At 36.5% G+C, this 72,089-nt stretch overlaps 2 protein-coding genes across 4 annotated transcripts; one reads left to right on the top strand and one right to left on the bottom strand.

Annotated features, from left to right (window-relative positions):
- Positions 1-17,289: 17,289 nt before the first annotated feature.
- Positions 17,290-27,276, bottom strand: LACC1 (laccase domain containing 1). 2 transcript variants are annotated; one of them, XM_035003325.1, is made up of 7 exons: positions 26,987-27,276; positions 25,024-25,638; positions 24,211-24,389; positions 23,315-23,480; positions 20,092-20,317; positions 18,841-19,001; positions 17,290-17,857 (listed from the first exon to the last, which is right to left on the bottom strand). In XM_035003325.1, the coding sequence occupies exons 2-6, from the start codon at positions 25,583-25,585 to the stop codon at positions 18,842-18,844; spliced, it is 1,293 nt and encodes a 430-aa protein (XP_034859216.1). In that variant the 5' UTR covers positions 25,586-25,638; positions 26,987-27,276; the 3' UTR covers positions 17,290-17,857; position 18,841. The 2 variants fall into 2 exon arrangements, with proteins under 2 accessions (XP_034859216.1, XP_034859217.1); XM_035003326.1 differs by lacking the exon at positions 26,987-27,276 and having other exon boundaries at positions 25,024-25,839.
- Positions 27,118-61,194, top strand: CCDC122 (coiled-coil domain containing 122). Of its 2 annotated transcripts, XM_035003327.1 has the most exons (7): positions 27,118-27,235; positions 30,500-30,585; positions 34,298-34,387; positions 34,907-35,022; positions 50,783-51,181; positions 52,080-52,196; positions 60,532-61,194. In XM_035003327.1, exons 3-7 carry the CDS (start codon positions 34,342-34,344, stop codon positions 60,679-60,681), a joined length of 828 nt encoding a protein of 275 aa, XP_034859218.1. In that variant the 5' UTR covers positions 27,118-27,235; positions 30,500-30,585; positions 34,298-34,341; the 3' UTR covers positions 60,682-61,194. The 2 variants fall into 2 exon arrangements, with proteins under 2 accessions (XP_034859218.1, XP_034859219.1); XM_035003328.1 differs by lacking the exons at positions 30,500-30,585; positions 34,298-34,387; positions 34,907-35,022.
- Positions 61,195-72,089: the final 10,895 nt, after the last annotated feature.

The raw sequence follows: 72,089 nt of genomic DNA, 5'->3' as shown, positions 1-72,089 counted from the left end.
CTCAGGAATGGAAGCCCCAGTGGTCCATTTAGTTTTTCCCTTTATCATCAAAATAGCTTATATTAACAAAAATTCAATCCACTAAAAGACTATGGCCTGTAACTCAGATATTTTTAAAACTGACCAAAATTTTAAATCTCTACTAGCCCAGATTTCTATTAGGCCAGGATAGGTATGCAAGTCTGACTTATGATTTAAATATTATAAAGGTTAGTTTGATGAAGAATCGAAGTCAAATAGTAAAAAGGAAAGATTTACAAATCAGCAGAAAGCATATGTAATCCATTCTGCATCCATTATCATGGTGTTCAATTCACTGAGATGTTGGTTTTTTGCTGCCTTAAGGATACAAGGATTCAGCGTCAAGTGAAATATTAGACGGAATCACTTTTGTGTTCATTTTCTGAGGAAGGATATGTGGAATGACAAGATGTTTAGGCTTTTAATCCTCTGCCCTAAAAAGGGGTGGGATTTCAGTTTTGTCTGTTATATAACATTGTACAAATCATTTAATCCTTCTTAGTCTGTTTCTTATGTATAAAATGAAAATAATGACACCAACCCTAGAGAGCTGTAAATGCTTTTGATGCATTCATCACACGAAATTTTGATTTGCTTATAGGTCAGTCTCTGTGCTTCTTTTTTTTTAATTTTATTTTATTATGTTAATCACCATATATTGCATCATTAGTTTTTGATGTAGTGGTCCATGATTCATTGTTAGTGCATAACACCCAGTGCTCCATGCAGAACGTGCCCTCTTTAATACCCATCACCGGGCTCACCCATCCCCCCACCCCCTCCCCTCTAGAACCCTCAGTTTGTTTCTCAGAGTCCATAGTCTCTCATGGTTCGTCTCACCCTCCGATTCCCCCCCTTCATTTTTCCCTTCCTACTATCTTCTTTTTTTTTTTTTTTAAGATTTATTTTATTTATTTAAGAGAGAAAGAGCACAGGAGCACATGCGAGTGAGGGGAGGGGCAAAGGGAGAGGATCTCAAGCAGATCTTGCTCTGAGTGGAGCCCAACATAGGGCTCAATCTTATGACCCTGAGATCATGACCTGAGCCAAAATCAAGAGTCAGACACTTAACCAACTGAGCCACCCAGGCACCCCAGTCTCTGAGCTTCTTGAGGGCAGGGACTGTCTCATCCATCTCTATTTCTTGAATACCTAACACACACCAACAAATAAAAATCACTCAATAAATATTTGTTAAATGGTACTGAGTCAACTATTTGCACTGCTTTTGATAACAACATACTAAACATTATTTTTGTAAAGAAGAAAATACCAGTTTTAAATTCAGATGGTAGATTAGATCCCTGTTTATCAGATATTCATCCTCATCCCTCTCCTGAATGAGAAGAGTGTATTTTCTCACCCCTTAAATTTAGACTTGGCCATTTGCTTTGCTTTGGCTCGCAGGATGTTAGTGGACATGAGATGAGCAGAGGTTTGAACTGTACTTGCACAACTGGGCTTGCTCTCGTGAACTCCTGCCTTTCACCATAAGATAAGTATGCCTTGAGTAGCTACTAGTCCAAGGAGGATGAAAGACACTTGGTATCAAGCCTTGGAGTCTGGGCGTAGTTTGATAATCAGCATTTTTAACAAGTTCTCAGTTGATACTGATACCAATGTAGATTGTGCCTGCAGATTACAGATTAGATAAATGGAAAGAAATTTCTGAAAAAGATTTAACCAGCCTAAAGTATTCATCATTCTACCTGCATCAGTCAGGTTTTTTTTTAATTTTTTTATTCTTATGTTAATCCCCATACATTACATCATTAGTTTTAGATGCATCAGTTTTTTAAAGAGAAGGTAATAGAGATATAAGTAGTGGAATTGGTAAGTCAATTAAGTAGCAGTTTGGTTAAGAAATCTCTTACTTTCCACTTCATACAGTTGCTGGAAATTTTCACTGAGGTTATGACTGTAAAGTAGTCAGCAGGGTGCCTGGTCTGTGAAAGCACTCAGTAAGTGTTATTATTATTATTACTATTCTAGTTTTCTTTTTATTAATTTTTAAAACTCACCCAACACAGCCAAATAATCACCTCTGCATCTTCATGTAAGTTATTTAATCACTTGGTCACTGAGTTTATTCATCTGTAAAATAAAGTGGTTGGAATAGATGATCTTTATTGTCTTTCTCTAGATCTATAAGTCTCTAGTTTTACATTAACAGGAATTCATCACACCTGTCTTAATTAAGGCTTTATAGTCACTGAGGGTGCTCCCTCTTTCTGATCACAACTGATGTCCTGAAAATCTTGTTTCTTATTTATCTCATTTGAATTTCTCATCCTGTAGAATACTTTTTTTTTTTTTTTTTGGTAAAAAGTACATTGGACTTTAGGTCAGTTTCCACCCCTATTTATGCCTGAGAACTTAGAACTGAAGTATTATAAAGAGAAAAACCCAAACAGGAAAAGTTGTATTTTCTGTTCATAGGGTCATACTTTTCCCATTTGGGTTTTCTTTGAGGCTTTCCTCAAAAAACTAAAGCCCCATTAGCAGACATGCTACAAAAAGAAGCTGCTATTGCTTTAATGATGTGGGTCTAATTACAATAATGTGATGTGACAGATTACCAGATACTGGAGAGTGTACATCTCAAGTTATTCTAGGATTAGACACTACAAATAATTCACTAAGATAACCATTGACCTCACTGACTGGTCACTGTCTAAAATTCTGTATATCAACATTCTCACTATCAGTATAACTTCACTAATTCACTTAATTTAATGATGAGAAATCAAAACAGAGCAGAAGTGAAATGCACACTTGCCAAAATGATTAATTTACTATTGTCTGTTTGCCTTCTTTGGCAATGCCCTAAGTCTTTGGCTGAAAGTTGTTTTTACTGGAAGAAAAGTGTTCTGCACACACACTGAATCTCACTGCCTCTTGCCTATATGATAACCCCTCTCTCTTGCCATCATCAGCTTCTCTCTGCTGTATCTTTGTTCTCTGCTCACAAAAATGGTATTTTATTTCTCCCATTTTAGAAAAATCAAAGCTTTTCTTGGTCATAGCTCTCTCTAGGTTCTGCCATTTTCTGCTTCCTTTTGTAGCAATGTGCTGCAAAAGCACTGTGTATATTCACTCTCCATTTCTTCTCTCATTCTCTCTTGAGCAGACTCCTATCAGGGTCCCCTCCATTTCAACAAAACTGTTATTTCCTTGTCGCCAATTAACTTCTGATTGCCAAAATCAAAAGTCGATTCTTGGTCTAAACTGACTGTCCTCCTTTTTGAAATACTCTCTCAATTCGACTTCCAGAACACTACACTCTCCTGCTGGCCTGTCCTTCCATCTCAGTGGCTAGTCCTTCTTGATCTTCTTTCCTGAATCCTCCTCAGTTCCTCACCTCTAATGCTGGAATGCCCAGGGCTGAGTCCTTAGACATTTCTTCACTAAGTACATTTATTCTCTACATGATCTCAGTCATCTGTCCTATGGATGGATGGCTTTCAGTAACACATTATGCAGATGATTCCAAAATGTCTCTAGCCCAGGCCTTCCCTGACCATTCTTTCTAAAATAGCACTCCCTCCTGTTATTTTTTTTTTCTGAATTACTTTTAAAATCTATTCTCTTCGCAACTTCAAATATATAATATAGTGTTACTAACTATAGTCACTATAATGTACTTTAAATCCTCAGCACTTACTTACTTTATAACAAGAAGTTTGTACCTTTTGACTATCTTCATTCATTTGCCCCCTCCCTCTGGCAATCACTGATCTGCTCTCTGTATCTATGAGCTTGGTTTTTTTTTGGGGGGGGGGGGTTAGATTCCACATGTAAGTGAGATCATATGGTATTTGTCTTTCTCTATCTGACTTATTTCACTTAGCATAATGCCCTTGAGGCCCATCCATGTCAATGCAAATGGCAGGATTTCCTTCTTTTTATGGCTGAGTAATATTCCATTGTGTGTATCCTCTTTATCCAGTCATACATTGATAGACATTTAGGTTGTTTCCATATCTTGGCTATCATAAATAATGCTGCAAGGAACATAGGGGTAGATTTATCTTTTCAAATTAATATTTTTGTTTTCTTCAGATAAATACCAGAAGTAGAATTGCTGGGTCAGATGGTGGCTCTATGCCCACTTCTCAGCCCATCATAAAGCCCACTTTCACATGATGGAAGCAGTTTGGCTGAGATTGTCCTTAGGGCCCCATGGTCACTGAGCATCTCACTTGTGGCTTCAGTCACTCAGTTTTGGTGGCTCTATTTATAATTTTTTGAAGAACCTCTCTACTGTTCTCCACAGTGGCTACACCAATTTACATTCCCACCAACAGTGCACAAGACTCCTTTTTCCCACATCCTTGCCAACACTTGTTATCTCTTGTCTTTTTGATAATAGCCGTTCTAACAAGCATGAGGTGATGTCTCATTGTGGTTTTGATTTGCATTTCCTTCATGTTAGTGATTTTGATTAATGATGTCATTTTCTATTCTCTTTCCCTGCTTTGTTCCTTCACAGCACTTACTTTTTAGCAGCAACTTTATATTATATATCTATTCATTTACTTGCTTATCATGTTCCATCTAGACTAGAATGTAAACTCCATGGAGGGCAGGGATTTGGTCTTGTTCCTTGTTGTATCTCTAGCACCCGAACAGCATGTAGTATGGTATATATTAGGTACTCAGTAAATATTTGTCAGGTGAATAATGACAAAACTAATTCTTTCAAATTCTTCAACACCAATTTCTTTTATGTAACAGTGATCGACAAGCAAGAGCTTTAGCTCTCAGAGTAGGATTATAGCAGGATGCTCGAGCTACATTCAGCATGCCAAGATGAAGGAGGATGAGCTGAGGGGCACAAGAAGGGGACCCTGTTCAGTGGTAGCAATTCTAATTTGTGTCCAAACCAGGGAATGGCAAATCCAGTCCAGCCCAATGCAGATGTTGGTTTTAGGGTGAGGAAACAATGGAATGGGAGGGCCAGAGTGTAGGGACACAGCTTTATAACTATCAGGTGAAGAGTATACACTACAGGTCTCTAAATAGCAAACAAAGTTATCCAGGGAAACTATCAGATGTTCGGAAGCAAAAGAAAATGTGCTAAGCCCACAGGAGACCTACCACCTTAATGCCTATCTCCTTAATTTCAGTGTAGGATCACGGCTGCCTGCAGATGGCTTCATGCTCAATCCAGTATCAGATGTGGGATGTACTGGAGCAGGTATTGTGGGAAATGCAAAGATAAAACAAAATTTCTACTTTCAAAGTTCCTATAAACTTATAGGAGATGATAAGACACAGCTAATAAAAATAAGAGCATTACATAACATGTAACCTGCTCCTCAGAGAGTCATGGAATCGTAGCAAATTATATCTGCAAAGAGGTTATTTCTGGATTGTGTTTAAATATAGAACTAGTCTCTTGAGTACAAGAAAAAAGAACAATTTACCAGTCACAAATCTCTTCATCTGTAAAATGTAAGCTTTAAACAGAATTCTTCTTTATGTTTCCTTCCAGTTCCAAATTGCTATCATTCTTAATTCACATATATGTATATACATGTACATATTTAGACAGATAATAAAATATCATTAATTTGGAATTGGCTAATCTGGAATTTATGATCAACCATCAAAGTGAGCCTAGTTGAATTTTAATTTTGCTCTAACAGAGACATCAGTAGCCTGTTCACTAAACAGTGTAAACAAATTATAAAAGGAATGCTCACAAAATTTAAAGAACAAACTGTTTTCAAAGCATTCAGAACTCCTATTTGTGAACAAATAGCTGAAGTAGACATCAGCCACTTGGACTAGTGTTTTGATACACTTCATACAGATCCCTGAGCTAGGGCCCAATGGACAGAAGGGGGTTGACACACCAGTTCCCTGACCCTCACCTCCATTCAGAGCATAGAAGTCAGCTTGATTTGACTGAAGAAGACAGAGGACATCATATCCAGAAGAACCATGGCCTTGCTGCTTATTCCTTGAGCCTCCTACTGTATTTCTTTTTCTGATAGTAAAAAGGGCTATGCAAAGTGTGCACCGAAACGATGTATTTTTTTTTATTGACAGATTATTATGTAAAATCCATTCATTTGGAAAGATTTATCAAATGTCTACTGTGCAGGAGGCACTAATACATATACTTGTCACATGATGGATTTTTCAGTGCCACATGTTTATTTGTCCACAGCTCTTGAAAATATGCTAGAAGAATATCTCATTATTACATAATTCTAATGGGAATTTTAATTACATTGCCTCAAAAGGCTGCATGTGGACCTCAGAGGCAAATGGGAATGTTACCAAAAACAGAAACTAAGGTGATTAGAAATAGAAAAGTTAGCAAAACTTTTAGGATGAAGGTCAGAAAAGCAGAAATTCAGAATGAAATGCAAATTGAAAAAAGCCAAGAAGGAAATGGAAAAGGAGATCATGGAAATCATACAACTAGAAACCTTCACTATAACTCAGAAAAATAATAAAGTGAATCATGAAGAAGACGTGGATATGGGAAAGCAGAAATAGGAGTCATACAACCTATCAGCTGCTCTCTGTGGCTGAGTCAAAAGACAAATCAAGATAGGCCATGGTCCTCAATCTCCCTTGAACACATTGAGGTCATTTCCAACTTGATGTCTTTCCTAATGCTACTCTCCTCACCCACTGCCTGACTTTTCAGATACTGATCACTCTTTAGAGCACTGTTTCCAAATCTCCATGTGTTCACCAACCTGCAAGCTCTCAGAATCCCAACCTTTTGGGTTTTTATGAGGCTTCATTACGTAGCACAATTGATTAAATCATTGGTCATTGACCATCTGTGATTGATTCAACCTCCAGCCCCTAGACGCTCTCCCCTCCCCTGAGGTCAGGGGGTGGGACTGTAAGTTCCAACCCTCTAATCATTTCCTTCTCCTGGCAATCAGCCTCCATCCTTTGGTTACACAGGAGTTTTCCAAAAGCCACCTTATTAACATAATAAAAGACATCTTTCTGGTTCTCATCACTTAAAAAATTCCATGGGTTTTAGGAGCTCTCTGCCAGGAAAGGGGACAAAGATCAAATATATATTTCTTATTATAAATTGCAGTATCATATTATCAAATTCTGCTGATGCTTTCAGATCCATCCCTGCCTCTCCTTAAGCACAGTTTTTACCTTGGCTCAGGCGTTAGCATCCCCACCCAGGTTCTATGGTCATTTCCTAACTGGTTGCTTTATATCTGGTCTCACCTTTTTCCAATCTGTGCCATATAGAGCTGGGGATGATCTTTCTAAAATGCAAATCTATTTGTGTCATCCCCCTTCCTAAATCTTGTAATGACTTTTAATGCCTAAAGGATAAAGTCCTAACTTCCTTGCATGTCATTCAAGGACCCTCATAATCTGGTCCCTACCTTTCCTTTTAACATCAACTTTGGCCATTTACCTATGCATCATACCTTCTAACCATGCTAAAATTGTCAGACTTTGAAATACCATGCCATTTCATAAATAAAACCATATTTGACTCTGTATCCATTTAAACTATTGAGTTACCTCCAGACCTAACTCAAGGGCCAATTTCTTTCTTGACCACCCCTGCAAGGCTGATACTTTGGTCATCACTAGGCCTGGTAATTGCCTTCAATCTATTTGTTCATATACCCATTTTACCAACTGGATCTTCTTTACTCTCAGAAGGGTAGAAAGGGACATAGCAGATTCTGGTATGGAAATAGAGTACACAGTTTGTCATCTATTTTATCAGCATCATCATAATAACCACTCAAATGTTTGTTGAATACTGGTAAGTCAATGATGAGTTTACAAGAAAAGGAATTTCAGGGAAGAGAACAGCAGAAACAAAGGCTCAGAAGTAGCAGTGAACTTGCAGTAGGCTGAGACTAGCCCAAGGTGTTGTTTTTCTGACGTTGCTAAATTGCAGGTTTTTATAAAGGGGCTAAAGGTGAGGAAAGGAATCAGTTTGAACAAGCAGTGAGTCAATGAGTAAAACATGAAATGAAACAGAAAAATAACGCAAAGATTTGTGCCTGGGAGGCTGGCAGATTGGCAGCACCTTAATAGAAAACAAGTCTGATTGCACATTCAAACCAGTTCTCATCATCTGAGTTTGAAAAAAATGTCTAAGAAGGAAAACTGAATGGTTACCTGCAAACTACCTATAAATGTCCTTGCCAATCTGAGGGCTTATGCCACCTGGTGGCAGTTTACTCAATTTTAGCTTCAGCTCTTTAAAGTGGTGTCACTATAAATTTGTACCTGAAAACCTTAGCACAGTTCCAGGAACAGAGCAGCTACTTAAACATTTTTTGATGAATAGATATATGAGTTGAATGTATAAATCAATGATTAAACAAGACAAAGCTCTGTGGTGAAAAGAGCTCTGACCTGAGGATCAAGACAGTAAACATACAGCTCCACATTATTACCTGTGGGATGACCCTAAGAAAGTCAACAGATCTCTGGGTCTCAACACTGGTGTCTGTAGACTCTCTAAGTAGATGATCTCTAGTGTTGTGTCCAGCACTAACATTATTGACTTTATATTGGGACTTCAGTATGCTCATCTGGAAAAAAAATTAGGTAGTCAAAGTTGATGATATGTAAAAATCCCTTAACATTATATTATTTGGTTTTGAATAAGTATATAAGGAAAAAGGGAAAAGTCCATTGTCATGCAAGAGCCACAGAAATAAGAGATAGGATACTAAGACTATTGGAGCTGAAAAATAGGGGAATTTAGAAAGGGAATGTGTGTGTTTAAGGAGTGAGGTATGAATAACTAAAATGGTGAGGGATAAGAAGACCATGAAGGATTATCTATTTTGCAAATGTGTGTGTGAACATATTGGGAGGACAGAGAATGTGGTTGAGAGTCATGGCAGGAAGTATTAACATTAAAATCTCTGTAGTCACTTCTGGGTTGGAGCTTGAATATAGATAAAACTGTTTATGATTTGATACAATGGCTATTTTTCAGATAAAAAGTTTCACTTCTTAAATTCAGTTACAAGGGGGTTGGTGGGAGAGGTACAGGGGACTAGAAACAGTATACATTCTTGAGTAATATTGCCACCTAGTGGATGAACGTGCATAACACACAAAACATTTATAAAGGGAAAGACAAAAGGAAGACTATTAAGAGGTTATGACCATGATGCTAGTGTTAAAGCTTTGTTTATGCTCAGTGAAGGCCAGGTATCATAGGTGATCCAAACCTGAATCACCACTCTTTTAAATGCCAGACTAGATTTTAATATACATTTTCAAAGTATTCTGATAAACAATATCAGAGGCTTTCAGCAATGAGAGAAAAGTATTATGAGTGTTCTTACCTCTGCGTTAGATACTAAAGTCTCATTAATACTAATGAAACTTATGTCCATGAATTTCCAATAAAACATAACTTACAATAAGGCAGAAAGAGGGTTCTCAAGGCAGAGATTAGGGATTCAAATCTTGACTCCCCAGGGTGCTAAGAGCTTTGATATGAAGTCTAGAACCAATTATATTTTTGGTGTAATAATCTTGAGTTTCCCTTCATCTGAAAGCAAATAAATATTAGAGTAGGGATATACAGAGACAATGGATGGAAGTTGGGTCATTTATGTATTGAGGTCATGTTTATGGAGGGATTTCCTAGTGGTTCAACTTGGAGGGGCACAACAGTATCCTTCTCATTGGATTAACTCCGTAAGAATCTTCTGGTATTCTGTAGACAAGTATAAACCTATTTACTAGGTCTTCTCAAAGGAATAATAAAATTCATGCTATTGTTGTTTTTTTAAGATTTTATTTATTTGAGAGAAAGAGAGAGCATGAGCAGGGGGAGGGGCAGTAGGAGGGGGGAGAGAATCTTCCAGCAGACTCCCCTCTGAGCGAGGAGCCTGATTGGGGGCTTGATCCCAGGACCCCAAGATCATGACCTGAATGGCAGATGCTTAACTGACTGAGCCACCCAGGTGCCCCAAAATTCATTCTATTGTAATGACATTAGAAGTCCAAGGAAAACTAGTCTGGGGCTTTATTTCTTGCTATGTTTAGGTAGTATCCCCATCAAGGGACTTACCCATCCACTTATGAACACCTCCAGATAGGGAGCCCAGTAACAAATGCGCTTCTTCTTTGTTGGGTCTGGAATTTCTTTATCTAACCCTTCTTATAAGCTAATAAATTAGCTAATAAACAGCCTATCACTGTTTCATGGATGTTGGCAGAAGACATGAGATGCCTGAGTCAGGGACAAAAGACTTCATTACTCACAATTAGCAAGTACGATGAACACTACATTTGAGCTAGTTTCCCTAGCTGCCAAAGTCCCATGGGGGCACCAGAGAGGGACCTAGGTATATTCTTGTGTACACAAGTTTATGTCCTACGATAAGAATACTGAATTTTGGGAATTTACCACTTTTATAATATAGTAAGTGGTAAGGAAGTATGCCTTTTTCCAATGGGATCAAGCAATGCCTGTCTGGTCCACGTTGGGAAGAGAAGCTTTAAATTTAGATCAGATTGGACTCAATATTCTCAAATTTACTACAAGCTTGAAACAGGAAAGCCTAATGATGGGTAAAAAAAAAAACAAACAAACAAAAAACATGGCTGAGAGCCCGAAGATAGATCTCTATTGCAAACATTCTTTCTTCATACTACATTAATATATCATTATTTAAATAAATTCAACTAAATGAGGATATACAAGTACCTGGTGACCCGTGGTTCTCAAAGTTGGCTTTGAAATGCACTGATGCCTGGTCCTAACACTCCCACCTGTCATTCTAATTGAATTGGTTTTGGGTGTTATTTAAAGATTTTATTTATTTGAGAGAGAGAGAGAGAGCACAAGTGGGGAGAAGAGAGAGGGGCAGAGAGAGAATCCCAAGCAGACTCCATCATGCGACCTCAGAGCCCGACATGGGGCTTGATCCCATGACCCTGAGATCATGATCTGAGCTGAAATCAAGAGTCAGATGCTTAACCGACAAGCGACCCAGGTACCCCTGGTTTTGGGTGTTTTTTAAAGCTTACCAGGTAATTCTATTCATGTAGCCAAGGTTGAGAACTACCGCTCTAGAGATTCTACCAAAACAAGACTCTAGAGAGTCTACCAAAACAAAACAATTTTACTATTTTACTTTCAAATATCAAGAGAGCTATTGAAAAGTTATTTAATTTTCATGGAAAAGACCTACCTATTTGACCTTCACTCTCTGGATCCCTGTCATAGTGATTTGATTAAATGGTTGTATTCATTTCATTAACAGGATGTAAATAAGTAAGTGCCATGGGATCAGGGACCATGGCTCTTGTGTAATATAAAATAAATATTAAAATATATTATTACAGGAGTGAAAAAAATCAACAGTTTTGCAAAATACATATTGGTCTCTAACATACGGCATTCCCGTAGAAGACACATATTTTATTTTATTTTATTTTATTTTAGATTTTATTTATTTGTCAGAGAGAGAGCACAAGCAGGGGGAGCAGCAGGTAGAGGGAGAAGCAGGCTCCCCACTGAGCAGGGAGCCCGACGTGGGACTCAATCCCAGGACCCCGGGATTGTAACCTGAGCCGAAGGCAGACGCTTAACCAACTGAGCCACCCAGGCATCCTGAAGACACGTATTTTAAGGCAATAATTTAATGTGTTTTTTTTGTTATACAAACTGGAAACCAGAAATTCCAATGTTTTTAAGAAACATGGCTGAACACGTTAAACAGATGTTCTTTCTTTAAAGAAACATGGCTGAACATTTTAAAACAGATGTTCTTCAAAAAGACATTAATGTATCACAATTATTTAAATTCAACTAAATATTGAAGATAGAAAACTACTTGGTAAAAAATGACAACACACACACTCCCCCCCTCAAAATGTTTTATAATCTTTATCTTTGGACTTTGTATTGGATCATTAAAAGATTCCTTCCCTTCTCCCTCCCTTTTTTCCTTCTATAGATATAAGTGATTACAATGTGTTAATCTTTGCTAGATATTAAAAATATCTAGCAAATGAGTAAGACCTGGTCCTTACTCTGACGGAGCTTACATTTACTAGTAGACAAGTAAACAGAACATTTAAAAATGAGTACACTGAGGACTATAAAAAGTGATGCACAGGATGCTAGCGAGGAAAATGACCAAGGAAAATGTTCTGGAAGAGAGACCACTTGTCTGAGCCTTAAAGAATGGTTATGAGTTATTCAAGAAAAATGAGTTTGAGAACTATGCACACAGAGCCAGCAATAGGTACAAAGCCAGGAGGCAAGATAAATCACCACTATGAAAGATAATGGTAAGACCTGCTGTAAACCCAATGACATCCAAAAAAAACTACTCATGTTTAGATACAGCAAAATTTGTTATATGGTAGAAGGCAGACTTTGAACATTAACATGGCCCCTCACCCTGCCTAATGGAACAAAAACTACTGAGCTTCTTCTATATATGACCGGCATACCACTCACAGAATATATACTACATTGACAACTGAATTTTGGTCATATCTCCCTAAGGAACTAGGGGGACACTGGAGTGCTATATCCATTCACCTAGGTGTTTATATGTTCTTGGTGCTGCTTGTTTTCTAATTCAGTAGAAAGCCTAAGTGAAAGTAACCTTAAACCTAATTTGACTTCTAGTCTATCTTTGAATGCAAACCAACCTTTGTGACCTGACCTAGCTTAATGTATATTCTAGGAAATGAAAAAAAATGCAGAATGGCTAGAATATGTGATATCGATATAATGGTGGAAATTGAAAAGGTAAGCAGGGGTGAGATCATAATAGCACTTATAAAAGTCAGTGAGCAGGTCTTTATCTTGGGGACAGTGGAAAAGCCATAAAATAATTCAGAGGGATGTAATATGACCAGACTTGCATTTTAGAATAATCAATAATAGCAGTAAAAGAAGGGATTCAATAAGGACTAGTTAGAAGGCTGCTCAAATGATGCACATGACACATGATGATCTGAATATCTGGCAGTTGTGACAGAGACACAGGAATGGATGATAGATTTACAAAGGTAGAAGCATAGGAAAAGAAGAGGTGAAGGAAAGGGAGACATTCAGAAACACTCTAAGATTTTTGGATGGGCAACTTCATGGAAAATGATTTCATTCTCTGAGATAGAACATGAGAGGGAAACAAATTTTGGAGGGAAAATGGTAACTTGGAGGATATTGTTTTGAGGGGCCCATAGGATATGTCCAACAAGGAACTTTTATACCCAAGTCTGAATATGTACTTGAAAGTATAAAATTGAAAGAATTAAGTTACCTTATGAATATGAAACATCAATTATGAAAACAAGGATGATGGGGGATAAGAAAATATAACTCTAAAACGTACTTAAGGAAAGTAAAGGAATAGGGAAGTATGTGTAAGATATAAATTGAAGCAACGTGCAATGCAAAACTAAGAATTAAGAAAATGGAAAACTCAATTGTTACCATTAACAAATCTATTTTCCACAAATGTTTCTCATGAAATGAAAATACTCTTTTTGTTGTTGTTGTTAGAAAGGAATGTGACATTCTGAGCTAAAGAGTCTGCTGGAAATTTTAGTTGTTTAATAAAATACATAACTGAACACCCCAGCCTTCTGAGAATTAAATAAAACAAAAAGCCTGCTCCAGATTTAGAAAGGACATAGTTTACCACCGGCATGTGGCACAAGGACTCGGGAAATACGATGTAAGCATTTATTTCTCCATTAAAAAAAAAAAATGCATCTAAGGAGAGTAGGAAAAGTCTGTCTCCACAAAATCGACATGCAATCATCATGAATCCAAACTAAATGTGTTAACCTGGAAAAAGTAGTACTGGCAGATTCTAATTCCTTCACTAAGCAAGTATCTAGCACAGAATAATGCAGTATTTGCAGCAGCTGCCCCGTCTCTGAAATCACAAGTTTTAAAACACTGCCTACAATGGAAACGTAGGTGCGCCAGACCATAGTTCCCATAAACATATACAGTAAGCACATAAACCATGATTCCCACTCTTTACTGCACAATTTACAAAAACTTTATAGAAAGAAATCTATTAATTCCACTGCATCCAATATGTTTTGTGTGAATTTACATTTAGGGCAGAGGCTATGTATCATATATAACACATACAGATTTCTTGCTTGCCATTTAGCGTGAACACTCAGATCCACACATACACACACACAAACACATAGATAACTGAGCAGTGCTTTCTTGAAAGCCTGAACTTCCATAGGTTGGTGGCATTCTCTAAGAGTTCACTTTTTTGTAGGATGGATATATTCTAACTTTAGGACAACCAAGTGAAAACCATATCAAATCCACTTTGGGATATAAAATGATATAATTCATATGTAACTGACATCTTATCTTTCAGCTTCTGAATTGGTGGGTATTATTTATGTTTTTGTCATGTGTCATAGAATAAGCTTCTGTGAATTTTTCCCCCAAAAATCTACTTATAGAAAGAGTTACTAGAGATTCTGTAGAAGTGAGATAGTTCCAGTTGGGTGAGGGTTCCTAAATGCTTTTATATACTTGAACTACAAGATATTTACATATAAAGTAGGACCAATACATTCATTAAGTTTAAATGCCCCTCCTTTTTTTTTTTTTTTTGGTATAACTAAATACAGAGAATAGATTGGTTCAACTTTATATCAAGAAACAGAGCAGAGCTACTTGTAGAAATACTGCCTCCTAGTGGAAAGATCACTTTTTAAATTTGTTTTATAAAGCACTGTAGTATAGCATATTTAGTCACTATGCTATTATTCACAATTTAAAATTACAATTAAATTTTAGTTTGATACTTAGTACCTCCAAAATAATCAAGTCATGAACTCTTATCTGATTTACAAACTTAATTCCTCTTCTTAATAAAACGACAACCAATATTTCCTATGTGCAGTTAGTAGCAGTGCTTAGATTGAAAACAAAACTTACTAAAAATAAAAATTATCATTGTGATTGTACCCCCAAAGTCCCAGAAACCTATATATAAATGCTTGAGAGTGACAGAGATCTTATAGAGATAAGATATGATGATTTAACAACCTAGTCATTATGTTTCTGAGTTATGAATCTGTATTTTTCACTCAGTAAAACAGCAAGGAGACTTTTCATTAAATACTCTGAAGCAGATAATCTAAAATCACAGATAATCAAATATAATTTTTATTTGGTTTTAGAATATTTTGGTACATAAAGTGAAATACCACCTAATACTCTTTTTTTTTTAAAGATTTTATTTATTTGAGAGAGAGGGCGAGGGAGCACGATCGAGCAGGGGGAGGAGCAGAGGGAGAAGCAGACTCCCCGCTAAAAAGGGAGCCCAACATGGGGCTCAATCTTAGGACCCTGGGATTAGACCTGAGCAGAAGGCAGACACCTAACTGACTGAGCCACCCAGGTGCCCCAGCCACCTAATACTCCTGTAAATTTGTAAACTTCAAAAAAATAATGCACAGAACTGGAAAATTATCAACCTTTCTAAATGTGTGAAATTATTCTTTATCTTTATAGTTATCATTAAACAGAAAAGTTTTTTGCATGAGTTTGAAATTATTGTCCTATGTTTTGTGTTTAATGCCTTTCGCCAACTGGAAGAAATGAGGTATTTTATTTAAATTTTACACTGAGCTATGAGTTGCTTAGAAGAATTCAACTAAATAAGGTATCAGGTTGCGACAGCTGTACAACATAAATCACAATATTGAAATTGCTGGTTTATTGACTGCCACCTTTCACTAGATATTAAACATCTGAAAGGCTACGACTATATTTTTTTTAACCTATCCTTGTATCTCAACAAAATTTTGGCTGAATGTATGAATGGATGATATTAACAAAAAGTTGAAAATAAAAATTAACTTAGATAGCTTTGATTAACTATAAAATCTGAAATGAGATTTTAAGTCACAAGATATGGGTTCAAATCTTATTTTACCACAAATTATATGATTTTAAGCTCCAACGAGACTGTTTTCTCACCTGAATAAAAAGAGTAACAACTGACCTATGTATTTCAGAGTAGCTATAAAGGTAAAATGAGATAATGTATGTAAAAGTCCTTTGTAAATACCTAACAAACGTAATTTTGCATTATTCTACTACATGTTCAGTTAGAAACAAATGTATAATAAGAAAATTTTTTAAGACGCAATATAACTACTCACATTAAAAATAACATGTCATATATTACATGTCACACCATTTTCTCCCAAGTGAAAACAGCTTGACTCCTCTCTTCAGCCTACAAATATACTTAAACGTACTGATCAAAAAAAAAAAATACCCCTTCCTTTGAGATACAACCCCCAGTACTTTATTTTCTCTAGTAAATACTATCAAAGAAGAGAGGACACTTATGCATCCTCCTCCTCAATGCACTGAAATCAGACTCTGCCACCATTGCTTGTAGAACAGCTTTGATATGGTTAATCCACTGGCTTCCTTCTCAGTCCTCATTTTATTCTATCTCTGAAAATTTCTTGTACCTTGTATCTCTGGAAATTCTGAGTACCTCTTACATTCATGCTGGCTATTTTCTTCAAAATAAGTATACTCTGTTTTTTCCCCCCTTATTTCTAATGATTCATCTTTTTTTTTTTTTACTGGTTTAGCTTCTGATTCTTCAAATGTAGGTTTATATGAGGTTTCACACTTGAACCTCCTTTTTCTCACCCTGTAGTTCTGTCTAGATGATTCAGCCTACTCCAACAGATTCAGGCCTCATCTCTGCATAGCCAACTTCTAAATCTGTATCTTTCTCTCAGCTCCCACCAAGATGTGACGTCTGTATTTCTAGTTATTGACCAAATATTTCCATCTGGATATACTTCAGTCTGCATGTCAAACTCATTATTCTTCTCCCTTTTCCCAAACATCTTCCTTCCCCTTTTTGCTGTTGTTGATAGTCAACCAAGCAGAAATCTTGGAGTCATCAATGACTTCTCCACTCTTCCTCACCTGTCATCTTCATTATTTATTAAGAGGATCTACTGATTCTATGTCTGAAATATCTCTTCATCTACTCTCCTCCATCTTAATTCCACTGTCTTCATTGTTTCTTTTTTAAAGTATTTTGCCTCTTAAAAAAGTCGCTCTGCTTTGGTCTCTCACAATTTAAATCCATCCTGTTACAAATGACGCTAAGGAAATAAAAACACTCCCCTACTTTTTATGCCTACTCTTTATCCAGAAAATCAACTCTAAACTCTTTGACATGGCATTTGAGACTAACTAATCTCTTTCCAACCTGTTTTTCTAGTAACTTCTGCCTACACCCTTCTCTCTCTAGAACATGTTTTACACTTTCAATTTCATGCCCTAGTTCATGGTGTTCCCTCTACCTGTTATGGTTGTTCTTCATTTATCAAAAGCCTGTACATCTTTTGGGTCCATGTGATATATCATTTTCTCTATAGCACTTTCTCAACCCTTCCTTCTTCTGTACTCTTCCACTGCTATTAAAATTAAAGTATTATAAGTGTTTATCTCCTCCACTGCATTAGACTCAAGGAGAAAAGGTCTTATTCACTTTGATTCACTTAGGTTTCACACAATGCCTGACAAATAGGGTGTACCCAGTAAATAATGAACTGAAGAGACCTATTCCTGATTTATATAACAAACAGAACAAACTTTAAGACTAATCCTCATCTAGATTTTACTAGAATCAAGTGAAAGTCATTTGGCTTTGGAGAATAGTGAAAATATACCTAAAGATGAATTATCCATTGTAATCCTTTTGGTTTTAAGTAAATCAAACAGCTAAATTTCTCTCTTGTAGTCAGTTTAGAAGGAGGCAAGAAATAGTTGTATAAAAATCCAGTCAAGTATCTGTAAAAATACATAGAAAACAAATATAAGATTCTTACTAGTGCTATTACAATATCAAGGTAAGGATCATTAAGCCTACTAAAGTCTTTTGTATATTAAAGAGTTAAAGACATTGTGAAGATTAAAAATAATATTAATTCAGTTAAGAGTAAACTTAAGGAAAATTAGATATATGCTAAAGGGTCAGCACTAAATCACTGTCATGAAATATTTTTGTATAACTAAAAAAAATCTGAAATAAATACTAATTTAATGAAATTATACTCAGTCTTACTCAATGACTACAGATCGTGTATCAGCAAATTATAGCCTGTGTGCCAAACCTGCCTGGCCCCTCACCTGTTTTTTATAAATAAAGTTTTATTGAAACACAGTCAAACTCATTTGTTTGTGTTGTTATATCTGCTTTTGCTCTATAATAGCAAAGCTAAGTAGTTGAGACAGAGACTGTATGTACCACAACCTAAAATATTTACTATCTACCCTTTAAAGAAAATTAGCCAACCCTTGCTATAGATAATCAGTTGCAAATCTAGTTGAAAACCAAGCCAGTTTGGATATGTGAGGACTTTTTATTATCCTAGAATTTAAAATCTTTATGCAAAGATTTCTTCTCAAAAATCAAAAGAATAAAAAAGAAAGGTATAAAGGTGTTATGATAGGAAATATACTGATGTCAAGTACATAGGTGATAAATGGTATACATACAGGATTTTTTAAATAAATGATTTTATATTTATTCTAAATGCTGGCCTGATTATTCTTGATTAACTAGGAAAAGGAGTGGCTATTCTATATATTAGAGCATGCCCCTAAAAATTAACTTTTCTACCTCTATTGCTTCACTAAAAAGTAGAAACTTAATTCTTCCTCCAAGAATAAAGGGGTAAAGTTAAATATAATTAGTTATTTTTAAAAATGAGGGGAGGGAAAGGTGGAAACAGGAAGGAGAGAAGTAAAGAGAGAGAAAGAACCTACTGTACCTCATTCTCTAATTGATATGAAGCCAATCTGTGTACCAAAATTAAGGCCATCTCGGACATGGGAGAAAAACTTGTCAGGATGGCAGGATGTACAGAGGTTAAGATCTTGGTTCAGGTCCTGGATATTCTGTGGTAGAATTCCTCCCCGTTCTAGAAGAATCCTTAGGATAAAGATTTTGCAAAAGATACCAAGAGTTTATTTTACCAATAGCCAAAGCAGTAAAAAATATATACATATGGATACTGGTGTAAAAGAATTCTGGGAAAGATTTGCTTGAAACAATGCAAATTGGTTTACAGATATAAAACATGAAAAAGTCAAGAAATGGAAGATTTTATCACCATTAATCTAAGTTCATATATGAACTGTAAAACCTTCTATATTGTCCTGCAGACATGACCTGGGTACAGAATTTTATAATCAAAATCAAGTACTTATTTAGAAGAAACTTCTAAAGTTACCAGGGTATTTGCAGAAAGATTCATTTGGTTCAGACAGAGCATGCTTTTTAGTCATTTGGCCTTCCCATCTCTTGTCCTCCTATTAAAAAATTTTTCACAGAGAAGTTGCTTCTCCGTAACACTTTACAATATGAAATATGACTATAAATTAGTGATACTATTTCCACAAGTACCTTTAAGAATCAACTTCAATCCTTTCTACTGTGCTAAATCATGCAGAATCTGGGCAAGGTTTTGTTGACGAATAGAAACACAACTCAGATCAGACAATTTTCTTTTTTAGAAAAGACAAATAATGGCTTTTAATAGCAAAATTTCATAATTCAAAATTGAAAGGGACCATAAAAAGCTTGAAAGTGACTATGTGCTTATATTATCTAACATTTTTGCTAAGAAATATATTCCTCTAGTTAATTAGAGAACAAAAATAATTTTAAAATATCATCTTCCTGATAGTTTATTACATTAGAGATTTTAGCTGAAGAAGGGCTATGAAGTACATGCAACTTTTCTATATGAAGTTTAAGTAGATCTCTCAAAACTATATGCCAAATATATCTTCCTTCACTTTAAAGTCAATTAAGAGATAACAGGAAAATTTGTTAGTCAAATGTAGATGAGAATATATTTCATAATCAAAATAAGTTTTTATATATGTGTATGTCAGCTACTTATTTATCCACCACCTCAATTTTTATTGGAGTTACTAATTGTTGTCTAAAATAATTTTCATTTTAGAAACAATAAGCAATAACCAAACTTGCAGTTCTGGAATGAAATCAAACATACCTGGTGGCTTTACGAATGTCAACACAGGGATTTGGTGAATCAAATAACCGTACACATTCAGGATCAAGATTATGAAATCCCTTTGCTGATTCCCTTGGCAGAGTAAAACAGCAAGGTCCTACTGAAGGTCCTAGTATAACAATAATGTCTTCCAAACTACAGCCATATTCTGTGATCATAGCATTCACTGTAGCCATAGCAATACCTAACAAAGTACCCCTCCAACCTGGTAAATAGGAAGAAAAAGAGATAAGGGAAGTTAAAACATAACATTTCACCTTGATTTATATCTAACTTAAAAATGAGCAGAGTCAGTTTCTTTTTTTCAAAGTCAGAAATAGCAAATGAATCACAAAATCAATTAATTAAGCTAAGTAATCAATTAACTGAAACACTGGTTTTTAAATGAGGTACACTATGCAAAGCATCTGACATGGGAGAGATACTTAATGGGAGGTCCTTTCCACTTCCTTTAAAAATATTCTACACTTTCAGTTTCCACTGGTATTATACCATGTTAGTCTTCTTTCTCTCCTTCACTTTTTATTCACATTTTTTTAAATTGGGGGGGAAATATACATAGCATAAAATTTACCATTTTAACTCTTTTTAAGTGTATACTTCAGTAGTATTAAATATATTCACATTGTTGTGCTACCAAGTTCTAGAACTTTTTCATCTTGCAAAACTAAAACTCTATGCCCATTAAATAACAATTCCCCCTCACCACTTTCCCCCAGCACCCCAGCACCCACCATTCTACTTTCTGTTTCTATGAATTTGACTACTTCACGTACCTCATATAAGTGGAATCTTACAGTGTCTTTTTGTGACTGACTTATTACATTTAGCATAATGTCCTCAAGGTCTTCATTCAGGTGTTAGGATTTCCTTCCTTTTTAATGCTAAATAATATTCCATTGTATGTATATATCACATTTTGCTTATCTAATCATCCATCTAGGGACACCTAGATTGCTTCCACCTCTCTGCTATTATGGATAATCCTGCTATAAGCACGAGTGTGCAAGTATCTTGTCAAGATCCTGCTTTCAATTCTTTTGGATAGACACCCAGAAGTAGAATTGCTGGATCATATGGTAATTCTATTTTAAAATTTTTGAGGAACTACCATACTATTTTCTATAGCAGCTTACCACTTTACATTCCCACCAACTGTGCATCAGAGTTATAATTTCTCCACATCTTCACCAACATTTGTTATTTTTTGTTTGTTTTTTTTAGTATTAGCTATCCTAATGGGTGTGAGGTGATATCTCATTAGTTTTGATGGCATTTCCCTAATTATTAGTGACATTAAACATCTTTTCACCATTTGCTTACTGGCCATTTGCTTATCATGTTTGAAGAAATGTCTATTCAAGCCTTTTGCCCATTTTTAACTGAGTTGTTGATATTTTCTGTTGTTGAGTTGTAGGAGTTCTTAATATATTCTGGACATTAACCCCTTATCAGATACATGAATTGCAAATATTTTCTCCCATTCCATGGGCTGCCTTTTAACTTTGTTGACTGTGTCCTTTGATGCATAGTTTTTTAATTTTGATGAATTCCAATTCATCTGTCTTTACTCTTGTTTCTTGTGCTTTTGGTGTTGTTTCTATGAAACCACTGCCTAATCCAAGTTCACAAGGATTTACACTTTGATAAGTTTTATAGATTTAGCTCTTACATTTAGGTCTTTAACCTATTTTTTTTTTTTAAAGATTTATTCATTTGAGAGAGAGAGACAGAGAGAGCACACAAGCAGGGGGAGAGGGAGAGGGAGAAGGAGAATCAGGCTTCCCGCTGAGCCAGCCAGGAGCCTCATGTGGGGTTGAACCCAGGACTCTGGGATCAAGACCTGAGCTGAAGGCAGATGCCCAACCATCTGAGCTACCCATGCGCTGGGTCTTTAACCTATTTTGAGTTAATTTTTATATATGATGTAAGATAAGGATCTAACGTCATTCTTTTGCATGTGAATATCCAGTTTTCTCAGCACTATTTGTTGGAGACTGTCCTTTCCCCACTGTATATACTCTAGGTACCTTGTTAAAATCTTCTGATCATATATGCAAATGTTTATTTCTGGGCACTTTCTTTTATTCCATTGGTCTATATGTCTGTCTTTATGCCAGTACCATACTGTTTTGATTACTGTGGCTTTATGACAAGTTTTAAAAATCAGAAAGTGTCAGACCTTTAACTTCATTCAAGAGTGTTTCATTTTGACAGCTTTGATCTTTGGTATTTAAAAATAATGTTTCAAAACCTAAGAAATAACAAATAAGATTCTCTTTTTGTATCTAGGAAATAAGACTCAAATGTTAAATAACTTTCTGATACTGTCAAATCATAAATCTCACTGCTAGTCATCCAATCCTATAAGTTTAGCCAGATCAAAAGAAAAATATGCCACTTCCTTATTTATCTTTTGTCTAAAAAGCAAAGTAGTCAGAGATTTACAAGCAGAAGGAACTCTAAAAGATCATCCCTCATTTCACAAAGTTATAACCACAGGATAATCCAAATAGCATTTTAAAATACCTTCAGAAACAAAATTCCATAACCTTAACACAATATTTAAAAATCCTTTGTTCTTAACTTTACAGAATAGTTAAAGGCACTAGACTATAACATATTAAAATAAATGCAGTTTTCCAAACATATCTTGCTTCTTAACTCCATACCTCTACACATGCTGCTGCACCTTCATCTTCAATGAATACCTTTCTCCGACATGCCTTATCTTCCTATTCCCCATTGCCTAGACTTCAAGGGTTCTCAACCAGAGGCAGTACCACTCCCTTTGGAGTGCTCTGAAAAGCATGTAGGAGCTTTTTTTGTTGTTATTACAACAACTGGGGGTGCTACTGGCATTAGGAATTTTGAAAGCCAAGCAAACTGCAATATAAGATTATCTTGCCCAAAATGTTAATAGCGACCCTGCTGAGAAACCCTGGCACCTAGTCAAGTCCTATAAATTCCTCAGGAATCAGCCTGGGTATTGCTTCCTTTGGGAATTCTACTCTGATTCACATAATTTGACTTAGGTACTGCTTTTATCTGCTCCTATAATAAAAGTATCCTGTCTCTATCCCTATTTTTACACTTAGTACCATGTAAAGTAATTAACTGTCATGCCCAGCAGAAAGAAATTATAATTTTTCCTATACTACAAAACTGGTAAAATCCTAAATGCTTAATTAAGTATACTTACCAGAGTGAGCAACACCACATGCTTTCCTGACAGGATCAGCAAAAACAATTGGTATACAGTCAGCAGCAAGAGCTGCTATTGTGACTCCCCTCTGATTTGTGGTGATTCCATCATAAGATTCAGGTTCCTTCCTTTCCATAATCCAGACATCACTGGCATGATCAGTCTAATACCAAAGATGTGTGATAAAAATATTTTGAAAGAAGAATTTCTCATACCATAAGCTTTTTCTGAAAATGCTCATTTTGTATAAAATTATATAACTAGTTTAATATTACTAATAAGCATTAAAAATATCACTTATATGGTAAAATACCAAACTTACTTGTCATTTAACTTTTGGTATTATAATCTCTGCATATTTTATGCAAAGGAAAACAGACTTTAACACTTAACAATTTAATAAAGTCCATCACAAATATCTCCTACTAGAGATGGGTAAATCTCGCAGCACTTTCCATAAAGTACTATTTATGGAAAGAAGTTAAATTAATTACCAAATTAAAGATATTTTTACTTTTCCTGACCCAAATAAAGCTAGAATTCTGTAAGAAACAAAGCATCAATAGAGATCCTAGTTCCTCCGAATGCTGATTTAGAAAATAATGGCCTTTCCCACCATTCTGGAATCTTCCTTCTAAATCAAAAAGGGCAGTGGTACTATAAGAATTGACTGTACTTTTAGATACATTGAACTTCAGGTGAAAGATACCTATCATAGAATTGATTTTTAGGCTATAGTGTACAGATCTAAGAAAAACAACCATAAGCATTATCCTAAAATTTTAGATAAAACACAAGATGCAAAAGTTAAATAGCTTGATTAAAGTCCATGTAGTCATTAGCACAGTCAAGAATATACTTTAGATATTCTAAAACATGAAACAAAATTTTACCTTTATTCGGTAAAATTTCTCCACATTAAATCCTGCAGCATTCCCCAACCTACGCAGATTTTCTTGAACAACGACCTTGGGATCTCTCCTTTTGGAACTACTGAAGAGATTGAATGAGCTAAGAGTTGGGATGTAAGATATTCCACCTGTTCTTGTAGTAAATCCATGTAAGAAAATATCTGTTGAATAGAAGTAATAAAGATTAAAAATACACTATACAAAAGACTATAAAATGTTACAAACCCAGTGTCTCACTAAGACTTTCTATGATCACCTCAAGCTGCATGTTTTCCTGGCTTCCAATTTCTACAGCACTGTGTACTTCATGTGTTCTTGTTACATATGACTTTGTGTTTTCTTTACCATCCCCATGGGATTATTGCTCTTCAGAGTATCTTCTGTCCCCTTTGTCTTTGTTATTCCTAACAGCATATAGCCCACACTAAATATCATTTAACCAAGAAGTAAGATTGACTTGCTAAAATTTCATTCTTCTGTGAAGGTGCCAATGAGTTAAGGTATCACAATTTCTAAATAGGAGATGCTTAGGGTCATAAATCTCATTTTAAAGGAAGGCTGGGGGATTTGTCTTAAAACTGAATTTGCATAAAACAAATTTATTTATTAAGGGTGGCTCTGAAGGGACTATCCCTTGATATCCCTTGACATCCCTCACACTCCCATGTTGCAACTGATGCCAATGAGCTCATAAACCTATAGTCTACAAAAGAAAGGAGGGGAAAAAAGGCGAACAAGCTCTAAAGAAAGACTAGTTTTTCATGTATACAGTAGAAACAACAGTGTTTAACGTACCTGAGATCAAAGGAGATGTGATAATGGTTAACTCTCCTTTCAGTGCTGGCAGACTTCTCAAATATGTTTGTATTTCTTTCTGGATTGCTTCTACTTCTTGAGCTGTGATCATGTCTATTTCAGTGGATTGTTTCAGAGGAACTCCCCTCAAAGTCACCTGTAAGTCTTCAAACTCAAAACTGTAAACATTGGTGAAGAGTTGATCAATAAAAGCCTTCAGTAATGTCTTCCGGTGCATGGGTACAATTACCTTAATGCTGCTCAAATTTTTTTCATCAATTTTTTGCTTAATAGTATACAAGGAGGCAGCCATACTAGGATTGCTAACAGTCTCAAATTCTCTCAGGAGAGTTGATAATCCATTGCTTGCTTCTAATTCACAGTTATTATGTGCACCATTCCTTTCACAGCTGATGTTATTGCAACACATTATGCAAAGAAACTTGGCCTTGGCAGCATGGTGGTATCGGACAGCATTCAATGTCTTCAGTAATGCCTGATGACTGTTTTTCTGAGAGTTAAATTTCAAACCAAAGAAATCAATCAACACTGCTTCTGCCATCCTTCAATATGGTACAAAGCCCTTCAAAGATTTCTGTACCTCCTAGAAATCACCTATAAAGAAAAATTAGCCTAAGAATGCAAAATTATATCAATCTTCTCATAGTTACAAATTTGTACCTACGTTTTAAAAAAAAAAAAAGTTTCACTGATCTAAAAACGTAACAAAATAGTAGATCTAGACGATTCCAAGCAAAGATAGTCCATTATTTGTCCTAAGAGAACCATGAGTGGAACCATCTCTTAATTTGTTTTGTGAAAGTGATTTGTACATCTTTCCAGCAGAACAACAGTTACTCTGTGTGTGTGATGTTTTTTCACACAGCAAATTTTAAGTAGGGAATTACTTATTTTTTTAAGATTTTTTTTTTTTAAAGATTTTATTTATTTATTTGAGAGAGAATGAGATAGCATGAGAGGGGGGAGGGTCAGAGAGAGAGGCAGACTCCCTGCTGAGCAGGGAGGCCGACGTGGAACTCGATCCCAGGACTCCAAGATCATGACCTGAGCCGAAGGCAGTCGCTTAACCAACTGAGCCACCCAGGCGCCCGGGAATTACTTATTAACTTAGACAAAGTCCTGCTTTTTAATTACAGGGTGTCAATTTATCTTATATGTATATCATTAATCCGGACATGACTGGCATGTTAGGTCACACCCTTCATATGAAATATCGGGGCCTTCAATAGGTTAATGGGAGCTGCACCTAAAATACACATTTTTTAAGGGGATAAAAGCTGAGACGATTCCAGGATTTACACAGCACTCCAGGTGAGTGATTTGGATCAGACGTGCTACCCACCTACTTCCTTACTCGGTACCAGCACCACCATCACCCGCTCTCCCCGGCGCGGATCTTCTCCCCTCCCAGCCCTGGCAGTCGGTTTCTCTTCAGGGGCCGCCTTTGGTGGTGACCCCCTTGGCCCGGGACGCTTTTCTCCTGCAGCCACTCCCAACCTCCACTCCGTACCGAACTGGGCTCCCACTGAGGTTCATTTCGCCAATTTTGAAAAACGAGAGCAGCGAGGGGGGTGACGACCATACTCCCTTCTGCCTTGGGAAATGCCGCAAAAAGCATCTGTCCTCCCCGCCCCGCCCGGTCCTGCGCTCGGTCTCCACCTGCCCTGGCGTCCCCACCAGCCCTGGCGCCTCCACCGCCTCCACCCGCCCCCTTGGGACTTTCTGACCCACCGACGCACAACGCAGGCAGTTTTCCCCGTACCGCCTGCCGGCGCTCCGCCTTGGCTCGTACTCTCAGTCTTCCGCGAGCTCCGAGGCGCCCGGCCGCCGCCACCCGCCGCCCACAGCCTGGACGGAACCCGGAAGCCACGAGCGTGGCACCTGGAATTCTAAGCCCGACCCCGCGACTCCGCCGCAGCAGCGCCTGCCCCACCGCACCCACCTCACCGCCGACCGACCACGGGCGCCCGGCCTGGCGTGGGCACGACGGCTGGGGCCCCGCGACTGCGGAGGACCGGGCCGGGTCAGGCCAGCGACCCGCAGGGAGGCACGAGCGAGTTCGGGGGAAGAGGGCTGGGCACCGAGAGGCGCGGGGAAAGCCCGGGAGGAGCCGAGCGCCGGCCCTCGCAGCCGCCTCAGGAGTTCCGGGTCAGCGCAGCCCGTCGAGGCCGTCCTCCGCCGCCCCGCTGAGGTAAGAGAAACAGGAACCAGAGCCCTCTAGCAGGCGCCCGCCGGGTCAGCTGGCGGGGGCCGGGGCGGCGAGCCACGAGGGGCGCTCGAGGGAGGCGGGCCCGTGAGGGGGCGGGGCGGAGGGCGGGCCCTTGAGTGGGGAGGGACGTCAGGCGCGCAGGTGAGAGAAGCGGGGCGACTGGCAGGCTTGCTGGCCCCTGAGGGGAGCCGGGCGGCTGAGAGGCTTGCGGGCGGGTGAGGGGAGCTGGGCGGCGGGAGGGCGGGTCGGTGAGGGGAGTAGGGCGGCTGGAAGGCTGATGGGCCGGGGAGGGGAGCAGGGCGGCGGGAGGGCGGGTCGGTGAGGGGAGTAGGGCGGCTGGAAGGCTGATGGGCCGGGGAGGGGAGCAGGGCGGCGGGAGAGCGGGCCAGGTGAGGGGAACGAGTCGGTGAGGGGAGCAGGGCGGCGGGAGCGACCCGGGGAACAGATGGCAGACTCCCTTCTGCGAATGGAAGCGCTCTCCCCCAACGCTTGAGGACGCGCAGTGTGGGTCAGACAACTTGGTTTAATCACCAGAGCCCAACCCTGAGACAGCCTGTGTTATCCCTTGGCAGTTCGCCCCATCCAGGGTTCAACTAATCGGCCTCCTTGGGTGGAGTTTGTTTGTTGTGCTTGGTGTTTTTTACAGTGTGGTTTTTTTGTTCCCAGAAACGCTTGGGTTGAACCTTCCTTTGCCTTTTTGCAGATTCCACCTTACTTGCTGACTGGACCAACACTCTTTACAGCTCCTTTATTGGTACTGACAGAGACTCGTCAGGCCGTTTAAAAATCTGTGTCACTGGTAGAAAATTAGAAGACAGTAACTCTTAGAATTGTGATAAATTAGCCTCCCTTGTCTAACCTCAAAGAGTATAACGTTTATTTAGAAATAGCGAACAGCTACTACTACATGGAGGGCAGGTGCTAAGATAAAGGGACAATCTGTTCAGCCATTGAAGAGTAGGAGAAAGGTTGCTTCCTGTGGAACTGGTTATGGTGGAAGGAGAGGTCCCTTTTGTCTTTATTGTTGCTCAGACAATAAGTGCTGAAGAAGTTTTGCCTGAAAGAGAAAGAGTCCTAGATATCTAGGAGTTTAGAAGAGCACTTGGAGGTGGGCAAGTGCTTCCATTCTATTTGACTAGGTAATGGGATCACCAACCCAGAATAGGAACTTGCTGTTCAGTATCCCTCACAGATATTTTTGTCACAATTTGTATTTTCATGATTTTTGTGGGGCATTTGTTAAGAGCCCTGAGCGGTAGATGGTACACCTGATCAGAAGGTACACTCTACACTCTCTGAGTTTGTTTTATGTTAAATATTACCTTAAGCAAAATAGAGATCTTTTGAGTTACAACACTGGTTTAAAACATTTATCCCTGTTTTTATAGACAATGATGGGAATTCATTTTCTTTCATGAAACAGTAGTGGCAGTAAAAAATTTAAAAATATTTCAAAATAGGAAAGCTGTCAGGGAAGAGATAGTTTGTCATTGTGTTGTATTTACATACCATTTCCTTTCACCATTTGCTCCTAGACTATCTGCCCTCATCTAACTCTCTTACCTCATCTCCACTGACCCACTCCAGTGGTTCTCCTGGCTGTACATCAGAACTACAAGCAGAACTTAAAACTAAATCTAGGGACTCCACTCGATATACATTTGAATCAGAATCTCTGGGAGTCAAGTCTGGGCATGTTTTTCTTTGCTGTTTATTTTGCTTTAATCTATACAGATGATTCAGATGCATAATTAGGTTTGAAAAACAACTGCCTTATTCCCAAGCCACTCAAACTAAAGGCTGTTTCTTGGATGAGCTACAAGATTTTATCCCATACATATGCTATTCCTTTTACTTAGAACACCCTTCTCTTTTTATGCTTACCTAACTGCTACTTATTTAAGATCTTTCAACCTCAATCATAACTTTCCTTGAATCCCCATTCCCTCACCAGGCAGAATTAATTGCTTCTTCCGTAGCATTTTGTTCATACAAAAGAAACCCTCTCATTGATGCAGTCTGAACCCATAGCCTAGTAATAAGTTGAAAAAGTCAATTAAACACTGAAGTGTACACTTTATAAGGATGAACTTGATAGTATATAACTGTGTGACTTGGGACTCTATGTCTTCATACTCATATGGTCTTCTTAATGTGTGTCTGAGTTTCAAATTTCCCTCTGCCTTTCTGCTGTAAAAACACCTGTGTGGAAATAATGACCAGCCATATGAGAACAAGCAAAGAATTATTTATGCAGAGTTTGCTATGGCAAGGGAGTCAGCCATCACTTGTGTGTTGGCAGAGTAGGAAAGCTTTAAGAGTGGAAAAAGGGGAAATCTTCAGGTATATCCCGATTGGAGGCTACTGGCATGGGGAAGCTGTAGGTAGGCTAACTAGAAGCAGGACATCCTATGTGATTGGTTAAGAGTGTACATTTTGGCTTTCTCTGATTGGCCCCAAGTAGGGAAGCTGTTAGTTATTCATCAAATACTGGTCATTTGGGGCCAATTGTTATAGGACTTATTGTTTGGCTTCTGGAATTGTTATTAGAGATAGTGGTCTGGCTTCCTACAAGTCTGACATAGATAGCAGTATGGCTTCCTAGTCTGGTTACTGTAGATAGCGGATTGGTTTCCTGAATTGGTTGCTGCACGTTGTGGGTGAAAGTGCTGTATTTATATATGGTCTGACCACTTTTTACATAGCCAGTCTCTTACCTGCACTGGATTTAGGGCCCACCCTAAATCCACGATGATCTCATCCAAGGTACTTAACTTAATTACATCTGCAAAGACTATTTTTCCAAATAAGACCACATTCACAGGTTCTGGAGGTTAGGATATAGACTTGTGGCGGGGGGCACCATTCAACCCACTGCAAGCTCCTTATGGTTTAGAAATCACACTTACTTGTAGAGTAACAGAAGACCTTGCTTCTTACTGTTCTCGATGAAACAAGCAGGTAGATTATGACTGGATTTCATCATAGGCCTGGCATTTCTATTTGAAACAGTGGCCTAGCCATCCCTTAAAGCTTGGATTCAAGCTGCTGATCAGTCTCTATATGTCTACACTTTAAAAGGACACATTTGGTAGTCCAGCACTATCAGAACATTCAGAGAAATCTCACCTTTGGTAGAAAGCTAGAAGCAATGTGGATAATATATTAATGTTGTCTGTATTGTCTTTGATAGGAAGTTAAAGAACAGTACAAATCCTTTGGGTTTTTGTTTTATTTTGTTTTCAGCATCCTGAAACCTTAATCTCACTGCCTAGTCAAAGAAGAGAGTAATGCCTAGTCCTGGCAGATCCTAACACACAAGTATATAATAGGTATGAATAAATTTTTAATGATTCAATGAATTAATTCCTTTGGATGACTCTGATAATGTTGTAACTTCTCTTGAAAACATGTGGTTGAAAACACTTATGGTCTTTTTTTTACCTGAAATATGTCTTATTCTTACTCATTTGTACAGTGTGTCACATTTTTCCCACTATTATCTTGTTGGAATTGAACCACTCAAATCTGATTTCATCATGCTTATGGCAAATATAGACCATAATTTAAAATTTGCTTGATACCAAGGAACTCTTTTATCTCATCTTTCCCCAGGCTAATTTTTTAGCTTTCTCAGTTAAATGTCAGCTTTAGATATTAAGCCCCCTGCCCTTAGAAAACAGTTTCACACAAGGAAAAATTATCTGTTTTCTGATAAAGTATCTATTCTAAAGGGGTAGAATGAAATTATAAACTTAACTACTTTAACTACCTGGCAGGTTCACATGATAGCTTTTCCCATTCAGAATCAAAAACAGTGCCTATGTGATATGGATGCACATGTACAATTGCCTCCTCTTAATTCTTCTAAGCTAAAAGCTCTCAAAAGCCCCAGGGTATTTTGACAGTCTTGCTTTATTTTGCTCATTAATGTGGAGGAGGTACCAGATGATGAGTTTCCAAAAGCTGGAACCATGGCCTTTTTAAATTCTCCCAAGGGTCAAATAGAGGGGTTTGCCTCTTCAATGGAAAAGAGATAATGCACAAATCATGCTTATCCCAGTGCTTTAGTACATATTAAGTGCCTAATAAATGTTAATTTGGATCCTAATTGTTTCAAATTCCATCCTTCCTACTTGTTGGATGTGTGGCCTTTGGCTAATTTCTTAATTTCTCCAAGTCTTAGTTTACTCATCTACAAAATATAAATAAAAATAATATCTAGCTTATAGGATTGCTCTGAGGGAAAATAAAGATAATTCCTGTAAAAGCACTTAGAAAAATGCTAGTTAATTGTAAGTACTCAATAAATGTTGACTATAGTTATTATAAGAGAATGGTAGTTTAATATAGTATCTGCATTACATTGTTTTCTGTAAAGCTAATTTTCTTAGTTAAAAATATTTTTTCTAAATGTGTTTTAGATGTAAATTGGACATTTACTATGGAATACTGTAGATACTGTTTTTTTAAATCAGAGTCACTTAATTCATCTTTATATTCCTCACAATACCTTGCATATTATATGTACCTATATATGTGGTTTGAATGAAAGAGTAATTGATACTGTCTAGTCTAAACTCTCTTTTCATTGATTTAAGCAATTGTAATGAATTATCAGTAGGTGGCAGTAGTTTTCATTTTTATCTTCTACAATAGAGATCCAGAAAAAACTAAAACTTTCCCAATTTTATTTTTTTAAAGATTTTATTTATTTATTTGAGAGAGAGAGCACAAATGGGGAGGGTGGGGAGAGGGGCAGAGGGAGAGAGAGAAGCAGACTCCACCCCTGAGCAGGGAGCCTCACTTGGTGCTCAGTCCCACCCATGACCAGATCATGGACCTGAGCCAAAGGCAGACACTTAACTGACTGAGCCACCTAGGCGCCCCTAAAACCTTCCCAATTTTAAAGTAGATATCCTTTCACAAATAGTTGGTTTAAATAAATGTCACCCAAGAGTTTTTCAATTTATGTTGCTTCAGAAATAGAGATCAAGAAGTACCAGTTATTTTATTTTTTGTTATATAGATCTAATTTTCTTCATTTTTTAGATTTCTTCACCAAATTTTTTAGGGAATACAAAAATGTATAAGACACTATATCTGTCTTCCTGGAGCTTACAGTTTAATAGGGAAATAGAGTATAAAATAATGGAAATAATAAGAACAAAAACTTTTGAGTAGCAGGAATTTGCTAAATGCTGTCATGCATTATTTCATGTAGTCCTCCCAATAGTCCTAATGAGACAGTTATTACTATCGTTTCTGTTTTATAGATAAAGAATCTTAGGCCCAGCTTGGAAAGAATTTACCTAATAAAGTAGTAAGTGGTACAACCTGAGTTCAAAGCTAGCTCTATCTTACTGTATGACCTAAACTGTTATAGAGATATAGAAACAATTGCACTAAAGAGAGGGAAGGATCATATCTACCAAGAAAGACTTCTTAAAGAAGATGCCATCTATGATGGGAGTTGAAAGATTGGCTGTGATGTTGACATGGTGGGAACAGTATTTTGGGAGCATAATTCTATCATTAGAACAGGGTAAATTGAAGTGGAGATAGACTACAAATAGACACCTGTTAAGTAAGTGCCAGGCACTGTTCTAAGATCTCTGCCCTGGTGGAGCTTACATTAGTAAAAGGAGATAGAAAAGAAACAAATGTATATAAAATATCAGTGGTGGCAAATGCTATTAAGAAAAATCAGGCTGGGGCGCCTGGGTGGCTCAGTTGGTTAAGCGACTGCCTTCGGCTCAGGTCATGATCCTGGAGTCCCGGGATCGAGTCCCGCATCAGGCTCCCTGCTCGGCAGGGAGTCTGCTTCTCCCTCTGACCCTCCTCCCTCTCATGCTCTCTGTCTCTCATTCTCTCTCTCTCAAATAAATAAATAAAATCTTTAAAAAAAAAAAAAAGAAAAAGAAAAATCACGCAGGGTAAGGAAATGGGAGAATGAAGGAGGAGAGGTCCTGTTTTAAAGGTTATGAGGGAAGGCTTCTCTACTAAGATACTATTTAGAAGTGATAAGCAGTGAATGGATTCCAATATAATTTAAACGTAGAACCAATGAGTTTTGCTAAAAGAATTGCATGCAGCATATAAGAGAAAAGTCGAGATTCTGGTTTGTCCTTTGAGTAAACAATCAGGGCAGAAATCCTGGGCCATATACTTGGAAAATGTCTTAAAGGATTTCCCAAAGAGCCTATGAAACATCAACAGTGAGCTCTCATTTATGATTATCTTGGGCAAGTCTTGTTGAATTTCCATGGGCTCTACACTCTTCTAGAGGCCTCCTTGCTAATGTCTCCAGGGATTTGGGCCTGAACAAGAAAAACTTGTAATTTATTGAAAGGAAGAGACTATGAAGGAGCAGGTTTAGTGGTGGTGATGGAGTGAACAGAGACATCAAGAGTTCAGTCTGGGATATATTAAGTTGAAATGACTGTAAAAATCCGAGGGAAGATACCAAGTAGGCAATTTAGAATGAGTCTGGAGCTCAAGAAGGATGTTCAAGTTAGAGATATAAATAAATAAAACCTATAAGTGGATTTTAAAGCTATGCAACTAGATGACATCACCTGAAGAGTGAGTATAGAGAAGAGGCCTAAGGACTTAGCACTGGGACACTGACCTAGATGAGAAAGCTGAGGAGGAACTAGCAAAGGAAACCCTAGACAGAGTCTATAGTAATTAATTACTCACTATATATGTAAGGTACTATGCTAAGCATGCTACATATATTACTTTATTATGACAGTCCTGTGAGGTTTTACAGATGAGGACCCTGATGATCAAAGAAGTTAAGAAACTTGCTCAAAATCATAACAGCTAAAAAGCAAGAGAACCAAGATTCAAATACAGTTCTATTTTCTCTAAAACTCTCTGACTTAACCATTGTATTTTAATTCTTGGAACAAAGATGAAATATCATTGCCATCCCTATGAGGTATTTGACAGTGAATTTGCTTTCAGTATCACCAGGATAAATGATGGGGGGAAAAAACAAAGAAGAGTGAAAAATTGTCAATATTGATTATTTTGTAGGCATAAAGAAGGTGAACAAAAAAGGGAGAAAGAGACAAAGTAGAATGTCAGGCAACAAAGAAAGGAAGAGTCAAGGAGTTCCTGAAGAAGGTAATGAAGCAATCTTAAGAAATAAATAATTAAAAGATAAGCAGCAACAAAAAGGTAGTATGATAGGATAATTGTGTTAAAATGTATAGCCAAATAGAATAGAGGGAAGCTATTAAATTTCTCCAGGAAGAAACTTACATGGTGTTTAGAAAAGGCATAACAACCTAAAAATGCAGGCCTGTACTGAAAATTCATCAACTATAATTGCTATATGGTTATTATGATAGCACTGTAATTATGCATATGTATAAGTGGTCTGGATTAAAAAAATGAGGACAATCAAAATATTTATCCTGTTCCATACAGGAACAGGTATAACATTGCAGTAGGCAATTCTGAATTGTGTCTTATTATGGCTTTTGATTTTGGTTTTGTTTGTAGTCAGAAAGGTAATATTACCAACCCTAAATCTACTTTATTTAGAGAAACATCGTATTTTTCATGACTATGTGTGAAGAAACAATAACTTAGAGTGTTTGCAACTTACATTTTTATTATATACTTTATTCTTTTGTTCAGCTCTGGCTAACCAAGGCACATCTTCATTAACTGATGCTGTAGAACAAGTTGCAAAGCAACAACAATCACAAACATCAGAAATAGAAAAAAACAAAAAAGTTCTGTTCCATTTGCAGGTAATCTACTTCATATAGTCTTTTAAATGAGTCATTACTATCTTCAGAACTATATTAAATTATTAATAGGGAAGTTATTAAGGATACTTAACTTGGGAGGCTATTTGAAACTCCTGTTTTTCATGCTTACTCCTTCTTAATTATTATGTTATCCCAAAGTGAAGTCTGTACAAGTATTCGAGTTTCATGGAACATTTCACACACCCAATATACGAGAATTCAGAAATGTCCTTACAACTGTAATATGTACATATAAAACCCATGTATCACACAGAATTATTTTAAACTCACTTTTATTTGATAGTTTTTCCTAAAATGCTAAATTGAAGGAAGGTTAAGTTTTTAAGCCAGTGTTTTTAAAGCCATGGCTTTTGAGTTATTAGTTGTCAGTGAACATTTCAAGTTGATAAGAAACATTTTTGTGTTCCTTATATTTCATAATATAGTCATAATTCCGCTGTGGAGAATCTGGAAGCCATACTTGTTTTTTGTATGCAGCACAATTAGATATAACTATACTCTGTTAATATAGCTAAAGAAACAAAAATGGAAATGGTATCTTTACTTTGTGCTTTGTAAAGGTTATTATTAAATATATCATGGAAGTGAAGACTAGGCTCTACAGCCCAGCTACCTAGTTTGAAAGACAAGGTTTGCTACTTTTAGCTCCATGGTTTAATTTCTCTGTGCTTGTGTTTTTGTATTTGTAAAATGGAGATAATATGACCTGCTTACAAGGTTTTCATGAGGATTAAATGAATTAATATTTGTAAATATATGTAAAGTATCCTGCTGGGGCCCTGGTGGACAATATAGAGCTAGATTTTGATGTTGGCTTTAGGTATTAATGCATCAGCAGAGCTGTGATGATAATAATTATACTATCTTAGTACTATGGATCTCATAAATATTTGCATTGCATAGTCATTTTTAGAAAAGAATACATTTTTTGCAAGAGAATATGATATAAAAATAATAATGTCTTAGCTTTTTATAAAGAAATTTTCTGGGGCGCCTGGGTGGCTCAGATGGTTAAGCGTCTGCCTTCGGCTCAGGTCATGATCCCAGGGTCCTGGGATCGAGTCCCACATCAGGCTCACTGCTCGGCGGGAAGCCTGCTTCTCCCTCTCCCACTCCCCCTGCTTGTGTTCCTGCTCTCGCTCTCTCTCTGTATCTCTGTGTCTCAAATGAATAAATAAAATCTTTAAAAAAAAAAAAAATTTTTCTGTAAAACTTCTCAGTCTTCAATGAGTTTCACAGGGCTTATTTCACTTATATCAAGGGCCTACTTTTTTTTTTTAAGATTTTATTTATTTATTTATTTGACAGAGAGAGAGACAGCAAGAGAGGGAACACAAGTAGGGGGAGTGGGAGAGGGAGAAGCAGGCTTCCTGCTGAGCATGGAACCCTATGTGGGGCTCAGTCCCAGGACCCTGGAATCACGACCTGAGCCAAAGGCAGCCACTTAACCAACTGAGCCACCCAGGCGCCCCTTGAGGGCCTACTTTTTATTAAGCATTTTGCATTGTCCTCACTCATCTATTGAAGAGGGAGACAACGAAATAAATAATTATATGCAGGGTAGTAACGTCTACAATAGAGGCATGAACACAAATTTAACGCTGAAGACGGAATGATCACAAAGTGATGTTTCAGTTGAGTTTAAAAGAAGACAGCTGGAGTTCACTTGAATATTGGTTATCTAGGACACGTTTAAGGGTTAGGGGGTGAGGAGGATGGTATTCCGGACAACAGGTTTCTGAGAAAATTCACAGAGGCCTGAAATAGCATTTGATACATTCATAGAACTAGAGTTGACCCTTGAATAATGTGGGGTTAGGAGTGTTAACCCCTGGCCCAGTTAAATCCACATATAAATTTTGATTACCCCAAAACTTAACTACAATAGGCTACTATTGACTAGACGACTTACCAATAACATAAACAGTCAATTAAGACAGATCTTTAAGTTACATGTATTATATACTGTATTTTTACAATAAAGTCAGCTAGAGAAAAAAATGTCATTAAGAAAATCACAAGGGGACGCCTGGGTGGCTCAGTTGGTTAAACGTCTGCCTTTGGCTCAGGTCATGATCCCAGGGTCCTGGGATCAAGCCCTGAGTTGCAAGTTGCATTGGGCTTCCTGCTCACCGGAGAGTCTACTTCTCCCTCTGCCTCTCCCCCTGGCTTGTGCTCTCTCTCTCTCTCTCGCTCACTCTCTCTCTCAAATAAATAAAATCTTAAAAAAAATTATAGGGAAGAGAAAATACATTTACAGTACTGTACTGTATTTATATATATAAAAAATCTGCCTATACATGGACCCATGCAGTGCAAACCTGTGTTGCTCAGGGGTCAACTGTATATGTAGTTTGGTGGCAGTATAACACAGGGTATGTTTTGAGAAGTGGTGGGAGATACATAATTATGATAAAAAACCTGGACATTATTCTAAAAGTGATGGGAAGATTTTGATGGGCAAGAGAGCAAATGATTACATTTATATTTTAGAAAGAGAATTATAGATGCATAAAAAATACTTTTCATAATCCAACATCCATTCATGATTAAAATTCTAGCAAATTAGGAGTAGAACTTCCTTAATCTAAAAAAGGGCATATACATCCCTTTATGAATCCTATAGCCAACTTCATACCTAATGGTGAAAAACTGAATGTTTCTCTCCTAAGATCAGAACAAGGCAAGGATATGTGGTCTTACCACTTCTGTTATTTCTGTGGTACTGGTGGTTCAAGCAAGTGCAATCATGAAAGAAAAATAAATAAAAGGCATCCATATTGAGAGGAGTAAGTAAAACTTTTTATTCACAGATGTTCAGTACAAGCACTTTGGAAACAGTTTACATTTTCTTAAAAGATTAACATATAATTACTGTATAACTCAGCCATTCAACTTCTAGATATTTGTTTACCCAAGAGAAATGAAAGTGTATGCTCACTGGAAAACTGCATAAAACCCAAATACCCATCAGAACAAAGTGTGGTATATCCGCACAATGGAATGCTACTCGGCAATAAAAAGGAAGAGCCACTGATATATACAACAATACAGATGTATCTAAAAGTAATTATGCTGAGGACTTTGAGCCTTGCTTGATTCATCAAATTAGACATCTGAATTTTCTTCTGCTGCTCAATCTGCTTTTCTTTCTTCTCGTAGTAGTCCATAATCTTCAGTCTTTGGGTTTGCACAAGACGACCTTTCTCAGTGTTGAACTCTTCCTCTGCCTTCACATCTATTTCCTCTGCTTTCTCATTGGCTTCTTGTTCAATAAAAGCCATCATAGCACATACCCTCCCCAATATCTATCACCCAGCCACCCCATCCCTCCCACCCCACCCCCCATTCCAGCAACCCTCTGTTTGTTTCCTGAGATCAAGAATTCCTCATATCAGTGAGGTCATATGATACATGTCTTTCTCCGATTGACTTATTTCACTCAGCATAACACCCTCCAGTTCTATCCTCGTCATTGCAAATGGCAAGATCTCATTCCTTTTGATGGCTGCATAATATTCCATTGTATATATATTTACCACATCTTCTTTATCCATTCATCTGTCAATGGACATCTTGGCTCTTTCCATAGTTTGGCTATTGTGGACATTGCTGCTATAAACATCAGGGTGCACGTACCCCTTCGGATCCCTACATTTGTATCTTTGGGGTAAATACCCAGTAGTGCAATTGCTGGATCGTATATGGTAGCTCTGTTTTCAACTTTTTGAGGAACCTCCATACTGTTTTCCAGAGTGGCTGCACCAGCTTGCATTCCCGCCAACAGTGTAGGAGGGTTCCCCTTTCTCCGCATCCCCGCCAACATCTGTCGTTTCCTGACTTGTTAATTTTAGCCATTCTGACTGGTGTGAGGTGGTATCTCACTGAGGTTTTGATTTGGATTTCCCTGATGCTGAGCGATGTTGAGCACTTTTTCATGTGTCTCTTGGCCATTTGGATGTCTTCTTTGGAAAAATGTCTGTTCATGTCTTCTGCCCATTTCTTGATTGGATTCTTTGTTCTTTGGGTGTTGAGTTTGATGAGTTCTTTATAGATTTTGGATACTAGCCCTTTATCTGATATGTCGTTTGCAAATATCTTCTCCCATTCTGTCGGTTGTCTTTTGGTTTTGTTGACTGTTTCTTTTGCTGTGCAAAAGCTTTTTATCTTGAGATGACCTTATTACAGACCTACTAAATGAAGCAAAACAGAGACTCAGCAAAGTGGTAAAAGATACAACCAGGTACCAGGTGCTGCTGGATGGACTGGTCCTTCAGGGTTTGTACCAATTGTTAGAGCCCTGAATGACTGTTCATTGCAGGAAGCAGGATTTCCCTCTGGTAAAGGCTGCAGTGCAAAAAGCGATTCCTATGTACAAAATTGCCACCAAAAAAGATGTTGATGTCCAAATTGATCAGGAGGCCTACCTGCCTGAGGAAATAGCTGGTGGAGTTGAGATCTATAATGGGGATCGTAAAGTAAAAGTTTCCAATACCCTAGAAAGCCGGCTGGATCTTATAGCCCAGCAGATGATGCCAGAAGTACGGGGAGCCTTATTTGGTGCAAATGCCAACAGGAATTTTTTGGACTAAACCTTTGGGCGAGGTGGAGTTCATCCATTGCTCTCCTGCTGTCATGCAGAAGTTTCTGATATTTAAAGAAACAAGATATCTGTGTGGCTTCCTCTTCGCTCTTCTGATATTCTGTATTTATCAGTGGATCCTCTCTGTAGCTAATGCCCTTGGCCTAATTGTTAACATGAGAGAAAGTTTCACTTACTATGATCAGGAAGCCTCCTTCTTAGCTTATCTGAAAGTAGCACAACTTTCATTTGCTTCTGTAGCATGAAGGTGAGGGTATCAGATGGTGGTTACTGGAGCTTCCCTGAGTCTCTGCTCTTCCTCTCGTCTTCTGCTGTCAGTTCTCGAGTCTAGAGGGTGATGTGTCTGGTGTTCTCTGACATTCAGTCTCTGCTCTTTAGGCTTCAGATGCATGGGGGGCATGCATTCCTGCCAGCACTAGTAGCTTCACTGTTCACCTGTTTGGGCCTAGAAGCGTTTCTCATCTGTAAATGTGATTTAGAATCTAAGCCATGAATCGGTCTTATTTATTAAAACAAAAGGCTTACATGGAAAAAAACCAAAAAAAAACAAAAACAAAAAACAAAAATACAAAATAAATAAATAAATAAATAAATAAATAAATAAATAAATAAATAAAAGTAATTATGCTGAGTGAAAGTGGTGAGACTAAAAAAATATATATGGTGAGATTCTATTTTTGTAAAATTCTTGAAAATGCAAACTTATCTTCAGAGACAGAGAGCAAATGAATGATTGTCTGGGAATGGAGAGATGGGAGAGAAGGATGGATTGCAGTTGGAGTTGGCTACATGTTGACATTGGTTAGATTTGCTCAAACGTCTGGGCTTGATTGGCTGTAAGATGGTTTGGTTTGGCTGACTGGGCTGGCTGTGGTATCTTGGCTTTGCTTCATATGTATCTTATCCTTTAGTGGGCTAGGTTAGGCATGTCCTCAAGATGATAGCAGATGCAAAAGAATGGAAGTCCAATTATGGAAGAGCTTTTTCAAGCTTCTATTTATAATATTTGTTAATATCTCAGGTAGTCACATGATGAAACTCACAGTCAAGGGGTAGAAGTATGCCCACCTACTGTAATAATATATGGCAAGGGTGTGACTGTAGACAAAGGTGAAAAACTGGGACCAAAAATGCAAATTACCACTCCCCTAGTTTCCCAAACTAATTAACTAATGGTACTACTTTGGGAGCCAGCCTTAATTCCTTCCTTCTATTTACTATTTATATCTCTTCACCAAATTTTATAGATCCTCCCACCAAAACAACTCTGCAGACCATCATCCATTCTTTTTTTTTTTCCCCCTATCTAGTATGGCATTCTCTTTAAATAAATTTATAATTTTGGGAAGGAGCAGTGCATTAAAAAGACAGACACAGTTATCCTTTTCCTGGCAGAGATGAGAGAGAAAAGTACAACATGCTGATGAACCTCAATTTTTATCTCCAGCTCTGAGATTTCAAATGCCCACTTGACATTCCTCTTTGGATACCCAATAGACATCTAAACTATACATGTTCAGAAAAGAATAATCTATACACGCAACATGTTCCTCCCCTAGTCTTCCTGATTTCAATAAATTGTACCACTTTACACCGAATACTCAAGATCTACAAGTCATTCTTGATTCTTCTCTTTACCTAATCCCCCCACAACCTATCAAGCTTGATAGTTGGGCCTCCAACATAAAATCCCAAATTCACTTCTGACCAATTTTTGTAGTGTGGCCTGCCTCCTGCCTGGTCTTCCTATTTCTATTCTTCCCTCTCTCCCACAATCGTGTTCCACATATTAGATGGAAGAATCTTTCAAAAACATAAGTCCTATCTTATTACCTCCCTGCTCAAGACCTTCCAGTGATTTCCTATTGCAGTAATAATAAAATTCAAATTCCTTAATGTGGCTTATAAGGTCATATATCCTCTAGTCACTATTTACTGTGCCATCCCTCTCATGTTTTACTCTCCCCTCTTCCAACCTCCTTTCTGTTTAGTAAATACTCCTAGTGCCTTCTCATTTGAGGATATTTGTAATTGCTCTCTCAACCTTAGGACTTCTCTACCTCTAGTTATTACCTGTTGGGGTCTTTGTCTTTCACAATTCAGCTATATTATTACTCTTCAAATAGTCTTCCCTGAATTAAAATATAAATTAACCGTTACCTATCCTTCTCTTTGAGTTACTCTCTACACATTATTGTATTTCCTTTGTAACACATCCATTAATGGAATTACCTTTTTTGTTTATTTCTTTATTGCCTGCCTCGCCTGACTAGAAAGTAAGCCCCATGGGTGCAGTAACTTTGTCTGTCTTCTTTACCATTATCTTCTCAGCGTTTAAAATAGTACTTGGTAAAATGAAGGTGATCAATAAATATTAAATGATTGAATGAGTGATGCACAGGGACATAGGCACGGCCAGCTAGATCAGGCTATTGACACTATTGATCAATATGGGGAAAGATGGTATTTCCACTGATTTGGTCATCATCTCTTCTCTCTCCTGGACTAATGTAATAGACTATTAATGTTTCTCCCTGGCTTTAGTCAATTCCTCCTTCAACCCGTTTCTACCCTTTCACTAGAATTTGTTGATGTTGTTTTCCTTCTCCTCCTCCCCTTCTTCCTCATGCCAAAACCCTCCTCCTTTTACCCCTCCTCTTTCTTCTTCTTCCTTCCCTTCCTCTTCCCCTCTCCTTTTTTTTTTGTTTATAGATTTATTGATGTAGAATTTACATAAACTGCACATATTTAAACTTTACAATTGATGAGTTTTGACTTACTTTTATGCTCATGAGACATCACAATAAAGATAATAAACATATCCATTACCCACAAGTTTCCTCCTGCTACTTTGCAATCCATCCTTCTCTCCCATCTCTCCATTCCCAGACAATCATTCATTTGCTCTCTGTCTCTAAAGATAAGTTTGCATTTTCAAGAATTTTACAAAAATAGAATCTCACCATATATATTTTTTTAGTCTCACCACTTTCACTCAGCATAATTACTTTTATTTATTTATTTATTTATTTATTTATTTTGTATTTTTGTTTTTTGTTTTTGTTTTTTTTTTGTTTTTTTTCCATGTAAGCCTTTTGTTTTAATAAATAAGACCAATTCATGGCTTAGATTCTAAATCACATTTACAGATGAGAAACGCTTCTAGGCCCAAACAGGTGAACAGTGAAGCTACTAGTGCTGGCAGGAATGCATGCCCCCCATGCATCTGAAGCCTAAAGAGCAGAGACTGAATGTCAGAGAACACCAGACACATCACCCTCTAGACTCGAGAACTGACAGCAGAAGACGAGAGGAAGAGCAGAGACTCAGGGAAGCTCCAGTAACCACCATCTGATACCCTCACCTTCATGCTACAGAAGCAAATGAAAGTTGTGCTACTTTCAGATAAGCTAAGAAGGAGGCTTCCTGATCATAGTAAGTGAAACTTTCTCTCATGTTAACAATTAGGCCAAGGGCATTAGCTACAGAGAGGATCCACTGATAAATACAGAATATCAGAAGAGCGAAGAGGAAGCCACACAGATATCTTGTTTCTTCAAATATCAGAAACTTCTGCATGACAGCAGGAGAGCAATGGATGAACTCCACCTCGCCCAAAGGTTTAGTCCAAAAAATTCCTGTTGGCATTTGCACCAAATAAGGCTCCCCGTACTTCTGGCATCATCTGCTGGGCTATAAGATCCAGCCGGCTTTCTAGGGTATTGGAAACTTTTACTTTACGATCCCCATTATAGATCTCAACTCCACCAGCTATTTCCTCAGGCAGGTAGGCCTCCTGATCAATTTGGACATCAACATCTTTTTTGGTGGCAATTTTGTACATAGGAATCGCTTTTTGCACTGCAGCCTTTACCAGAGGGAAATCCTGCTTCCTGCAATGAACAGTCATTCAGGGCTCTAACAATTGGTACAAACCCTGAAGGACCAGTCCATCCAGCAGCACCTGGTACCTGGTTGTATCTTTTACCACTTTGCTGAGTCTCTGTTTTGCTTCATTTAGTAGGTCTGTAATAAGGTCATCTCAAGATAAAAAGCTTTTGTGCTAGTGAGAAATGCCAACTGTCCCAGAGAGGTAAGGCAGACATCTTTATACTCATTTACAAATGAAGAAAGTGAGATTTGGATAGGACAATTAAGTTTGCTTTGTATGATCATACCAACTAGTAAATGGCAGTAAGGGCCCTGGAACCCAGATCTTTTGATTTTTAGCCTAGGGCTTTATCATTTTTATCATACTATCTTTCTTCAGTGAGTACTTCTGATGTCCATAAATATATTATTTAAATGATTATAGAGTAGCTTTTACAAATAAATGTTAACACAAATGATAAAATTTTTAAAATTTTTTTATTAACATATAATGTATTATTTGTTTCAGGGGTACAGGTCTGTGATTCAGCAGTCTTATACAATTCACAGCGCTCACCATAGTACTTACCCTCCCCTATGTCCATCCCCCAACCACCCCATCCTTCCCACCCCACCCCCCTCCACTCCAGCAACCCTCAGTTTGTTTCCTGAGATTTAGAGTCTCTTATGGTTTGTCTCCATGTCTGGTTTCGTCTTGTTTCATTTTTCCCTCCCTTCCTCTATGATCCTCTGTCTTGTTTCTCAAATTCCTCGTATCAGTGAGATCATAGGATACTTGTCTTTCTCTGATTGACTTATTTCACTTAGCATAATACCCTCTAGTTTCATCCACATCATTGCAAATGGCAAGATTTCATTTTTTTTGATGGCTGCATAATATTCCATTGTATATATATACCACATCTTCTTTATCCATTCATCTGTTGATGGACATCTTGGCTCTTTCCATAGTTTGGCTATTGTGGACATTGCTGCTATAAACATTGGGGTGCATCTGCCCCTTCGGATCACTACATTTTTATCTTTGGGGTAAATACCCAGTAGTGCAATTGCTGGATCGTATATGGTAGCTCTATTTTCAACTTTTTGAGGAACCTCCATACTGTTTTCCGGAGTGGCTGCACCAGCTTGCATTCCCGCCAACAGTGTAGGAGGGTTTCCCTTTCTCCACATCCTCGCCAACATCTGTTGTTTCCTGACTTGTTAATTTTAGCCATTCTGACTGGTGTGAAGTGGTATCTCACTGAGGTTTTGATTTGGATTTCTCTGATGCCGAGTAACGTTGAGCACTTTTTCATGTGTCTCTTGGCCATTTGGATGTCTTCTTTGGAAAAATGTCTGTTCATGTCTTCTGCCCATTTCTTGATTGGATTCTTTGTTCTTTGGGTGTTGAGTTTGATAAGTTCTTTATAGATTTTGGATACTAGCCCTTTATCTGATATGTCATTTGCAAATATCTTCTCCCATTCTGTCGGTTGTCTTTTGGTTTTGTTGACTGTTTCCTTTGCTGTGCAAAAGCTTTTTATCTTGATGAAGTCCCAATATTTCATTTTTACCCTTGCTTCCCTTGCCTTCAGAGATGCATCTAGGAAGAAGTTGCTGTGGCTGAGGTCGAAGAGGTTGCTGCCTGTGTTCTCCTCTAGGATTTTGAGGAATTCCTGTCTCACATTTTGGTCTTTCATCCATTTTGAGTCTATTTTTATGTGTGGTATAAGGAAATGGTCTGGTTTCATTCTTCTGCATGTGGCTGTCCAATTTTCCCAATACCATTTGTTGAAGAGACTTTCTTTTTTCCATTGGACATTCTTTCCTGCTTTGTCAAAGATTAGTTGACCACAGAGTTGAGGGTCTATTTCTGGGCTCTCTATTCTGTTCCGTTGATCTTTGTGCCTGTTTTTATGCCAGTACTATACTGTCTTGATGATTACAGCTTTGTAATAGAGCTTAAAATCCAGAATTGTGATGCCACCCACTTTGCTTTTCTTTTTCAACATTCCTCTGGCTATTCGGGGTCTTCTCTGGTTCCATACAAATTTTAGGATTATTTGTTCCATTTCTTTGAGAGAAGCTGATGGTATTTCGATAGGGATTGCACTAAATGTGTAGATTGCTCTAGGTAGCATAGACACTTTCACAATATTTCTCTTCCAATCCATGAGCATGGAACGTTTTTCCATTTCTTTGTGTCTTCCTCAATTTCTTTCATGAGTATTCTATAGTTTTCTGAATACAGAATCTTTGCCCCTTTGGTTAATTTATTCCTAGGTATCTTACGGTTTTGGGTGCAATTGTAAATGGGATCGACTCCTTAATTTCTCTTTCGTCTGTCTTGTTATTGGTGTATAGAAATGCCACTGATTTCTCTGCATTGATTTTATATCCTGCCACTTTACTGAATTCCTGTATGAGTTCTAATAGTTTTGGAGTGGAGTCTTTTGGGTTTTCCACATAAAGTATCATATCATCTGCAAAGAGTGAGAGTTTGACTTCTTCTTTGCTGATTTGGATGCCTTTGATTTCTTTTTGTTGTCTGATTGCTGAGGCTAGGACTTCTAGCACTATGTTGAATAGCAGTGGTGATAGTGGACATCCCTGCCATGTTCCTGACCTTAGGGGAAAAGCTCTCAGTTTTTCCCCATTGAGTATGATACTCGCTGTAGGTTTTTCATAGATGGCTTTTATGATATTGAGGTATGTACCCTCTATCCCTACACTGTGAAGAGCTTTAATCAAGAAAGGATGCTGTTCTTTGTCAAATGCTTTTTCTGCATCTATTGAGAGGATCATATGGTTCTTTTTCTTTTATTAATGTATTGTATCACATTGATTGACTTGCTGATGTTGAACCAACCTTGCAGCCTAGGAATAAATCCTGAATAATCCTTTTAATGTACTGTTGGATCCTATTGGCTAGTATTTTGGTGAGAATTTTTGCATCCATGTTCATCAGGGATATTGGTCTATAGTTCTTCTTTTTGATGGGGTCTTTGTCTGGTTTTGGGATCAAGGTAATGCTGGCCTCTTAAAATGAGTTTGGAAGTTTTCCTTCCATTTCTATTCTTTGAAACAGCTTCAGAAGAATAGGTATTAATTCTTCTTTAAATGTTTGGTAGAATTCCCCTGGGAAGCCATCTGGCCCTGGGCTCTTGTTTGTTGGGAGATTTTTGATGACTGCTTCAATTTCCTTACTGGTTATGGGTCTGTTCAGGTTTTCTGTTTCTTCCTGGTTCAGTTTTGGTAGTTTATACGTCTCTAGGAATGCATCCATTTCTTTCAGATTATCTAATTTGCTGGCATATAGTTGCTCATAATATGTTCTTAAAATTGTTTGTATTTCTTTGGTGTTGGTTGTGATCTCTCCTCTTCCGTTCATGATTTTATTTATTTGGGTCCTTTCTCTTTTCTTTTTGATAAGTCTGGCCAGGGGTTTATCAATCTTGTTAATTCTTTCAAGGAACCAGCTCCTAGTTTCGTTGATCTGTTCTACTGTTCTTTTGGTATCTATTTCATTGATTTCTGCTCTGATCTTTATTACTTCTCTTCTCCTGCTAGGTTTAGGCTTTATTTGCTGTTCTTTCTCCAGCTCCTTTAGGTGTAGGGTTAGGTTGTGTACTTGAGACCTTTTTTGTTTCTTGAGAAAAGCTTGTATTGCTATGTACTTTCCTCTTAGGACTGCCTTTGCAGCATCCCAAAGATTTTGAACAGTTGTGTTTTCATTTTCATTTGTTTCCATGAATTTTTAAATTCTCCTTTAATTTCCTGGTTGACCCATTCATTCTTTAGTAGGATGCTCTTTAGCCTCCATGTATTTGAGTTCTTTCCGACTTTCCTCTTGTGATTGAGTTCTAGTTTCAAAGCATTGTGGTCCGAAAATATGCAGGGAATGATCCCAATCTTTTGGTACAGGTTGAGACCTGATTTATGACCCAGGATGTGATCTATTCTAGAGAATGTTCCATGGGCACTAGAGAAGAATGTGTATTCTGTTGCTATGGGATGGAATGTTCTAAATATATCTGTGAAGTCCATCTGGTCCAGTGTGTCATTTAAAGCCTTTATTTACCTGTTGATCTTTTGCTTAGATGATCTGTCCATTTCAGTGAGGGGTGGTATTAAAGTCCCTTACTATTACTGTGTTATTGTCAATGTATTTCTTTGATTTTGTTTTAATTGGCTTATATAATTGGCTGCTCCCATGTTAGGGGCATAGATATTTAAAATTGTTAGATCTTCTTGTTGGATAGACCCTTTAAGTATGATGTCGTGTCCTTCCTCATCTTCCTTTTGATTGGGGCATTTAACCCATTTACAATCAGGGTAACTCTTGAAAGATATGAATTTAGTGCCATTGTATTGCCTTTAAAGTGACTGTTACTGTATATTGTCTCTGTTCCTTTCTGGTCTATGTTACTTTTAGGCTCTTTCTTTGCTTAGAAGACCCCTTTCAATATTTCTTGTAGGGCTGGTTTGGTGTTCACAAAAACTACTAAAAGTAGTTTTTGTTTGTCCTGGAAGCTTTTTATCTCTCCTTCTATTTTCAGTGACAGCCTAGCTGGATATAGTGTTCTTGGCTGCCTATTTTTCTCATTTAGTGCTCTGAATATATCATGCCAGTCCTTTCTGGCCTGCCAGGTCTCTGTGGATAGGTCTGCTGCCAATCTAATGTTTCTGCCATGGGGGTTACAGACCTCTTGTCCTGAGCTGCTTTCAGGATTTTCTCTTTGTCTCCGAGACTTGTGAGTTTTACTATTAGATGTTGGGGTGTTGACCTATTTTTATTGATTTTGAGGGGGGTTCTCTGTGCCTCCTGGATGTTGATGCCTATTTCCTTCCCCAAATTAAGGAAGTTCTCTGCTATAATTTGCTCCAATATACTTTCTGCCCCTCTCTCTCTTTCTTCTTCTTCTGGGATCCCAATTATTCTAATGTTGTTTCACTTTATGGTATCACTTATCTCTCAAATTCTGCCCCGTGATCCAGTAGTTGTTTATCTTTTTCTCAGCCTCTTTATTCTCCATCATTTGATCTTCTATATCATTGATTCTCTCTTCTGCCTCATTTATCCTAGCAGTTAGAGCCTCCATTTTTTATTGTAGCTCATTAATAGCCTTTTTTATTTCGACTTGGTTAGATTTTAGTTCTTTTATTTCTCCAGAAGGGGATTCTCTGGTATCTTCTATGCTTTTTTCAAGCCTAGCTAGTATCTTTATAATCGTCATTCTGAACTCTAGTACCAACATCTTACTAATGTCTGTATTGATTAGGTCTCTGGCAGTCGGTACTGCCTCTTGCCTCTTGTTCTTTTTTGTGAGGTGAGTTTTTCCATCTTGTATTTTGTCCAGAGGAGAATAGATGAATGAGAGAACAAAATGCTAAAAAAATGCTAAAAAGGTAACAATGGCCCCAGAAAAATATACACTAAACAAATCAGAAGAGACCTGAAACCTGGGGGAAAGGAAAAGGGAGGAAAAAATGAATATGATCCGGCTGGTGAAAATAACAGAGCCACACACTAGATTTTGGGTGTATTTTGGTCTGTTAGAAGAAATTGCCTCCCAAAAATTTAAAGAAAGAAAAACATATATATATATACAAAAATAAGGGTAAATTTGATGAAGTGATAGAATATGACTGTGAAGATGAAAATTTAAAAAGGTTTTAAAAAAGGATAAGTTGGTTGAAAAAAGAATGAAAAAAATTTTTAAAAAAAGAGAATGTGAATAGACAGGAGACTAGAATAACGTCATACACTAGATTTAGGGTATATTTTGGTCTGTTAGAAGAAACTGTATCCCAAAATTTTAAAGAAAGAGAAGCTTATATATATACAAAAAGTAAGATTAAATACAATGAAGAGATAGAATATGACTGTAAAAATGAAAAATTAGAAAAGATTTTAAAAAAGGAATGATAAGATGTTGATTGAAAAAGGAAAGAAGAAAAATTCAACTAAAAAAGTAGAAAAAGAAAAAAGTAAAATTTAAAAAATTAACTTTGAAAGACTAAAGAATCATGGGGAAAAAAGCCATGAAGTCTATGTGCTGTATTCCCCTAGTGCTGGGGTTTTGCCATTCTCATTGATTGGTAAACTTGGTCTTGGCTGGCTGTTCTTGCTGATCTTCTGGGGGAGGGGCCTGTTGCAGTGATTCTCAAATGTCTTTGCCTGAGGCAGAACTGCCCTGCCCTTGCCAGAGGCCAGGCTAAGTAATCTGCTCGGGTTTGCTCTCAGTATCTTTTGTTCCCTGCAAGCTTTCCGTACAGCTTTGGAGGACGAGAGTGAAAATGGCGGCCTCCCAATCTCTGGTCCCGGAGGAGCCTAGAGCTCAGGGCCCCACTCCTCAGTGTGCCCTCAGAGAAAAGCAGTCAGTCACTCCTGTCTCCCTGGTCTCTGGCTGCACTCCGTGCTCACCGTGACTGAGCATTTCTATCTCTGGCACCCGACCCTGTGTGGAGTCTCCAAACCCAGCAGATTCCTGCAGTGCGCTCCCATGCCGCTCCTCCCAGGGGAGGAAGAGGAGTGAGTCTCCCCAGATCTGCCACTTGTTGGGTCCCTGCTGGAAGAGCAGTGGCCAGACTATGCCGTGGATCACGGTTTATGGCCACCCTGAGCTGAGAGCCCACTCCTCGGCTCCGTCTTTGCAGCCTGCTTCCCTGCTCCGATACCTGGGAGCTCTGCCGTACTCAGGCACCCCCAGTCTTTCTGTGACCCCAAGGGTCCCGAGACCACACTGTCCCAGCGAGGGTTCCATCCCCCGCTTAGCCAGTGGAGTGATGTCCCTCAGTGGAGCAAACTTCTAAAATTTCTGATTTTGTGCTCCACTGCTCTATTGCTTGCTGGTAGCAGCTGATGGAGGCTCCCTCCCCCTGCGGTCTGTCTTCCCATATATCAACTCAGATTCACTTCTATGTCCTACCTTCCAGAAAGTGGTCGCTTTTTTGTTCAGAGAGTTGCTACTATTCTTTTCTTCAATCTCCTGTTGAGTTTGAGGTACAAATGATAAAATTTTAATATTTTGAATTAGATAAACATTAAAAAGTAAAAAATATATAACTCTGGGCTCCCTCCAACATTATAAAATAATTTTGTTACTTATTGAATGGTTCCTTTTATTGTATATCAATTTTTCTATATCTGATATGTATTTTTTATGTTGTGATTTTACTACAGACTTATGGATCAAAACAATAACATTCTTAATGTTGAATATCATGAATTAATAATAATAATATTGAAATATTTTACAGAATGAACTCCATAAGCTTGAAAAACAAATAGCATCTGTCTCTGCAGAAACTAAAGAAACAGAAAGGCAGATTTATCAGCAAGATGCTGCCATAGAGCATGCCAAACTTCAATGTGGGAACCTGGAAACTCAAATCAAATCCTTACATACAGAAAATGTCAAGCTTAAATTTGACATAGAAGCAGCCCAAGAAGACTTTGAGGAACACATGATAAGATATAATGAATATTATGCAAAAATAAAAGAGCATAAAGATAGTTTGGGGGAGGTAGAAAGCAAATGGTCATTCATGACTGCACTACATGAAAAACGAGATCTTGTTAAAAAACTAAAAACAACGAAAGAGGAACTTATGCAAAATCTCCAAAATCCAGACGGAAATCGCATAAAAGAAATACAGGTTTGAAATACCACTTATCATAACTTTTTCTATTACTCCTTTTTTGCAAGTACACTTACTAAGTAATACATTTATCATTAGTAAAATGTCCATAGCTGCCTTAACTAGATTCAGAAACTATTTTCACAACTTTTAAAAACTTAAATACATGAGTTATGTAACAACTACACCAAATGTACAAATACATAAGGGAGTTGTTCTCAAATCCTCAGTGGATTAATAAAAATATATGGTCAAACAAAATTGCAGTGAACAATTAATCCATTTTTTCAGAAAGTGTGACTCACAAAAATGTTGAAGCCCTATCTTCTTAGGCTAATGGATCTGACCAATTCAAATCAATTTTGTATGCTTAATGCTATTATACAAACAATAACAATTAATAATTGTACCTTAATAATTTTTCTTTTTTTAATACTATTTTTTGAAGGCAATAGGAGATATAAACTTAAAATATCTGTCATTTCTTGCTAGAGAATTTAAAAGTATCCTTTATACTGTTACTGGGCAATTGCCACTATGACTACCACTTTTCTTATGTCTTATTTACATTTAGTTTTAATTTAAGATTTTTATTTTATTATTTTTTTAATTTAAATTCAATTTAATTAACATTTACTGTATTATGAGTTTCTGTTGCTGGGCAATGGCCAGTATGACTACCACTTTTTTTTATATCTTACTTGCATTTAGTTTTAATTTTAAGTTTTTAAATCAAAGGTTTATTTGTTTGAATAACAGTTCTTTATTTGTACCTATAAAAGTAATATTCTAATCCTGCTTACTGAAATTAAATGTGATGGTTAGTTTTTTTTAATTATAGAAATACTGAAAATGTTGGACTTATATTGACCATTCATTGTTTGACTTGTATATTTTAAACTTTATAAACATACAGGAAGACATTACAAAGTTAAAGGATAAAATTATAACTGTAAAAGAATCTATCACTGAAAAAACTTGTTTTCTTGAAGAAGAAAAAAAGACACATGAAAAATTAAGAAAAGAAATAGAGGTAAGTCTTAATTATCTGATTTCAATGTTTTATGGTATCATTTCTTAAGCTTATACCGTATTTATAATTTCCATAGTTTACTCTCAATTTCTAAAACAGCTAGAGAACAAAAAAGAACTATAAAAAGTAGTAAAGTTCAAATCATTAATAGAGATAACTCCCTCATTTAGATACTTAAATATGTGAAATGTATTCAAACAAAGCAAGCACTCATTCTTAAAATGTGGCCTAGAATTATTGTAGGTCTCATTCCACCAACACCTTGGTTCTTAATTAATGTCTAGAAAGCAGAGATTATCAAGTCAAAAAGGATGACCATTACTAGAGAGACATCAGAAACTCCTTAAAATAGAGTAAGAGACAATGGAAGTCATTAGTATTCTAAACCTCTCTGACTTTATATTTTCTGTTATTAAGAATAAAAAAAAAACTGATATGCAAAACTGAAAGTGAGATTAAATTTGGGGTACCACTAGTAGACTTCTATGGTCATTATTATTTAAATGAATGGAGAACAAAAATGGAAAAGAATCTGTTGTTGAGGGCAAATAAATAATTTTCACCCTTAAGACATTAATTTGAAAACTAAAAAGATGCATTTGCTTGTGACTAATTTGCTTATGGCTAATTTGTCACAATAGGAAAGCATCTGAGGAATTTGAAGATAAAAATCCTCACCTTTACAAAACATTTATCTAAGAAACATCATTACTTTATCTTACATTTTTCTAGTAATCTGAATAAGTGATTTTTTTTTACCTTCTAGATCAAGATTTATTATAAAATTATAAATAGTAAGACACTATCAGTGGCATCAAAATAGAAATAAAACGACTAATGAAATAGAAATAAGAATACAGATATAATCATTCATAAATGGTACAAACGAAATAGGTTAGCCATATGGAAAAATAAAGCAAATTTAGAAATAAAATTGTATTTCTGTCTTATAACACACACATATAACCATTTCCAGGAAGATTAAAGACAGTATAAGAGACAAACTTACCCACTTATGTCAGAGAAGTATTTCTTTTAAAAGACACACACTCAAACTGCATGATTAAATATTACTTTTGACAATATCATAAATTTCTAATTATTAATAATAAATGCACCATAACAATAGAGAAGAGAATACTCATTTTGAGAGAAGGTATTTGTGATTTATATAAGTGACTAAGAGATAAGATGTCAAACAAACCAATAGAACATTGAGTAAATGATATGAAAAGTCTTATTTTTTGAAACATGAATATTTAAAAAATAATGGGAAAAATCACTAACCTAATTAATAATAGCAGACTAATAATTAAAACCACAATGGGGTTCCATATTTAGTCCCTCAGATTATCAATATTATAGTTGGTAATATGTGGAGCACTTGAATTTTAATATACTATTGGTATGAATGTAAATTGGTAAAAAGCATTTTGGAAAGGAATTTGAGATTACCTATTAATTTTTTACTCTAATCTTCTTTATTGAGGTATAATTATAAGAGTAAGTACACAAATTAAAAGGTTTAGTTTGATTAATTTTGACTAAGATATATATTTACACCCATGTTACCATTACCTAGATCAAGATGTAAAACTTGCCCATTTGTGCTTAGGAAATTCTTTTGTGCCCCTTTCCTTAGGCTACCACTATTCTGATTTTTAAAAACAACTTTATTGAGATACAATTCACCCATTGAAAGTGCACAATTCAGTGATATTTGGTATATTCACAGATAATTTGTAACCATTACTTCAGTTAATTTTAGAAATTTTCATCACCTCAAAACAGAAATTCCATACCCATTAGCTATGACCTCTCCATTTGTCTATTGTATTTACCTATATATATATAGAGAGAGTTTTGATTTTCACTTTTCAAAAAGTAAACAATGTAATTCAGTACATTAACAAAATTGAAGGAGTTAAAAAGAAATAATTTGATAGTTGCAGAAACAGCATTAGACAAATTTCAACACCATTCATAATAACAACGCTCAGCAAATTAAGAATAGAATTCTAGGAAACTTTCTCAGCCTAATTAAGGGCATCTATAAAACAACTTACAGCTAACAACATCATGTTTACTACAAAATGTTCAATGATTTTCCCCCAAAGATAGGAAACAAGGCAAAGATGTATTATCCTACCTAAAACATCATATTAGAGATCCTAATCAGTGCTATAAGGCAAGAGAAAATAAGGCATAAAGATTGTAAAGAAGTAAAATTATATTTACAGACAGCATGATTGCTTATGTAGATTCCTAAAGAATCTACAAAAAGACTAATAAGCAAGTAAATTTAGTAAGGTCACAGGATAAAAGGTTAAAACAAAAAATCAATTGTATTTTTTTCTATTCTATTTCCATTCTATATAGATTCCATGAAGTAGCAACAAGCAACTGAAAAGTGAAATGAATAAAATAAAACTCTTCATTGACACTAAAGAACATAAAATATTTGCTAAGAAATTTAATGAAAAAATCTATAAAACTTCTATAATAAAAATACTAATGAGAAATTAAAGAACAATAAATGGAATGATATAATATGTTCATGATTTATAAAACTCAATATTTTAGTGTCAACTTTCTCCAAAAATGATCTATAGGTTCAACACCATTCCATAAAAAAATCCCAGTAGATATTTTTTGTAGAAATTTACAAGCTGTTCTAAAATTTATACACAAATGCAAAGGATCTAGTTAGCTAAAACAAACTTGAAAAAGAAGAATAAAGTTGTAATACTGCCCTGATATTAAGATTTATTATGAAGCTACAATTATTAAGAAACTGTAGTATTGGTGAAAGAATAAATAAATGGACCAATGGAACAGAACACAGTTCAAAAATCAATCACACTTTGTTAATTTGACAAACATGTCAAGATAATTCCATGAAGAAAGGAAATGGTGCTGGAACAACTGGGTATCTGTCTGGAAACAATGAACCCCTGTGCCTACTTCACAACATACATAACACTGCATTTGAAGTAGATCTGAGATCTAAATGTAAAAGCTAAAACCGTAAAGCGTCTAGAAGAAACCATAGGAGAATATCTTCATTTAGATTTGGGTTAAACAAAGATTTCTTAGAACACAAAATGCACTAACCATAATGGAAAAAATTGATACATTGGACCTTAAACTTTGAAACCTCATTCTTCAAAAGATGCTCTCAAGAAAATGAAAAGATAGAGGTGCCTGGGGTGGCTCAGTTGGTTAAGCATCCAACTCTTGATTTTGGCTCAGACCGTGATCTCTGGGTTGTGAGATTGAGCCCTACCCCCAACAGGGAGCCTGCTTAAGATTCTCTCTCTGCTGGGGCACCTAGGTGGCTCAGTCGTTAGGCATCTGCCTTCGGCTTGGGTCATGATCCCAGGGTCCTGGGATCTAGCCCCACATCGGGCTCCTTGCTCAGTAGGAAGCCTGCTTCTCCCTCCCCCACTCCCCCTGCTTGTGTTCCCTCTCTCGCTGTCTCTCTCTCTGTCAAAAAATAAATAAAATCGTTATATATAAAAAGAAAAGGATTCTCTCTCTGCCTCTCCCTCCACACCCACCCACCACCCCCTCCCCCCACTTAAAAAAAAAGGAATGAAAAGACAAAATCATAGGAGTAAAAATATTTGCAATACATATAGCTGAGAGAAGACATATCAAAGGCCTATATATAAAGAACTCTTAACAATCCATTTTAAAAATGAGCAAAAGATATAAACAAATTTCATAGAAGACATAGGATGGCCAGTAAGTACATGAAAAGATGCTCAGCATCTTTAACCACCAAGGAAGTGAAAATTAAAACCACAGTATGATATTTCATAACCAATAGAAAGGTTAAAATTACAATGAATGATAATACCAAATGTCAAGGGTGTGGAGCAACTGAAAATCTCTTGCATTTTTGGTGAGATTATAAAATGGTGCAACTGCTTTAGAAAATGGTTTGGCAGTTTATTAAAAAGTTAGCACATACTTATTGTATGTTTCAACAATTCCATCCCTACGTGTTTACTCAAGAAAAAAGAAAACATATGTCTTAAAATAAAACTTGCATATGAATATTCATAGAAGCTTTATTCATAATAGCCCCAAAAGAGAAACACTACAAATGTCCCTCGAAAAGAGAATGGATAAACAAATTGAGGAATTTCCATGTTATGGAATACTATTCAGTGATAAAAAGAATGAAATACTGACACACACAACATGGGTGTATACATTTGTCAAAAGTCATTTAACCATAGCCTTAAAAATCTGTGTATTTATACTTCCATAAATATATTTAACCATAATTTTAGATTAAACAACCAGAAGAGAAGTTACAGGACATGTTCAAATGGTAACCAGTAAGCTCCAAGTCTTTTAAGTGCAGCATTTTCTCCATGGTAAAACAATGACATTTTAGGAGTCTTTGTTACATTCTGAACAATACAGAATTTAGTAATATATTTTATATAACATTCTTCTCAAAGTAGGGTAGCAGTCATTTGGTTTCCAACTATTCATATATTTATTCAGTAATTTATTCAACTTACTTATTGAGCTCATACTATGTGCTAGTTACTCTTTTAGGCTCTGACAATAGAGTGGTGAATAAAATAGCACATGACTCCTTCACTTTTCTATGTGTGTGCTACATTCTTCATAAAACCCTTTCTAATATATGTCTTCATGAACTTGCCTTCTAGTTGAAGAGACAGACCTAAACAAGATGTGTAAGACATACAGCATGTTAGCTAAGGATAGGGTTAAGAACAACAACAAAAAAATGGAGCAGAGAAGGGAATATGTAATACATGTATTGCAGGGAGAGAGAAGGTGAAATATTAGATCTTGCAGCCATCAAAATCTTTACTGAGTAGGTCTCTTTCAGCAAAATCCTAAAAGAAGTGAAGGAGAGGCATGCAGATCTGAGGAAGAGCTTTCCAGGAAAAAGAAAAAGCAAGTGTAAAGGTCTTAAGATGAGAACATACGTTGGCTCAGAGAATAGAACAGTGTGGCTAGAATGGAGGGAACAACAACAAAAAAAAGTAGTGAATGAGATGAGATTTGGCTTATACAGGGCTTTGCTTTCTTTTTGCCACTGTGTTTTGTGGGCACCACCCCTCCTTCACTATTGCTCTTAGTTCTGCCTAGCCAGCAACAGTAATTAATGAGATTAGTAGCCCATCCACTTCCTAGAGGCAAAAAGTTATGTTCTATACAGAACCATTTACATCCTTAGTGCCTACAGATATTCAAATTTGAATATTAAGATACATATCAAAGTCTCAATGTTACCAGTAGAGGCTGAACAAATGCCTGTCTTTCAAGAAGGCTCACAATGCGACCGTTGCCTTTATAAAGTCACTTCTTGTCTCTCCCTCTTCTTTTTTCCCTTTGCTCATTTGGTGGTGGTGGTGGTTGGTGGTGGTGACGTGTGTGTGTGTGTGTGTGTGTGTGTGTGTGAGATGTTTTATTTGGTTGTGTTTGTTTGTTTAGTTTCAAGTTTTTATTAAATTCCATTAGTTACCAGAGGGGAGGTGGGTGGGTGACAGGTGAAATAGGTGATGGGGATTAAGGAGTGTACCTGTGGTGATGAGCACTGGGTGACATATGGAATTGTTGAATCACTATATTATACGCGTGAAACTAATATAACACTAAATGTTAACTGGAATTCAAATAAAACAAAATAAGATAAATGAAATATTGGCATGTGAAAAAAAGTCACTTTTTGGTCAAAACTGCCTTTTAGCCTTGTGAACTTAGAAATTTAATCTTGTTAGTGTCCCAGTGTTCAGTAGACCTGGAGAGATGCTAGTAGAGTTCACAAGAAACTGATGTATGAAACTCAAATACCAGTTTATTAATTTACAATAATAAAACTCTCAAGGAAACCAGATAACTTATGTCAGTCATTAGTGCTTCTTCTTCCTTATAAGGAAACTACAGTGGAAACCAAATTATCACAAATTTTTAGTTAGTGAGCATGGAAATCAAGTCAATCATCTGAGTTTGACTGTTCTTGGCCTCTGGCTCTGGGCGCTCAAGCCAATCTCCATAACAGAGTTATACTTGTGTCAGATAAATAGACACTACCAGTGCATGACTCCTTCACCTTCCTATGTATGTACTACATTCTTCACAAAACCTCTTCTGAAGATATTCTTTCTTTAGATACATTCTTTCTTTAGCTACATTAATATCATCTGTGACATCTAGCCATGACTGGTGATCTGGGAGGGGACTTTGCACATTTCTACTCTGATCCATTGTCTATTAGTTTCATAGCTTAACTAATGAAGAATAATTTTAGAAATATGCTACTGTGCAACTGACCAAATGTATTGATTAACCAAAAATTTGTTTTAGTTATTTTATTTCTATGAATATATTTTATGAACAGGAGTATGGGCATATTTAGTTATTATGCTCTCCCTATGAATATATTCTATTGAATATACCAATGAATATATATCATATATAAATATGTATAGTGAATATATATTTTTAAATAGAAATATATTCAATGTTTAAAAAATCTTCTTTTGAATATAGCTTCATATCTAATATGATGTTTCAATTTAAACTAATTTATTTCTAATCCTTTTCAAGTCATTTTTTTATTTTGCCAACATACCAGTAGGCCTGGTTCACCAATTTCAATGAATTATCTGAATTTACAGAATTAACAAAAACTGGAGACTTAAAAAGACAAAGTTTATAGAAATTTATGTGAATTTTTAGTTGACAAGTTTTCACTTAATTTTTACAGCAGTACTTTGGAATACTTAGAGTGTCTTGGTCCCTGTTCCTCTGCTACTGCTGCAGAGTTGTGTTTCAATATAATTGATTTCCTTTGTAATTGTGCATGTTTTATTTGATGCATTAAAAACATTATTCTAAGGAGTCCATAGTCTTCACCATACTGTCGAAAGAACCCATGGCATAATAAAAGTAGAGAAGCCATGCTGAGGGAGGAGCTTGGAAACAGGAAGTATCCTTTGCTGGGGGAAAAGCAGAGAGGAGATTCAAGATGTGGAGAAATTTGAACCCTCACACAGGAATCATGGGAATGTAAAAATGGTGCCGTCACTATGGAAAACAGTCTGGCAATTCCTCAAGTGGTTGAACATAGAATTACCATGTGATCTCAGTTCTACTCCTAGGTATAGACCCTATAGAAGTGAAAATATAAATCCACACAAAAACTTGCACATGAATGTTCATAACAGCATTGTTCATAATAGCAAAACCTGGAAACAAATGTCCATTATCTGATGAATTGGGTAAATAAAATTTGGTATTATTCTACAATGGAATATTATTTGGCAATAAAAAGTAATGAAGTACTAATACATGCCACAACATGGTAGACCCTTAAAAGGATTATGCTAAGTTGAAGAAGCCAATCAGAAAAGACCATATACTGTATGATTCCACTTATAAGAAATATCCAGAATAGGCAAATCTATATAAAGAAAAGGTTAGTAATTGTCTAGTGCTAAGAGTGGGGGTGTGGGAATGGGAAGTCACTGCTAACGGGTACTACCTTTCTTTTTGAGGTAATGTAAATGTTCTAAAAATTGATTGTGGTAGCAGTTGCACAACTCTGAATGTACTAAAACCCATTGAATTGTCCACTTTAAAGGATGGATTGTATGATATGTGAATTATATCTCAATAAAGCTGTCTTAAAAAAGAAGATTGGGTATTTTTTGTATAGCTAACACTAATATTAGGAATTTTTTCCTTTCTACTTTCTCATGGCCTGACACCAAAAGCCTTGCACTTTCCACTGTGCTTCATTGCCTTCCAGTGTAGTAGCACCGTCTGGCTCAGCATAAATATACTGCTCTACTTATTATTATGACTATATGATCTTTTGGATCTTTGAGATGGATGGGTCTCAATGAACCACTGGATATAGGGAATGAAACCATTTCTCCTAACTGGTAACTATTTTGATAACTCGAAGGCACTCCATCACAGGTGCTTTGCTTGAATTCAGATCTCAAACACTATCACTTGCTAGCTATGAAGCCTTGGTTGAATTACTTAAACTCTTCAATCTTCAGATTTTTTTGTACAAAAATGGAGATAATAATATCTATCCACATCATATGGTATTATGAGAATTTAATTATATCTAAAAAGCTCTCAGTATAGTATCTAACATGTAATAAGTGTTGAATAGTTATTATTACTGTTTATTTTTATTACCATTATTATTTACAGTGAGTAATTTCTAATCAAGTGTTTTCTTCTTTAGAGTAGTCAAAATATCCTTTATGGCCATTTACTACTTATCCTTCTCAAGCCCTGTTGACATGTACTCTTCTTTTAATAGGTGCAACATAAGAGATATGGTGCAATTCTTAAGCGTTTGCATTGTCAGGTGAACAAGCTTCAGTCAAATAAAAGACAATGGCAATGGAACATTCACCAATTGGAAAAAACTGCAGCTGAACTAAGAAAACGCATTGGAATGAAAGATTAACATGGCCAAAGGGCAATGTAGAACACAGACTATGCCAACAAAAATGATAGGACAAAAGGTTCAGAAAATTCTTTGGATTCTTAACCAGCATCCACTAACAGAGGTCTATCTTAATAACATATATTTTCTCTTTTTTTTTTGAATTGGTTAATCTGTTTGCTAAAGTGCCTTCCAAGCCTGCAATTGATAGTAGTAGATAGACAATAGGAATGCTTACAGAAGAATAGTGGAAGACTCTGTATAAATATTTTGAGTATGTAAGATATAACTCTATTCATGAATGCCTATTTATAAACATGTTGCCTTCACTATCATATGAAGTAAAAATGTCGAAGAAAAGAAACACATAAAGTTACAATGATTTAAATTGTTATATTTTAAATGATTCTGTTTCAAATTTTTTATTAAAACTTGCTTTTTTACTACTGTCTTCACAGTAGTCCATAAATATTGACATTTACAATAATGTTGTATGTTCAATGCTTCAGGTATTTTACTTTTTATCTTATTCAGAAGGTAACAATCATTTTTTCTTTGTTATTAGATAACACAGTTTTAGAGTGTTGCAAGGCATAAAAATTTTTGTTTACTTTTCTGTCTTTAAATTCTTTAGTACTATTCTGTGAAAAATTTGAAGTTATAACATCATTATAAGGTAAATACCAGCTCGTAAAAAAAAAAAAAAAAAGAATGTTAGAGTGTAGACTACTGTGTATTTTTTTCTCACTGAAAGTTATATGCTATGTCCATAGCAACATTTCAAAATTTAACTTGTCCATATTAAGATAAAAGTGCTCCTTCTCATGGCTCCACTGAATCAAATTTTTAGGAACAAAAAAAATATTATTGAAGATAATGGTTTTTAAATATTTACTTTTAGGATTTAATGCTTTCAAAGCAACAACATCAAAAAGGTATCTCAAGTTCATTTTCTCCTCACCTTTCTTCATGCCTAAGACTAAGTAAGAGGATAGCTGATATAAAACCTGATATTAATAATCTTGTTATGTCTAACATTAATAATCCTATTATGAATTAACATGGCTTATTATAGCTAACACTTCAGATGGCTTTACTGTAACACAATCAACTTTGGCACATGACTCAGAAATGCAGTTACTAATAAAAATGGTTAAACCTACAGATTGTAGAGAGTACCCACTATGCTCAGCTGAAGACAAGGCTGAAACCTTTTAAGGCTGATTGTATAAAAATATTTCAATTTAATTTGCATATTTAAAAGGCTATTTTTATAACTATACTTCATAATTTTATTTAGTTTATAAAAGAAAAAGAGTTTTCTAAACTCTTTTAAAGTTTATAATAGGTTTCAAAATATTTGTACCTGATAGCTAACTCCTTGAGTTATATTTGTGAAAGTTATTTTTCAATTAAGATATAACAAAATAGGTTTAATCTGTTTAAGATAATGTGCCTATTTGAGAAAGTAATTTTCAGTGTAGTGTTCTGAAGTACCCATGATAATAATACATGTACCTATTTAAAATTTTGTGACAGATGAAAGTATTATTTGAACAAGAAATTTTTCCTTTCCTTGCTCTTTATAATCTTGAAAATCATTTCAGATGATGGATGCTCTCAGATTAGCCAAGAAGAACTAAAGCTTGGGGTATCGTCAAGCCTGATCATATAGTTAGTGGATGTGATATCTCAATATGGTCACAAACTCTAAAGTTAGAAAATGAATTAATTTTAAAAATTTCTCTAGAACTTAACCTAGCTTAGAATATGAGCTCTTCTGCTTAAAGGCCTTTGTCACATACACTTTTGCCTTAAAATTCGGTCTCTTTTGGTTATCATTCAGTTCAGAATTCTCCTTCTCATTTTCTTCCTGGAAGTAACCTAAATTCCTGGGGCAGGGATTGGGGGGTACATTTATGTTGTTTTGTCATCAGGGGAAGGGTCCTGGTGCAAGTGCCATTCTCACTGGCCTCTGCAGAGGTGTAATCGATCTTCTTGGTCTTGAGCATTACCTTTTGTCTATGCTGTACCTGCAGTTGTTTTCTCTAGTCAATGTGGTCAGCCTCCTTACCCAATCACAAAGCCTCTTCTGGTCATATTTAATTCTCTTTTTCTGTATGCAGGCCAAATTTTACCTCTTTGCGGCCTGCTGTTCTACCCATGCATTCTTCCTTACTCAGATTTCTGGTATAAAATGAGTCTTTCAAGTCTCTCAGTGCTTTGGGGCTCAGCAAATTCTTCTCTCAAAATGCCCCTTTTCTGCAAAGTAAAGCTATGATTTCAACAATATTGTTTCTACTGCGAACTTTTTAAAAGGCTTAATGTGAAACTCAAAACTGATAAATGACTTCTTAATTCTGAGTAGTGTCTGTCCTGACTCCAGCCTGCTAAGTTCTATTACCTAAATGATCAGGAAAAGGTAACTAATCCAAGGAAGCAGTAGGAGGGAAAAAAACCTATAGTGAAATATCAAAATATTACTTACTACATGTGCAATCTATGGGCAAATTATAATTGACCAATGTGAAGAAATTGATATCTACTTTTAAGCCATATATTAATAGTGGTGATTTCCATTGTCAAAGCAGCCATCATGGATAGTGTCACGGCCAATATGAATGATCTATATGTTATCTGTTAGGCTATGTTCTTCTACTCAATTGATTAACCATGCTATTTTCCAAAACACTGCAGATGTGAAATAGCAACACTAATAACAGACTGAGTAACTACCCTGTGTCCTATTTGGCAATTTGTATAAATTAGTTCATTTACAGAATAATGAGAATAATGGCTTAAAGTATATATTATCCTTGATTTACTGATGGGGAAACTGAGGCTTGGTAACTTGCTTAAGATTTTATCACACAAGTCATCAGGATCAGAGTTGAAATTCATTGCCCTATTTTTTTAGCTACATAAAATACCCTGCAAGAAATGATTCCAAGGCAAGCCTCGATTTTACTATGAATAAATAATTATTTATTTGTATATTTAATCAATTCTTTTAATAGATTACAAGGCATAAGATGAATTTAACTAAAGAGAGAAATCTTATGATTAAAAAACAGGTTTCAGGGGTGCCTGCATGGTTCAGTCGGGTAAGCATCTGACTCTTGATCTCAGGGTCGTAGGATTGAGCCCTGTGTGGGGCTCTGTACTCAGTGTAGAGTGTGCTTGGGCTTCTCTCTCTCTCCCTCTCCCTGCCCCTCTACCCCTCCCTTCTCTCTCTCTCAAAAAAATCTTTAAAAAGGGGGGGTTCCATGTATAAGTCACAACACCATCCTAACAAGTGAAAAGCTGATAGGCTGAAAAATTAATAACTCCTCTTGGATCCCTAAGAGAGGTAAGGACAAAGGAAAAACCACTGTCTCTGAAGTTGGAGAGACAGGTAGGCAAATACAGGGAGTCACAGTGACCAGAGCAGAGACTCATAAACCACCACAGGAAACAGTGTTAGGATAGCAAAACCTAACTGTAATTTATAAAATTTCTGGAGTCTTGGTGTAGACAACTCTAAGAGTTAAAAACTCCAGGGGAGCCCAGTCAGAAGGAGGTCCCCACAATATTATGAGATTTACCTCCAGATAAGAATTACATCTGACTTCTCAGGAACCATGCAAGCAAGCAGAGAATGATGTGAAATATTTAAAGTGTTGGAGGGGGGAAAAACCCACCAACCTAGAATTCTGTACCCTGTGAAACTATCCTTCAGAAGTGAAGGAGCAGTAAATATTTTCTCAGACAAATTGAGGGAATATGTTGCCAGTAGACCTGCCTCACAGGAAATGTTAAAGAAGTTCTTTAGAGAAAACAAAAATAATATAGGTCAGAAATTTAAATCTACATAAAGTAAGGAAAAGCATCAAAGAAGGAATAAGTGAAGGTTAAACAAAAACTTTTACTTTTATTATTCTTTATTAATCTAACAGATAACAATTTGTTGAAAATAGGGCACCTGGGTGGCTCAGATGGTTGGGCATCTCCCTTTAGCTCGGGTCGTGATCTCAGGGTCCTGGGATCAAGTCCCACATCGGGCTCCCTACTCGGCGGGGATCCTGCTTCTCCCTCTGCCTCTCTCTCTGTCTCTGTCTCTTATGAATAAATAAATAATAAATAAATAAATAAATCTTAAAAAAAACAATTTGTTCAAAATACTAATATTAGGAACAATGTATTCATATATATGCTTATGTATATACAAATATGTTATTAATGCTTCTATATTTGGAATGAATGACAGCAATTACACAAGATATGGGAGGAAAGAATTAAAATTATTTTGTTATTATAAGATTCTTATTCTACCAGTGAAATCTTATAGTCTTATTTGAAAGTGGACTTGGATTGGTTGTAAATGTATATTACAAACTCAAGAGCAACCACTAAAAAAAGTTTAAAAAGAAGTATAACAGATATTCTCCAGAAGAGAAAATGTAATCACATAAAATGCTTGATTAAAACCACAAAAGGCAGAAAAAGAATGAGAGACAAAAATTATGAACCAAAAACAAGGGCAACAAACAGAAAATATTAGCAAATATGCTAGGTATTAATCCAACTATATCAATTATCACTATGAATGTCAATGATGTAAATGCACGAGACAGAGATTATCAGAGTGGATCAAAAAAACACAAGTTATATGGTGTCTATATGAAACCACTTTATTTTTTATTTTATTTATTTATTTACTTACTTACTTATTTATTTAAGAGAGACAGAGGAGGGACGACAGAAGGTGCAGGAGAAGCAGACTCCCTGCTGACCAGGGAGCCCAATGCAGGGCTCGATCCCAGGACCCTGGAATCATGGCCTGAGCAGAAGGCAGACACTTAACCGACTGAGGCACCCAGGTGCCCTGAAACCACTTTAAATATAAAGACACATAGGGGCGCCTAGGTGGCTCAGTCATTAAGCGTCTGCCTTCGGCTCAGGTCATGATCCCAGGGTCCTGGGATCGAGCCCCGCATCGGACTCCCTGCTCCACGGGAACCCTGCTTCTCCCTCTCCCACTCCTCCTGCTTGTGTTCCCTCTCTCGCTGTGTCTCTCTCTGTCAAATGAATAAATAAAATCTTAAATAAATAAATAAATAAATATAAAGACACATACAGATGAAAAGTAAATGGATAGAGAAATATGCCATGCTGACATTAATAATAATAAAAAAAAAAAACAGGAGTAGCTGTATTAATTTCATAACTGAGCAGACTTCAAAGTAAGGAAAGTTATCAGAGATAAAGAAGGACATTACATAGTAATAAAGGGGTCAATTCTCCAAAAAGACATAACAGTCCTTAATGTGGATGCATCTAATAACAGAGCACCAAACTATGTGAAGCAAAACCTAATAGAACTGCCAAGGAGAAATAGATAACTCCACTATCATAGTTGCAGACTTCAATATCACTGTATCAGAAATGGACAGAATGGGCGCCTGGGTGGCTCAGTTGGTTGGGCGACTGCCTTCGGCTCAGGTCATGATCCTGGAGTCCCAGGATCGAGTCCCGCATGGGGCTCCCTGCTCGGCAGGGAGTCTGCTTCTCCCTCTGACCCTCCCCCCTCTCATGTGCTCTCTCTCTCATTCTCTCTCTCTCAAATAAATAAATAAAATCTTTTAAAAAAAAAAAAGAAATGGACAGAATGATCAGACAGAAATTCAGTAAGGATCCAGGTTAATGCACCAACATTATCAATCAACTGGATACAACTCACACCTATGCATTACATCGTCCAACAACAGCAGACTACATATTTTCTCAAGTTTACATAGAACATTCACCAAAATAGACAAAATTCTAGGCCGTAAAACATACTTAGATGAATTTAAAAGAGTAAAAATCATAAAATATCTGCTCTCAGACCACAATGGAATTAAATTAGAAATCAGTAACAAAAACATAACTGGAAAAATCTCCAAATAGGTAGAGGTTAAATTACATACTTCTCAATAAATAGATCAAAGAAGAAATCTCAAGAAATTTTAAAATATTTTGAACTAAATGAAAATGAAAACACAATTTATCTAAATTTGTGGAATGCAGTAAAATCAGTGCTTAGATGGAAATTTATGGCATTGAATGCATATATTAGAAAAGAAGAAAGATCTAAAATTAATCATCTAGGGGCACCTGGGTGGCTCAGTCATTAAGCGTCTGCCTTCAGCTCAGGTCATGATCCCAGGGTCCTGGGATCAAGCCCTGCATCAGGCTCCCTGCTCCATGGGAAGCCTATTTCTCCCTCTTTCACTCCCCCTGCTTGTGTTCCCTCTCTTGCTGTGTCTCCCTCTGTCGAATAAATAAACAAAATCTTTAAAAAAATAAAATAAAATTAATCATCTAAATTCCCACATTAGGAAACTAGGGGAAAAAAGTAACTTATTTCCAAAGTAAGTAGAAGAAAAGAGTAAGATTTAGAGCAAAAATCAATGAAATCAAAAGCAGGAAATCAGTAGAGAAAATCGATGAACCAAAAGCTAGTTCTTTGAAGAAATCAGTAAAATCACTGAACCTCTAGCTAGATTAACTAAGACAAAAAGGCCAAGACACAAATTTCTAATATCACAAATGAAAGAGGGGACATCACTATAGATCTCACAGAAATTAAAAGGATAATAAAGGAATTCTATGAAAAACTCTATGCCCACAATTTGATACCCTAGATGAAATGGAATAATTCCTTGAATGATAGAAACATTATCTGAATAGACCTATATTTTTTAAGGAATTGAATCAATAATTCACATTCCAAAACAGAAAGCACAAAGCCCAGTGGGTTCACTAGTAAATTCTTTTTTTTAATTAATTTTATTTTATTATGTTATGTTAATCACCATACATTACATCATTAGTTTTTGATGTAGTGTTCCATGATTCATTTTGCATATAACACCCAGTGCTCCATGCAATACGTGCCCTCCTTAATACTCATCACCAGGCTAATCCATCCCCCCACCCTCCTCCCCTCTAAAACCCTCAGTTTGTTTCTCAGAGTCCATAGTCTCTCTTGGTTCATCCCCCCATCCAATTTCCCCCTCTTCATTTTTCCCTTCCTACTATCTTCTTCTTCTTCTTTTTTTTTTAAACATATAATGTATTATTTGTTTCAGAGGTACGGGTCTGTGATTCATCAGTCTTACACAATTCACAGCGCTCACCATAGCACATACCCTCCCCAGTGTCCATCACCCAGCCACCCCATCCCTCCCACCCCCCTCCACTAAAGCAACCTTCAGTTTATTTCCTGAGATTAAGAGTCTCTTATGGTTTTTCTCCCTCTCTGGTTTCATCTTGTTTCATTTTTTCCTCCCTTCCTCTATGATCCTCTGTCTTGTTTCTTAAATTCCTCATATCAGTTAGATCATATGATACTTGTCTTTCTCTGATTGACTTATTTCACTTAGCATAATACCCTCTAGTTCCATCCACGTCATTGCAAATGACAAGATTTCATTTTTTGATGGCTGCATAATATTCCATTGTGTGTATATATATATATACCACATCTTCTTTATCCATTCATCTGTTGATGGACATCTTGGCTCTTTCCATAGTTTGGCTATTGTGGACATTGCTGCTATAAACATTGGGGTCCACATACCCCTTCGGATCACTACATTTGTATCTTTGGGGTAAATACCCAGTTCACTGGTAAATTCTACCAAACATTTAAGAGTTACACCCATTCTCTATAATCTCTTTCAGAGGATAGAAGCAAAGGGAATACTTTCTAACTCATTCTGTGAAGCCGGCATTACCCTAATACTAAAACCAGATAAAGACATTACAAAAAAAGAAAACTACAGACCAATATCTCTCATGAACATAAATGCAAAAATCCTCAACAAAATATGAGCAAACCAAATCCAAAAAAGTATAAAAGAAATTATATGCCATGGCTAAGTGGTATTTTTTCATTGGTACACAATGCTGGCTCAATGTCCAAAAATCAATTAACATAAACCATATCAACAGACTTAAAAAAGTAAAATCATGTGATCACATCAATAGATGCATAAAAATCATTTGACAAAATCCAAATCCAATTTATGAAAAAAACCTCAGGAAAGTAAGAATACAGGGGAATTTTCTTAACTTGATAAAGACCAAACACAAAAAACCCTACAGCCAACATCATACTTCATGGTAAGAAACTCAAAGATTCCCCACTAAGATCAGATACAAGGCAAAGATGTTCCTCTCACCATTCCTTTTCAACATCATACTGTAAGTCCTTGCTGAGGTAATAAGGCAAGAATAAGAAATAAAATGTATAAGATTGGGAGGGAAGATATAAAACTGTCTTCACAGATGACACGATCATCTAGGTATAAAATCCAAAATAATTGGGGAAAAAACCTCCTGGAACCAATAATCAATTATAGCAAGTTGCAGGGTAATATAAAAAAGTCAATGCTTTCTTATATACCAGTAGTGAACAAGTGAATATGAAATTTAAAACACAATACCGTTTATATTAGTACCCCCAAATATGAAATACTTAGGTACAAATCTAACAAAATATATACAAGATCTATATAAGAAAAACTACAAAACTCTGATGAAGGTAACCAAAAAAGAGCTACATAAATGGAGAGATATTCCATGTTCACTGGTAGGAAGACTCAATATAACCAACATGTCAGTTCTTCCTAAGTTGATCTTTTTTTTTTAAGATTTATTTATTTATTTGACAGAGAGAGATACAGAGAGAGAGGGAGCACAAGCAGGGGGAATGGGAGAGGGAGAAGCAGGCTTCCCGCAGAACGGGGAGCCCGATGCGGGGCTTGATCCCAGAACCCTGGGATCATGACCCGAGCTGAAGGCAGATGTCTAACAACTGAGCCACCCAGGAGCCCCCTAAGTTGATCTTTAGATTCAATGCAATCCCAATCAAAATCCCAGCAAGTTATTTCATGGATATTGACAAACTGATTATAAAGTTTATAGAGAGGGGCAAAAGAGAAAGAACAAAGTTGGAGGACTGACACTATTTGACGTCAAGACATACTATCAAGTTGCAGTAATCAAGATAGTGTGGTACTAGTGAAATAATAAGTCAATGTAACAGAATAGAGAGCCTAGAAATAGACCCACATAAATATATCAACTGATCTTTGACAAAGGAGCAAAGGTAATACAATGGAACAAAGATAGTCCCATCAACAAATGGTGCTGAAACAATTGGACATCTACATGCAAAACAATGAATCTAGACATAGACCTTACACCCATCACAAAAGTTAATTCAAAGTGGATCATAGACCTAAACATAAAATGTAAAACTATAAACTCCTAACATAGGAGAGTTAACATAGGAGAAAATCCAGATGACCTTGGGTATGGTGTTATCATTTTAGATACAACACCACAGGCACAACCCTTAGAATAAATAATTGATAAGCTTGACTTCATTAAAATTAAAAACTTCTGTCCTATAAAAGACACTGTCACAAGAGAATGATGAGACAAGCCACACGCTGGGAGAAAATACTTGCAAAATATCCATCTGATAAAGGACTGTTATTCAAAATAAAGAACTCTTTATAAAACTCAACAACAAGAAAAGAAACAACTAGATTTTTAAAATGGGTCAAAGACCTTAACAGACACCTCACCAAAGAAGATAGACAGGTGGCAAATAGCATATGAAAAGGTGTTCCACATTATATGTCACTAGGGAAATGCAAATTAAACAACGAGATACCACTACACACTTATTAGGATGGCCAAAGTCAGGAACACTGACAACACCAAATGCTAATAAGGATGTGGAGCAACAGGAACCCTCATTCATTGTTGGTAGGAATGCAAAATGGTACAGCCATTTTGGAAGACAGTTTGGCGGTTTCTTGTAAAACTAAACATACTTTTACCATACAATCCAGCAACTGTGCTCCTTGGTATTTATCTAAAGGAGTTAAAAAAATTGATGTCCACACAAAAACACAGATATTTATAGCAGCTTTATCTATAATTGTCAAAGTTTGGACACAACCAAGATATCCTTCAGTAGGTGAGTGGCTACATAAACTGTGGTATATCCAAACAATGGAATATGATTTAGTGCTAAAAAGAAATTAGTTATCAAGCTATGGAAAGACATGGAGGAACCTTAAATGAATGTTACTAAGTGAAAGAAGGCAATCCGACAAGGCAACAATACTGCAGGATTCCAACTATAGGACATTCTGGAAAAGGTAAAACTACAGAGACAGTAAAAAGATCAGGTGTTGCCAGGGCTGCAGGGGCAGGGGAGAGATGCATAGGTAGAGAACAGAGGATTTTTAGGGCAGCAAAAAATACTCTGTATGATATTTAAAATGATGGATATATGTCATTATACATTTATCCAAGTCCATAGGTAGTATAACACCAAGAGTGAACCCTAAGGTAAACAATGGACTTTGGGCGATTATGACATGAAGGTACCATTCTGGTAAGTGAAGTTGATAATGAGGGAGGCTATGCATGTGTAGGGACAAGGAGTTTATGAGAAATCTCTGTACCTTCCTCTCAATTTTGTAGTAAATCTAAAACTTCTCTGAAAAAAATTAAAGTCTTTTTTTAAAAAGCACTCAAATGCATAGTTAACATTACAGGAGGGTCAATATCAGTAAACATTTTGGCTAAGGAAAGAGGGATCCTGCATATAAATATTGCTTTGGAACCTTTTAAAGTTCACATAGGTGATCACAATAAAAACCCTAATTCCTATATCACCTAACATTGAACATGGTATCCATTGCTCATATAAAAATCATTAAAGTTTATATTAATGTTAGGAGATTTGGGACTATTTTGGTGGGGGGCAGGAGAAATCAGTAGATTCAGAAGAACTTGTAGCTTTGCAACTGTTTGATTTGTTGCTTATATTTCCAATATTATAAATATTTTATTTTTCATTAAGCTAATGATTACTAAAGCTAATGATCAGGAGCTAAAAATTATATGCCTGTCAAAAATTACCTATGCTATATTTGTTTATTTGAATTTATAATGTATTCCTAAGGAAAGGATTTTTTTCTTTTCTGATAAATTTGGCAGTGTGAGTAATGGGTTTTCTATATCACATTAGTTATCATATAACTTTCTCCTGAATGTAACTGAACTATGACCAAAACCAGGAAAAATAAATTGAAAAAGCTGCTAAGAGGAGGATAGCTTTACTCAATTCATAGCTAAGAATGGGATGCTCAAATTGCTTTTTCTCTTCTATAATTTTCCATTTGAATGATGGTTTTGGGATCTAAATCTTTAGAAAAATAAAAATAGTATATGATTTGGTAATGACAGAGCTTTTTACATAATCTAGTGAAGATAGACATGAAGTAATGAAACTTAAATCCCTTGATTAATGAAATGATGTATTCCAAAAGCAAAATCAGATCTCATATGGAAATAGTTTTAAAAGGCTTCTTACCCAG

This window comes from Mirounga leonina, unplaced genomic scaffold (genome assembly GCF_011800145.1).
Source record: "Mirounga leonina isolate KUSES-001 unplaced genomic scaffold, KU_Mleo_1.0 Mir_127, whole genome shotgun sequence".
NCBI lineage: Eukaryota > Metazoa > Chordata > Mammalia > Carnivora > Phocidae > Mirounga > Mirounga leonina.
This window is presented reverse-complemented; position numbering and strand designations above follow the sequence as displayed.

Excerpts from the sequence above, each read along its gene's own strand:
- CCDC122 (XM_035003327.1), top strand. The coding sequence starts at position 34,342 with ATGTCAGGCAACAAAGAAAGGAAGAGTCAAGGAGTTCCTGAAGAAG. Across the intron at positions 35,023-50,782 it reads AAGTTCTGTTCCATTTGCAG|AATGAACTCCATAAGCTTGA; the intron begins GTAATCTACTTC and ends AATATTTTACAG. Across the intron at positions 52,197-60,531 it reads AATTAAGAAAAGAAATAGAG|GTGCAACATAAGAGATATGG; the intron begins GTAAGTCTTAAT and ends TTCTTTTAATAG.
- LACC1 (XM_035003325.1), bottom strand. The coding sequence starts at position 25,585 with ATGGCAGAAGCAGTGTTGATTGATTTCTTTGGTTTGAAATTTAACTCT. Across the intron at positions 20,318-23,314 it reads ATGTGGTGTTGCTCACTCTG|GTTGGAGGGGTACTTTGTTA; the intron begins GTAAGTATACTT and ends CCTATTTACCAG. Across the intron at positions 19,002-20,091 it reads GACATTCGTAAAGCCACCAG|GATTCTTCTAGAACGGGGAG; the intron begins GTATGTTTGATT and ends CTTTATCCTAAG.